Source organism: Bufo gargarizans, chromosome 2 (assembly GCF_014858855.1).
Source record: "Bufo gargarizans isolate SCDJY-AF-19 chromosome 2, ASM1485885v1, whole genome shotgun sequence".
NCBI classification, from domain to species: domain Eukaryota; kingdom Metazoa; phylum Chordata; class Amphibia; order Anura; family Bufonidae; genus Bufo; species Bufo gargarizans.
In genome coordinates, this window is record NC_058081.1 from 627,440,775 (window position 1) to 627,512,863 (window position 72,089).

Consider the following 72,089-nt stretch of genomic DNA (forward strand, 5'->3'; position numbering starts at 1 on the left):
TTCCGGAAGAAGACAACATATAAATGTTCATTACCACATGGAAGGTAACATTAAATAATGTGTCCGGTAATAGATCAATCTCTTACTTGAGAAGTACTTTCCTTTATGCTTTCTTGTGGAAACGGGTGCACTTTACTCAGAAAACAGAGCGCAGGCATCGCTGTACAAATCTCTCCCATTTTGTGCTGTTTTGGCAGGGAGTTTAATGTATTTGACAGATATAACACACTGCCATGCAGAGGTAACTATTTGTTCACTGTAATGGGCACTCTTTATCAAAATGCTTAAAAGGCCTTGTGAACAGGAGGAAATTGAGAGAAAGTTCAGTTTATAGAGCTCGCCTACAATGTTCTCATAAAGAGCAACCTAAAACTATACAACTGGCTCAAATACCGGCCCATTGTGTGCAATATCAGAAGCCTGTATAATACAGTGACGATCCGGCACCATATTCACATGTAAAATAATCTGAAATCAACAACTAAACCCGACTAGGACATCAGGAGATATTAAGAAAGGGACCAATGGGGAAAAGTGTCAGCTCTAGAAAAATGAGGACTCTCTAGGGCAGGGATGCCCAACCTACGGCCCTCCAGCTGTTGCAAAACTACAATTCCCAGCATGCCTGCACAGTCTACAGCTATTAGGGCATGCTGGGAGTTGTATTTTTTCAACAGCAGGAGGGCCACAGGTTGAGCATTCCTGCTCTAGGGGGTTTACCCCAAAAATGGTGCCAATAAACCCTTGATGCAAAAATGCCTTTAAGGCCTCATGCACATGACCGCTGTTTTATTTTGTATCCGTTGCACCGTCAGTTGAAAACTCGGCTAATGCATCGTTTGCCACCCGCGTCCGTGATCCGTGGTTCCAGTCCGTCCCAAAAATATAACCTGTCCTATTATTTTCGCGGAAAACAGTTTGCGGGCCCATTCAAGTCAATGGGACCGCTATAAAATGCGGAGGATTGTCATCCGCGTCCGTTTTTTTTCCTATCATTTGCATGGCAAACCTGTCTTAGACTTTTTTTTTTACGTTTCTTTATGTCTGGTGGTCCTCCAAAAATAAAGGAAGACACACGGAAACAAAAAAGGATCACGGAACAACAGAACCCCATTTTGTGGAACGGAACACAACAACGGTCGTGTGCATGAGGCCTAAAGAATACAACACAAAATGCCACGTGTTTTTTCAAGCAGGGGATAAAATAAAACAATGAATCTCATTCTTTATGGGACAAAAGAAGCTGGAAAATGAGTGGAAAAAAGGTCACACCAGGGCATGCTGCTATTTGAAAAAACATCATTAATTCAAAAAACGCACCTCAAGTGTGAAAAAAAAAAATATGAACTATAAAAAAAAATGCATGTTTGTGCTGCATTTAATAACTCCAGCAGGTTTCCAAGTAACATCTGGAACTGATGTTTATTGCCTAAAGCACAGCAAGAATTGCCCTAAAAAAGATCATATGTGCCACAACACAGTGCCTGCAGGCAGCCTGGCCCAGCAGCCTAATAGCTTCCCACTGTCAGACTAAGCTCCCTTGGCACTGGGGCACACCATTACTCCATTCTTGTATATAGGACGTGGTATTATATTAGGTATATCCTTGTACATATACAATAGTATTATAAAAGCTGCATTCTTGTACATTGCAATAATTCTTAAAGGATAACTGTCACACTTAGACCCTAATTTCAATTTTTTCAAAGTTAAGATGGCCGCCACTGCCCTCACCCTGAGGCTAATCCCGCCTGCCCTCACTAGCCAGTAACAATAGCCCCCCAAAAGTGTCAGTAACCAGAGCCCTCCACCCTAAAGGGTTAATCTCCTGCAGCACAAAGGGGTCCTCTTACCACATGTTGCTTTCATTTATACACTGAGCAGATGGCAGATCTCCCTTCCCTTCCCTGCTCTGCGCTGCTTCAACTCTGCATTCTCCAGCTCTGCTGAGTGAGGGAGCGCCTGCCAAGCGCAGGGACAGGGAGAAGTGCACACAGCCCAGGCACTGTTATCAGCTGCTGGGGAGGACCTGGCTGTAATCATTTACTTACAGTCCCTGGCTATCAGTAATCTGACCTTGCACGCTGCATGCTTCTGCAACCTCCGTCCTCCAACAAATAGACGGACCCTGCATAGCAACCTGATTTTAAGCACAGGTAAAGTAGGCAGTACAGGGAACAAAACTGTGGAATTAAGGGGTAATTGAGTACACAGTGAAAAGTTGAAATAGGGCCACCAAGGAGATATCACCACAATCCAATACTCCAAAAAAATATATATGACAGTTATACTTTAAAGTTATACTCTTGTACATAGGGAGCAGTATTATAGTATTTACAGTCTTTTACTTAGGGACCTGTATTATAATAGTTGTGGTCTTGTCCATACAGGCAGTATTATACTAGTTATAATCTTGTACATAGTTGCAGTATTATATTAGCTATAGTCTTGTACATACGGACATTATTATAGTACTTATATTCTTATACATAGAAGCAGTATTATAGTAATTATATTCTTGTACATACGAGCAGTACTATAGTAGTTATATTCTTATACATAGAAGCAGTATTATAGCAATTATATTCTTGTACATACGAGCAGTACTATAGTAGTTATATTCTTGTACATAGGAGAAGTATTATAGTAGTTATGTTCTTGTACATAGGGTCAGTATTATAGTAGTATATTCTTGTACATAAAGGCAGTATTATAGTAGTTATATTCTTGTACATAGGGAGCAGTATTATAGTAGGTATGTTCTTGTACATAAGGAGCAGTATTATAATATAGTCTTATGGTGCATAGGGGTCAGTTTTCCAATAGTTGAATTCTCTAACTGGAGGAGTACAAAGGGTGATATTTAATCTGGGGACTTAAACAGGATATTATTGCTGTGTGGGACCTAAAAGACAACACTATTATTGTGTGAGACCTAAAGGGGGCTCTATTATGTTGTGGAAGCTAAAAAGCGGCACTATAGCTGTGTGGGACATACAGATGACATTATTGCTGTTTGGGACACTTTTACTATGTTGGGCACTAATACCATCTGGGTTGCTATTATTGAGTCACTATCTGTCTAGCACTACTGTTTTCAGGGACAGTATTGAGTTGCCTGGAGGTAATCATCTGGGCGGTCTGGGGTGAATAGAGAGAAAAACAGAAAAGCTAAAGACGCTAATCAGTGGAAATATTACCTGTTAGTCCAAACTGATTTCTTTCAGGGTATACATGTAATGGTCCTGTTAGTTTTTTTTCCTTTTTTTATATTACTACAGCAAAACCACAGCAACCACCCTGACATGATTACTATGTCTGAATATGCCCTTATGATGTTTAAAGGGGGTTGTCTGAGTGTTTAATACTAATAACCTATCCTCAGGATAGGTCATCATTATGTGATAGGTGGGGGTCCCATGACTGACACCCGGGCCGATCAACTGTTTGAAGATTAGCTTTACTGCAGCACAGCGACACTCATTTGAATGAGGCTGAGCTGCTCCTAGGCCATGTCAATGAACGTGACGTCACTGGCCGATGAAGAGACCATAGATCTCACAGTGCACTACGGTCTCTTCAAACAGCTCATAGGTGGGGATGCAAGGAGTCAGCCCCCCACCAATCAGATACTGATGACCTATCGTGGGGATAAATTATCAGTATTAAACAAACAATCAGACAATCCCCTTAATTGAATGTGTAAATATGGTAACAATTGGAATCATTTATCAAACTGGTGTAAAGTAGAACTGACTTAGTTGCCCATAGCAACCAATCAGATTCCACCTTTCATTTTCCAAAGGAGCTGTCAAAATGAAAGGTGGAATCTGATTGGTTGCTATGGGCAACTAAGTCAGTTCTACTTTACACCAGTTTGATAAATGACCCCAGATGTACGTGAGGGGGGCCCATTTCATGAAACCGTTATACTGGGCGCACCAATGTAATAGTATAACGTAATTTAGTAGTTATTTTCTTGCTCACAGAGAACAGTATTATAGTGACTACTTTCTTGTCTTTCTTGATGGGCCAACTTTGAAAAACAAACTTACTCCCTTATTTCATAGTTTTTTAATCTTCTATGTAGAAAGCATTGTGCAGATTCAAGGTTACTGGTAAAAAAAAAATCCCAATTTAATGGATGACAATTTAGTTAAAAATAAATTTCTGGATATTGACTATATTTCATAAATCATTTAATGTTTTTGGCTCCAGGTACTAGTTATTTATTTAGCTTCTGTTACTTAGTTCAATGTGATTTGTTGTGTAACATGTTTTTCAGTACTTTATAACGTTATAATTTCTTGTAATTAATTTTACCAGTTCAATAACAATGAATACAATTAGGGAGAATATTTGTGAATATATGTAGACACCAGCCTTTGTTATTTCACATTGTAGATGCAGCAGAGCCCAAAATGTCATTTAAACCATAACCCCACCACTGATATAAAACTCAACATTTTTGTTAGCGATGGCAGCTGATCACCAGGGACCCTATATAATTGATTTATCATTGGAGTATGTGGGTTCCATCATTAAAGGAGTTTTCCGAGATTTTGATACTGATGACCAATCCTCTGGATTGTTTGAGAAGGCATCTGCCCTCCTGTGACAACCGTACAGAACATTGTATAGCGGCTGTACGTGGTATCTCGCTCAGCCCCATTCACTTCAATAGGGCTGAGCGCAATAGCAAGCACAGCCACTATACGATGTACGGTGTTGTGCTTTGTAAGCTGCGAGAAGGCCGCAGCACGCACAGGAGCTCCAGTACCTTCTCAAACAGCTGATTGGCAGGGGTGTCGGATGTCGGACCCCCGCCGATCACATACTGATGACCTATGCAGAGGATTGGTCATCAGTATCAAATTCCTGCAAAACCACTTTAAGTGGATTTTCCCAACTGGACAAACGTCCATCATCCATGTAATATATAGTTGCATAGTTGTGATCCATTTTCAGTAGCATAAAGGCTTAAGTGGAGTGTCCCATGTGGGGGATCACCTCTACCTGGGTGTTCTATGACACCCACTATGCCATAAAATTCTATTAATATTTTGGTCTTCAATATGCAGGAAAAATGCACATAGTAGTGTCGTAGGAGTAAAATAATGGACACGGAAATGGCACACTACAGGATGAGACAACTCTGGGTCATTTAGCTCTCCAGGATCACCATCTTCTCACCTTAGACGGTTGGCACACCTCAAGAAGCCACTCCAACACTGCAGATTTGGGTGCAAACTGGCCACGACCAGCTTTATTGTCACTTTTACAGAAGTCCAAACACTGACTACACAGTATTTCTCCATCTCTATCGGGATCTGGGTCTACCACCCAGCTCCCCAAAACACAACACAGTGCTTACCCTACCCAGGGTCAGAGGGTCCCGGCTCCCACAGGCCTTGACGCAGCCTGTTTCTTCCCCAGACTGGGAGCCCTGATTGAGGAGCCCAGTCCACCTTTACCCTTGCTCCTCAGGTGGTTGCTAATTACCTTCATTACCAGCCTAGCTGATCCACACAGAGGAAAAAAAACATTATTTCCTCAAGTTTCTTGTTCTCATATGGCCCTCTGGCAGCTCCACTGCCACAAGGGATATTGTGCAGCACAAGCATAGTCTTACCAACTCAAGCTACAGCACAGAAATTGGGCAATATTATAGTACAGGGATAATGTGCTAGGTGATGTCATAGACATGAAAAATGCAAGTGATGATGTCACCATACTGGAAGAATGCAAAATGGGATACTGCTGTGGAACTAATGCGGTCAGCAAGAGAGTAACAAGAAACAATAGGGCTTCAAAGAAGTCATTATTTTACTAGGTAAATCTTAACCAACTAATAGCTTTTTGTATTGTAGCGTCAATTCCAGGCAGTTCCAAACCATTTTTAGTGTAAATGTTGATTTACACTACAATGTTAAAGTTGAAGGAGACTGTCAGCAGTTTGGGCCATGCAATCCTGCTGACAGCACCACGTAGGGGTTGGGGAGAGAAGTACAAACCTACTTTGTGTGGAGCTGTAATCATCAGTAGTAGTGTGACTATCAACTACAACTATGTGAAGTGCTCTCTGCATTGAGCTGCTTCACATCCCCTTCCCCTCTGCTCCGACTGACAGCTCTAGCATCCAACCAGGAGACCACTACAGCTGTCACTCAGAGCAGAGGGTATGGGTTGTTAAGCAGTTCAGTGCGGAGAGCACTTTACAGTGAAGCTCCTTCTCCAGTGCACTTAAGGAGCAGTGCCCAGCAGAATAAGGCAGGGACAAGCTTGCAAGGTTCTGCAACCACAATGGTTTGCAAAGTTGCAATTCTGAGGTCCTGGTTACAGTTGCAGCAACTTGCTCCAACCCCATTCACTTGTGTGTCTGCATTGCTATATTGCTATCCAGTGATCTTTGGTCACACAATGTTTGTTGCAGCCAAAGTTGCCATTTAGCCCAAGCCTAAAAGTTCATATTCACACTACTCCTGATAATAGAAACTCCAAAAACAGTAAGTATAATAGTTTGTACTGCTCCCCCTGCCCCTACCTAGTGCTGTCACCAGCTTTGCATGGCTGAACTGCTGACAAACCCTTTTTATACAGACAGTACTCACACAGCAGGGGAGGGGGGACTTTTTGGCTCAGAGAATGAAGAATTTTCCATGACGTCTACTACCATGCTGAAGTATACCTAGCATCGCCCTGCTCAAAGTGCATCCCCTCATTACAGCCCCATTTACTGTGAACTAGAAGTAACATTCCAGCAAAGATCAGGCGTTTTCTGCATATGCAAAAAGTTACCATCTGCTGTACTAATCCTGTCACTTTAGCGCAGAGCTTAGAAAGTAATCATGGCGGTTACCGAGCTCTTCTCTGCAAATTTCTGAAAATGTTCTGGAACATATGAAATCAGTTTTGTGTAAGTATATTCACAACATATGGTGAATATTTCCATATAAACTGTATGTATAATAAGAGAGCGAGAGACAAATTAAAGGGGACATTGCCCTATTGCCCCTGAACAGTTATTTAAGGGACTTTCCAGTTTTGTGTCATCACCAGTTTCAAGATCAAGATCTCTGCTTACAATTAGGGATGAGCGAATCGACTTCGGATGAAACATCCAAAGTCGATTTGCATAAAACCTAGTTCTAATACTGTACGGAGCAGGATCTCCGTACAGTATTAGAATGTATTGTATTTATAGAACCATTGGACGCTAAAATTAGGTCGGATGAGGGGATCTCTGGTTTTGGTATGAATGGGACATCCGATAAGATAAGCATGTACGCAGATGACACTCTTGTCTTCTTGGAGAACCCAACATTACAGCTGCCCTACCTCATGGACATAATAAAGTTCAGTGTTATCTCGGGATATAAAGTTAACTGGGCAAAATCAGTATTGCTACCACTGGATCAGAAAAATTCACCGAACTCCTTAGGTATTAAGGTATTAAAAAATACGGAATCTATGGATTATTTGGGTATAAAGCTAAGTGCAAGCATATTAGATTTTGTGAGATTGAATGTCACTCCCTTGATGGCTAGATGTAAAAGTAAAATCCCACAGATTCTGTATATCTTGGCATTATGTCAAGTCTGGATAGAAGATCATTTCTTTAACCATTTGGAACGACTGCTTAATGACTTAATCTGGGGAAGAAAAAGGGTAAAATTTAAGCAAAAATATCTCTGGCTGGTGGAAGAGGACTGAGGGCTATCGGTTCCTTTTTTTCAGGGGTATTACTTAGCTGCTCAAGTTCAGTGGATAAAGTCAGGGGGAAATAACTTAAAAGTGTTTTGGGAATGGGGCTTTAATGGCCCAAAATATGGTATATTTAGCATATTGGAGATGGGATTTATCAAAAATAAAAGTAAAAAATGCCCAATCTGTCAAATGGTGGATTTGCCGTTGGGAAAGATAAAAAAAATTGGGAATTTTTAACACTTCCAATTTTTCACCTTTGTGGGGTAACAGTAACATTGTAAAATTTCAATTAATCACGGATTACAAATATTGGGTAAATCATGGTATCATTTACTCTTCACAATTAACTAAAAGTGGGACAATAAGAACATAAAAAGACTTATGCCCTGGACTTATAGCACATATTTAATGAGTCAATATCGGTATTATCAGTTAAAACACGCATTTGAAGCCACACAAAATAGGGATTATTTTATCACAAGAAATCACGAATTTATAGACTTCTGTAATAAACAGATGACAACAAAGGTGACCATCTCTCAGGTTTATAGGTTAATAAGGAAGGGATTGGCGAAAACACTAAAGTTTAATAGTGAAGAAAAATTGGCAAAGGATATAGGATCAGATATAATTCAGTGGGGTAACATCTATAGAAACATTAAAAAGGCTACGATATCTAGTAACTTTAGGATTATATATTTTAACATTATTCATAGAATATAATTGACTCCCAACATTATTAAGTAAGATCTATAAAGAACAAGAACCAAAATGCTGGAGGTATAGGAGGTGTAGTCAAGAGCCCGCTGACCATATCCATATGATATGGTCCTGTTCGAATATACAATCGTATTGGCGAGGGGTATTTAGCTCCTTAAGTGCAGAGTCCTTAGTATCACTCCCATATAGGCCGGAAGTGGCTGTCCTAGGGTGTTCCTTACCATCAATCATGGAAAAAGGAAAAAAAAGGATTTGCACAAGAGGTCTAATGGTGGCAAGAGTCATTATAGCAAGGGAATGGGGAGCAAAAACAGCACCCAGTTTTAGGAAATGGAAAAATCTTTTGGTAAGGACTGAGAGATACAAGGAATACGCAGTAGGCACCGCATGATTGACCCGGCCGCTGGGGGAGCGGGTGGGATGAGTGGGGGGAGGGATTGGAGTGACCATTGGAGACAACCACCGAGACAACCATCATGGGGGGAAGGGAGAAAGGGGAGATAAGTCTGGATCGACAGTGGGAGATCGAGTCAGATTCAATATGGAAGGGAATGGGAAGATTTGTGAATGTCCCAATACCAACACAGATGGTGCATTGATCCTTATTTTATCATCTGCATAATGGGACATATAATGTATTATGTCTGCCATGTTGGCATAAGCTGTACTGATGCATTTGGACTCGGCAATGTAAAATCTTTTTTCTTTTCTGTAAATTTGTGTAAGAAAACTGAAAAAAGAAACTAAATAAAAGCCATTTCCCGAACTCAGGTTCGGTTCCAAGTGGTACCTTGGAACCGAACCCGAGTTCGGGAAATGTTTTTCTACAGTAGAAATTGATTTATGAAGTTATTATGTGAAGTCTCGCGAGACTTCACGAATTAATAACCTCGGCTCATAGGAACCAATACATTCTAATATTGTACGGAGTGCTCGCTCCATACAGTATTCAAACAAAGTATTATGCAAATTGACTTCGGATGTTTTATCCAAAGTCGATTCACTCATCCCTACTTACAATCACTGAAAGGGAATTGAATGGCCAACTAACACAAGTACAGGGCTTCCTACAAGCTCCGATACACTGTAACGAGCTCTGCAGCTGTGTCAGATAACACACTCTAAAGATGGATATCTAGAGAAAAATGTCATACAAGAATGTACATAGAGAGTCAACCCCATAGCATTAGCAAAGTAGGGGCAGCTCCTGGTGCCAGGTCATGTCACCGTGCTAGGGCAGAAGTAATAGAACTGTAGAGCGAAGAGCTGGCACTCATGTCTGGACCCTGGTGCCTGAGGGTTTGCAAAGAACCCTCACCCATATAACATCAGTGTTATAAATGGCACATGGTAGGAAGAGGGGCCTTTTACAGATTTTACATTATGGCTTGGGAGCTTTAATTTTCACCACGTTATCCTGGTTACAGGGTGGTCTTTTTATTGGTCACCCTCCAACCCATCGATTTTAGTATATAGGGGTCTTCACCCTACCTTTAGTTGCTAATTTGGAAGTTTCTGCACAGACTTCGACCATAAGATTTTTGCTATGAGGCTCCCAAAAAGCTAAAGCAAAGTCTAACTATATATTTAGAATGTACTTCAAAGGGCTATTGTAACATAGTAACATAGTATACAAAGCCGAAAAAAGACATTTGTCCATCCAGTTCGGCCTTCCTCTGATCCGGAGGAAGGCAAAAAAAAAACTGTGAGGTAGAAGCCAATTTTCCTTCCTGACTCCAATCAGACAATCAGAATAACTACCTGGATCAACGACCCCTCTCTAGTAGCTATAGCCTGTAATATTATTACACTCCAGAAATACATCCAGGCCCCTCTTGAATTCCTTTATTGTACTCACCATCACCACCTCCTCAGGCAGAGAGTTCCATAGTCTCACTGCTCTTACCGTAAAGAATCCTCTTCTATGTTTATGTACAAACCTTCTTTCCTCCAGACGCAGAGGATGTCCCCTCATCACAGTCACAGTCCTGGGGTAAATAGATGATGGGATAGATCTCTGTACTGACCCCTGATATATTTATACATAGTAATTACCGTATTTTTCGCCGTATTAGACGCACTTTTTCCCCCCCAAAAGTGGGGGGAAAATAGCAGTGCGTCTTATACGGCGAATGCTGCTGATTTTGCTGAGTTTTCAATGATACACCCGCCGCGATGCCGCGCGGCGGGTGTATCAGCTGTGAGGGAGGAGGGGCTGGGGGCCAGCATCTGCTTTTATAATGACAGCGGGGCCCGTGCAGTGACTGTATTCTACTACACGGGCCCCGCTCACTGTATATATCGTATCTTTAATAGTTAATTGTAATTGTATGTAATCGCATAAGGAGCGCTGTGTATTACCGGTACTTACAACTACAAGCGCTCGCCGCTCAGTAGGTAGCAATGAGGAGGGAGAAGGGAGGAGGCAGGCCGGGAGGACGGGCGCTGGCAGCGTGAGTCATACGTCACACGCCTGCGCCGCCCGCTTTAGGAATGAAGCAGGCGGCGCGGGCGCATGACGTATGACTCACGCTGCCAGCGCCCGTCCTCCCGGCCTGCCTCCTCCCTTCTCCCTCCTCCCTCCTCTCTGCTACCTACTGAGCGGCGAGCGCTTGTAGTTGTAAGTACTGGTAATACACAGCGCTCCTTATGCGATTACATACAATTACAATTAACTATTAAAGATACGATATATACAGTGAGCGGGGCCCGTGTAGTAGAATACAGTCACTGCACGGGCCCCGCTGTCATTATAAAAGCAGATGCCGGCCCCCAGCGTGTATTGAGGGTCATTCACTACAGGGACACTTATGGAGGGGATCTGTGGATGACACATAGCATAAGATGTGTCATACACAGATCCTCATAACAGTGCCATCCAGAGACCCCAATAAGAGCCACCCACAGATCCCCCATGAGTGTCACCCACAGATCCCCCATAAGTGTCACCCACAGATCCCCCATAAGTGTCACCCACAGATCCCCCATAAGTGTCACCCACAGATCCCCCATAAGTGTCACCCACAGATCCCCCATAACAGTGCGTCACCCACAGATCCCCCATAAGAGTGCGCCATCCACAGATCCGCCATAACAGTGCCATCCACAGACCACAATTAGTTCAAAACCCACCAAAAGCACACCTTTTGGTTAAAAATATTTTTTTTCTTATTTTCCTCCTCAAAAACCTAGGTGCGTCTTATGGGCCGGTGCGTCTTATGGGGCGAAAAATACGGTAGATCTCCCCTCAGTCATCTTTTTTCTAAAGTGAATAACCCTAATGTTGATAATCTTTCAGGGTACTATAGTTGCCACATTCCAGTTATTACTTTAGTTGCCCTCCTCTGAACCCTCTCCAGCTCTGCTATGTCTGCCTTGTTCACAGGAGCCCAGAACTGTACACAGTACTCCATGTGTGGTCTGATAAGTGATTTGTAAAGAGGTAGGACTATGTTCTTATCACGGGCATCTATGCCCCTTTTGATGCAACCCATTATTTTATTGGCCTTGGCAGCAGCTGCCTGACACTGTTTTTTACTGCTTAGTTTGCTGTTTATTAAAATTCATAGATCCTTTTCCATGTCAGTGTTACCCAGTGTTTTACCATTTAGTATGTACGGGTGATTTGCATTATTCCTTCCCATGTGCATAACCTTACATTTGTCAGTGTTAAACCTCATCTGCCACTTATCTGCCCAAGCCTCCAATCTATCCAGATCCCTCTGTAGTAGTATACTGTCCTCATCAGTGTAAATTACTTTACACAGTTTAGTCTCATCTGCAAAAATTGATACTTTACTATGCAAGCCTTCTACAAGATCATTAATAAATATATTGAAGAGAATAGGGCCCAATACTGACCCCTGAGGTACCCCACTAGTGACAGTGACCCAATCTGAGTATGTACCATTAATAACCACCCTCTGTTTTCTATCACTCAGCCAGTTACTTACCCACATACAGATGTTTTCTCCCAGTCCGAGCATTCTCATTTTATATACTAACCTTTTATGTGGTACAGTATCAAATGCTTTGGAGAAGTCCAGATACACGACATCTATTGATTCACCGCTGTCAAGTCTAGAACTTACCTCCTCATAGAAACTGATTAAATTAGTTTGACATGACCGATCCCTCATGAAGCCATGCTGATATGGACCTCCTGGGAGAAACCTGCAGCCACCTTCCAACCCAGCAGAGAAGTTCAGCTGAGAGGCAGAGGTACTGTGATATATAAAGCAAGTGCCAATACTGGAGGAAGATTATATATATCAAGGATTCAAGCCAGCAATTAGGCATCCGGGCCTTGGGATCCAGCCAGCTAGAATAGCTGAGGGGATAGAGCAGCATAGCACTGCAAAGCATTAACTGTATACCCTCCAAGTATCTTGCAAGATTTAAACCTGCCGTATTGTAAAGTGAACCTGCTGTGCATTTATACTGTAAAGGACTGCATTATCAACTACTGCAACTGTCTGTATAAAGTTGGACTGTTTCCTAAAGTAAAGCAACTATGGTTTACCACCTGTGTACTCCATTAATCCTCCTGCAAACCGGTGTGCCACAGTTACAGGCACTGGCGTCACGATTCTTAAAGGGACCTTACCTCAGGCACTCAAAACACCTACAACATCCAGGGCACCTCACATACCATCAGGCCTGGTCCCTATGTACAGAGTGTGCCCCAGAGGAACTAGTGTCTGCCTCTCCTTCACTGTCGCATGCCTGCCCAGGGTTCCCCTTCTAAAAAATGAGTAACCTTCGATTGCCCATAACCGTGACCTCACTATCGCTATACCCTGCAGGTCTGGCGTGCTGCAGTATGGCTTCTGTCATTACAGGATCCACATACTGTATATTGGCTTGGTCAGGTATCTGTTTTTTCTGGATAGAATAGCACAGCCTGATGCCTCGTGCACATTTCCATTTTTCACTGGCGTGTGCTGTCCACATTTTCCATGCACAGCACACATAACCATTGATTATAATGTGTTTGTTCACATATTTTTATTTTTTTAATGACTGTGGGTCAGTGAAAAAAATCACAGAGACACGTACTACTTTGGTTTGTGATGCAAATCCTTTCTAAACAGACTGTAACCCTGTACATTAACTGCCCAGTCATAGCTATCATCCAGCCATGTCTCAGTTATTCCCACTATGTCATAGTCCTCCTCACACATCACTAATTCCAGCTCCCCAGTTTTATTAGTCAGGCTTCTGGCATTAGTATACATACAATTAAGAGGTTTATGTATATTTTTTGTCCCATACACCTTTCCTTCTGAACTGTTCTAGTCCCTCCTTCTAGTCCACGCCCATTGAAATCTATTGGTCTGTGATAAATCAATGACACAACACATCCATGTTTGGTCCGTTTTCCACAGACCACTGGTAGGAGATGCTCTGGAAATGTGATTTTCAGCTGAGCAGTGTCTGTGGAATATGGCTGACACACAGAGGGGGAAAAAAAAAACTGACACACGGACCAAACATGGATCCTTTACAGACATCTCTACAGATGAAACATGGATGGATTTTTTCATGGATGTCAAATGGACATATAAATGTGAACGAGGCCTAAGGCTCAGGTCACATTTGAGTGAGGTTCCTTCTCTGTTGGCAATTTAAAAATATATTTTGTAAAGAATATTGCAGCATGCAACACTATTTTTGCTGTCCAAATGGCACCCACTGTAGGTCATTGAAGTCTTTCAGGAACTGAGAGTATATGTCGATGCATCTAACAGAGCATTATGGTTTCCCTTGTAATTAAACGCAACTACATAGATGATCTACAGTTTTCTTATGGCTGGAATACCATAACGGACCTGTTCACATTGACCTTTTTTGTGTCCTTCATCAGTTCCAATATTTTGACTGCAAATAAAGCAAAGTCCTCAGCAATATTATTGCCTTCAAGATAATGAAACCATGATAGAAACCTGATAGTCCCAATTAAAGGTCCATAGCAGGGATGCCCAACATGCGGCCCTCCAGCTGTTGTAAAACGACATGCTGGGAGTTGTAGTTGTACAACAGCTGGAGGGCCGCAGGTTGAGCATCCCTGGTCAATAGGAATGGTCAGATTTTGTCATGATCCTCCTTAAAAGGATAGCTATCTTGGCTCCTTTATGAATGGGGGCCAGGATGCTAATATGAACAGAACCTGCTGCCCATACACTTTAGATAGTTCATGAGACTTATGATCAGTTCGGCTGAGAGAGTCCTCTGTCAGCAGCTTATTGCCTGTTGGAAGAAGAGGCCTAGCATTTTGAAATCCCACATACCTGATCCTTAATTGTTCCTTCTGATATCTTCCATAAAGGGTCTGGTGACCCCTCAAAGACCTTAGTTGGTCAGCTGAGCTTCACAAGATAGGCTGACCTTTACCCTATATGTATAAATTCTTTTGAAGAAATAGAAGTCAAAATATAGTGTGAACCAAAGCAGTTGTGTCAGGTTTTGCACACATTGCAGTGTTAAAAATATTGCATGTGATGCCCTTCAACATATTAGTTGAAAAATTGTGACTCTTCTTGTTGTTTGCCAAATTGAGCAATGAGAAAAGTGGGCAGGTTGTCCATAGGAGATGCAGTGTAAGACGCACTGCATGAAACAAGAAGTAGCACCTGTTAAAAAATTAGCAATATATTATTTCAACTGGTGATGAAGGCAAAGTCTTAGTAAATGCAGGCTATTATAGTCAAACGAAATGTCTCCTATGCAAAGACTAAATTTTTGTTAAAAAAAAACACCCTATGTAATGAAAAAGTCATACAAATGATTTAACCTATCAAATGCAAAGTACACTTATTGCAACAAAAAAAAAACGTACCCAGATAGAAATGTCAGATTGCTGCAAAACTAGTCATGCCGTTTTGTCTCTGGGAGATATGTAAATGATTACAGGTGTGGTATGAAAAGGCATTGGGTCTTGTCACCAGAGGGTATAAAAGTGCATCCTCCACTGCCCTATAAACAGGATCTCAGAGTCTACTTTTGGGTAGTGCACCTCTTAATGAGAGATTGTTGACTGCTAGACATCCCTCTACAGTGCACTAGAAGACATTTTACACAGTTGACAGGCTTTGAGAGGGGGCACATCATTGGACCGAGAGAAGTAGGATGGTCTTTTCAACGAATTGTCCGAAATCTAGCCTGTTCTGACCTAGCTGTTAGAAGGTGTTGGGAGCACTGGTTACATTAGGACACGAGCACATGGGCACAGGCTCCAGATGGCCCAGAAAGACCACCGGGCATCACATTGCGCATGCGCCAGCTACGGGTCTTGTAGCTGGCGCATGCGCAATGTGATGCCCGGTCCTGGTAGGGCATCGCAATACCTACTGCGCATGCGCCAGCTACGAATTTGTCCGCGCAGCCGCAATGGAAAAGGCGAGGGGAGGGGAGTAAACGGGCGGGCACAGGCACACGGAGGGCAGGGTTATGAGCCGTTGGGGAGGTCCGGTCTTGGGCTCGGAAGATTGAGACACCGCCCTGGGCACTTGAGAGGGCTCATTTACATAATCTTCAAAGTTCATTTTTGGCAGAAAGAAGACTCGGTTATATGCAACAAAGGTACCGTTTTTAACTGCTGGGTGGCACATATAACGCTATAGGATCTGTCTAATATGGTCAAATGTGGTGACAGACTCCCTTTAACACCCAAATATAAACATATACAGTATAAAGTAACACACAAATCATGACATTATGATAAAAATAACAATTTCATTAAAGAGGATCTCCAGGAATGATTTAAAATGGCCACCAGCAAACTGTCCTACAATCTGAGCAGGACCGTTTTCCACCACTTGCAGAGCTGCCTAGGGTGGTGAGGGATTGGGGCCTCACTACATATTACACTGCTCAACAATAGATGGTAATGATGTGATCCTGCCTACATTATGCCATTATGGCTGAGCAGCCTGACAGGATCACTCACCAATATGTAGTATGTGCAAGTCCCAGAGAGCAGTGTGTAATGAGGCCTCACCCCCTCACCTTCCTCATGTGATCAGGCAACCAGTCTTGGTCACATTTTAGGACACATTTCTCCCCATTAAGCTTTTTATCAAATCTCGCAACATGAATTTGGAAAATAATCCGATATGATTGTCGTCTGGGGATCACAAACTTTCTCATTGAAACTGATTGATTCTAGCTTCCTTTGGAGATGCACTGTAGAAAAAGCGAACCTGTCGCTACATAACGTAACATTTGACACCATTTGCTGCAGAGATTTTTTTTTTCTCTTATCGTCAGGAGAGGGATTTAAAATGGAGGTTTGGTATAAACAGCAGATAGCATTAGCATTATAAACCACAGTGAATTATTTAAGACCCTCTTTCCCGCACCTGAGTAAATTATTGATCCTGCGTCACCACAACAAACTCTTAGCGATAAAGGCACAAATCTCAGGTGATAACATAGTAAGCTTCAATGTAAACGCAGCGAGGGAAAAAAACACAAAAGTTTACTACTGTATTTAAAGTCCCACACATTGCATTCTGTCTAGATTCAAATGAGAATTCTTTACATTTTGGTTTACTTTTGACCAAATTGACCTCTTCGTATTTGCATTGGTCACAACTTTATTGACAATTTTTATTGTGTAGTTGTAAGGATTAAAATAGACACTGCTCCCTAAGGTCTCATTAACAAGTAACACAAACATTAGGGGTTATGTGTATGATTACCGTATATTTTTCTGATGTTCTCCCTACCCTTTTGCAAGGCTTAGTAATAAACCCTATGGCGAATGCGGGTGATATTAATTGTAATGTTACCCTTTGCATTTTAATGTTATTGAATACAACTTCAAGGCAAAGGATCATGGCAAATGCTGACCATTGAATGCTGTGTGGCCAAGAGGTAGACTAAATTTTTAAGTTATTTCATGCAGTATTAGGCCTCTTTCACACGAGCATGGCGTGTGAGAGCCCGATAAGATGTGGGTGCGTTGCAGTAAAATGCACAATTTTTCTGCGTGAGTGCAAAACGCTTTAATGCGTTTTGCACGCGCTTGAGAAAAATCAACATGTCACTGAAGTTCAGGTTTGGGTTAGGTGTTGTGTAGATTTTATTATTTTCCCTTATAACATGGTTATAAGGGAAAATAATAGCATTCTTAATACAGAATGCAAAGTAAATTAGGGATGGAGGGGTTAAAAAATTAAGTTAACTTACCTGCTCCATAGCTGCCGGTCTCTGTCCTATCTTCAGGACCTGGCAAAAGACCTGTGGTGATGTCACTGTGCTCATCACATGGTCCAATCACATACAAACCGGATTCCAAAAAAGTTGGGACACTATACAAATCGTGAATAAAAACTGAATGCAATGATGTGGAGGTGCCAACTTCTAATATTTTATTCAGAATAGAACATAAATCACGGAACAAAAGTTTAAACTGAGAAAATGTACCATTTTAAGGGAAAAATATGTTGAATCAGAATTTCATGGTGTCAACAAATCCCCAAAAAGTTGGGACAAGGCCATTTTCACCACTGTGTGGCATCTCCCCTTCTTCTTACAACACTCAGACGTCTGGGGACCGAGGAGACCAGTTTCTCAAGTTTAGAAATAGGAATGCTCTCCTATTCTTGTCTAATACAGGCCTCTAACTGTTCAATCGTCTTGGGCCTTCTTTGTTGCACCTTCCTCTTTATAATGCGCCAAATGTTCTCTATAGGTGAAAGATCTGGACTGCAGACTGGCCATTTCCGTACCCGGATCCTTCTCCTACGCAGCCATGATGTTGTGATTGATGCAGAATGTGGTCTGGCATTATCTTGTTGAAAAATGCAGGGTCTTCCCTGAAAGAGATGACGTCTGGATGGGAGCATATGTTGTTCTAGAACCTGAATATATTTTTCTGCATTGATGGTGCCTTTCCAGACATGCAAGCTGCCCATGCCACACGCACTCATGCAACCCCATACCATCAGAGATGCAGGCTTCTGAACTGAGCGTTGATAACAACTTGGGTTGTCCTTGTCCTCTTTGGTCCGGATGACATGGCGTCCCAGATTTCCAAAAGAACTTCGAATCGTGACTCGTCTGACCACAGAACAGTCTTCCATTTTTGCCACACTCCATTTTAAATGATCCCTGGCCCAGTGAAAATGCCTTGTGGATCTTGCTTAGAAATGGCTTCTTCTTTGCACTGTAGAGTTTCAGCTGGCAACGGCTGGCAATTGTGTTCACTGACAATGGTTTCTGGAAGTATTCCTGAGCCCATTCTGTGATTTCCTTTACAGTAGCATTCCTGTTTGTGGTGCAGTGTCGTTTAAGGGCCTGGAGATCGAGGGCATCCAGTATGGTTTTACAGCCTTGACCCTTACGCACAGAGATTGTTCCAGATTCTCTGAATCTTCGGATGATGTTATGCACAGTTGATGATGATAGATGCAAAGTCTTTGCAATTTTTCGCTGGGTAACACCTTTCTGATATTGCTCCACTATCTTTCTGCGCAACATTGTGGGAATTGGTGATCCTCTACCCATCTTGGCTTCTGAGAGACACTGCCACTCTGAGAAGCTCTTTTTATACCCAATCATGTTGCCAATTGACCTAATTAGTATTAATTGGTCTTCCAGCTCTTCGTTATGCTCAAATTTACTTTTTCAAGCCTCTTATTGCTACTTGTCCCAACTTTTTTGGGATTTGTTGACACAGTGAAATTTTGAATCAACGTATTTTTCCTTTAAAATGATACATTTACTCGGATTAAACGTTTGATCTGTCATCTACGTTCTATTACAAAGGCTGCTGCCTCACACTATAGCCAGTTAATCACGAGCTGGTGGATAAACGCTAGTTTTCAGTTCTCCTCTGGCGCTTCATCCTTCCTCCTCCTCCTTTTCCCTGTCCCATTCCCTCTTTCCACACATCCACTCCCAAAAAAAATTATTTTATCTTTCATCATTACAAATAAAATATTGACATTTGCCATCTCCACATCATTGCATTCGGTTTTTATTGACGATTTGTATAGTGTCCCAACTTTTGTGGAATCCGGTTTGTAGTTCATCACCATGATGAAGGACCATGTGATTGGACCATGTGATGTGACGTCACCACAGGTCCTTAGCCGGCAGCTCAACATTACAGAAGAAGACAGAGATCCGCAACTACTCGATCAAGTGGACTCGGTGAGTAAATTTTTTTCATTTTTAACCCCTCCATCACTATTTTACTTTGCATTCTGTATTCAGAATGCTATTATTTTCCATTATAACCATGTTATAAGGGAAAATAATACAGATCTGGTCCCCAGCTCGATCGTCACCTAGCAACCATGCATGAAAATCACACCGCATCCGCACTTGCTTGCGGATGCTTGCGATTTTCACGCAGCCCCATTCACTTCTATGGTGCCTGCGTTGCATGAAAAATGCAGAATATAGAGCATGCTGCGATTTTCACGCAACGCACAAGTGATGCGTGAAAATCACAGCTCATGTGCAAAGCCCCATAGAAATGAATGGGTCCGGATTCAGTGCGGGTGCAATGCGTTCACATCACTCATTGCACCCGCACGGAATACTCGCCCGTGTGAAAGGGGCCTTAGTGTCTGAAAAAAATGGACTAGGGGAGTCCAGGTCTTGTCGCTGTAATATGGCTGTGAAAATGCATACATACATGTCGAGTCGTCCTTATTCTTTTGAAGTGTATTTTACTTCCATGGCCACTTGTTACATTGCAGTGAAAACCCAAAGCATGTCTGTTTGGATCTATTGTGTGGCTTATTTTTTTTATTTTTTTATTGCATTCAAAAAAACATTCCATTAATTTTACAAATTTTCTCTCAAGGCCTGCCAGATATTTCCCTTACAGAGCAGCTTTACTTTCTTAATCGAAGTTGGACATAATGTAGGTGCAGAATTCAGTGTTGGGCTGAAGCTCCATGTCTAATTTGAAACATCTCAGGGCACAAAAACATGATCGCTTTAATATTAAGGTGAACCTTCTTTATTGGGGTCTCTTTAGAACATGGTTCGGAGTATGACACTTCTTTTTTAAGTCTTCGCAGAGAAGCACCTTGTGATCAATGTCGTGCTATGCAGAAGAGCACAAACAGCCTATGACTGTGCTTCTCTGTGAAGACTTGAAAAAGGTGTGTGTTTTAAAAAGACCCAATAAAAAGGTTCATCTTAATACTGAGGCTGTTGTGTTTTTGTGCCCTGAGAATCAGACACGTAGCTTTGGCCCAGCACTGAATTCTGCACCTCCATTATATTCTTCTTCACCTTCGTGTTGCCCGAACCCGACCAGTGAGGACGAATATCCTACAATGGCAGTACCGACCAGCCCCCTCATTTCTACAAGCTATATGCTAGCATTGTGCCTACCTGCCCATCCAGAGAAGATCAGCAACACTCCTCCTACGGAAGACTAAACTACTGTACATTTTTATCCTATGAGCGCCATTCTTGTGTCGCCACTATAGCTAATCAAAGAGGGGAGACCTCCTAATAAAGCCAGGGGCAGAGCTATAGGGGGTGCAGAGGTAGCAGTCACTACCCGGCCCAGGAGCCTGAGGGGGCCCAAAGACTCTTGGGCCACATAATAAGACACAGGTATTATAGAAAGTGCATGCTGGTCAAGTTACACCTCTGGCTGAAGGGAAGGGATTAGGTCAATAATTTAGTGTGGGGGGTGCCATATCAGGCAGCACGAAGGCTATGTGCTTCCCTGCCCCTGGCCATAAAGAGGGAACTCTTGCACCAGGGCCCATGAGCCTTTAGCTATATCCCTGAATAGAGCATATGGTATTGACAAAATAAAAACTTTCAAAGTTGAGCCTGAAATTTTAAAAGAGAAAAACATATTTTTTTTTTTTCAGACATAGTGCTGCTTTTGTCCAGGGCTGTATCTGATGCCGCAGTTGCCTGAGTGAGAGTTGCAATACCCGTCTTCAACAGGAGCGAAGCTGATTCTTGGGGGAAAAAACATACTTTTTATAATTATGAACACCCCCATCAACATTACCTGTACTCCTAAGGCCTCATGCACACGACCGTATGTATTTTGCAGTCCGCAAAAAACGGATCTGCAAAAAGTACGAATGACGTCCATGTGCATTCCATATTTTGCGGAACGGAGTAGCTGGCATCTGTTAGAACAGTACTATCCTTGTCCGTAATGCGGACAATAATAGGACATGTTCTATTATTACCGAACATACGGAAACAGGATGCACACGGAGTAACTTTTTTTTTTTTTGCGGACCCGTGTGCTGTCCCGCATCCATTGCTCCATTCCGTGGTCCGCAAAAAATATATAACCTGTCCTATTATTGTATGTTTTGCGGACAAGAATAGGCAGTTTTATCAATGGCTGTCCGTGCCGTTCCGCAAATTGCAGAACGCACGCGGATGCCATCCCTGTTTCGCGGATCCGCAATTTGCGGACCGCAAAACACACAATGTGCATGAGGCCTTGCAGAAAGAGAACACAAATAACCTTTGTAAATTTACTAGCTTGCATTTTTTAAAGAAACTGAAACTTTTTAATAATTATTAAAAGGACATTAAAGGGATATAAATATTTTTCAATTCATTTCCTGTCCAGCATACCAGTGTCCATGTTTTAAAAATATCTATAATGGTTCAAAACTATGGGAAGGTATTACCTTTTATGTTCTATATTTTTTATTTTTTTTGTCTTGGTCTTCTCTTTACCTTTTCTTTTTTCCCTTTTAAATAATTATCTTCATCTCTAGAAATAAACCTGTATTACCAGCTGTTAAATTTTATTTGCAGGGTATTATTTTAAATTACCACCAAAGTATTACACTGGCAGCATATTAAAAATTCCCATTCAGGATTCAGCTCACAAGTTAATAAAGAGCTGAAGAAGAGACGTTAAAGGGATGGCAGATTTAACCCATATAATGTGGATTATACAGGATGGGACGTGATGTGGCTATTGTATTCTCTCATGTCTGAGACGAAAGATATGTAAATGTGAAGATAGATATAAATAGATAGATGTAAATAGATAGTATTAGATAGATATTATATTAATATTCAATATAAATTAGGTTGGCAATAGATAAATAGATCGATATTAGATAGATCAATGATAGCTAGATAGATAGATAGATAGATAGATAGATGAGGACATGTCACCTCTCCTGAAGTTTTAGTAGATACTTTCATTCTTCAAAGGCATTTTTTCGTGGCTCTCCACTTTGTGTGCTTATATAGCCTGACACTGTCCAATCGGTAGGAACATACAATAAATGTCTTTTTACACATTTTCAGGCGGTATCACACAGAAACAGCACAACAGACAGTTACAATAAAAAGGTTTTCCAGCACAGTCATTTTATGAATACAAGTATATACTAACAGACAGGAGTCAGGAGGTGTCAGGTTCTCTCTTAACCCCTTAGTGAACAGCCTGTTTTGGTCCTTAGTGACCAAGCGTTTTTTTTTCTTCCTTTTTTCATCGTTGTGTTCCAAGAGCTATAACTTTTTTATTATTCCGTCTATATAGCTTTATAGGGGCTTGTTTTTTGCGGGACAAATTGTAGTTTTTAATGGAACCATTTTGGGGTACACATAACTTTCTGATTAACTTGTATTAACTCTTTCTGGGAGGGAGATGTGAAAAACAGCAATACTGCCGCTGCGTTTTTATATAAATGTTATACGGCGTTCATTTTTTGGTATAAATAACATGATATCTTTATTCTCAGTGTCAGTACGATTACAGGGATACCAAATCCATATCTTTTTTTTTTTTACATTTTACTACTTAATATGGATTTCTGCACAAATTGGGCATAAAATGAGATCTGATCTTAATCTAAGTCACAGCAATAGACAATCACAGTCTGCTTAAACTAATAACACAAAGAATTAAATGTTACCATGTTTTGATTGAACACACCATGTAAACATTCACAGGTGGAAAAAGTATGTGAACCCCCAGACTAATGACATCTCCTAGAGCTAATTGGAGTAAGGTGTCAGCCAACTGGAGTCCAATCAATGAGATGAGATTGGAGGTGTTGGTTACAGCTGCCCTGCCCTATAAAAAATACACACCAGTTCTGGGTTTGCTTTTCACAAGAAGCATTGCCTGATGTGAATGTTGTCTCGCTCAAAAGAGCTCTCAGAAGACTTACGATTAAGAATTGCTGACTTGCATAAAGCTGGAGAGGGTTATAAAAGTATTTTATGGTTTCTGTTGAAAAAAGTGAGCGTACTACTTTCCCATCCACTTCTACCCAAAGGCTGGTGTCCTTGGAGAGTAAATCAGGGGAGGCCATGTTTGCTGTGCACAACTGTCTTGGCTGCTCCAGTATCAATCAAAAACGGGAGTACTTCTTTATCACCCAGAGTGAGGGATATCATCGGGCCAGACTGATTCTGCTAAAAATGTTTAAAAGTAGAGCCGATACTGCATTTTCTGTTTCCTAATCTTGATCTAACTCCCCCCCCTCACCTGTCTGTGTTCTCCTTATGACAAAAAAAACATGGGTGTCTGTGGAGACAGTGATCCGGGCATGGTCAACATAGAATACAATCCTCTCGTGTGGTTTGGACGAGGAGTACCACACACACCACAACACTCTCTCTTCTGGGATCTGGGTCCCACAGACTCTGCAGGCCCACCATAGGGTGGCAGACTTACTTTTTCCCTCACTTCAATGAGGCGTTTGACATCAGGGCTGAAGCAATGCCAAAGGAACACTACCTATAGTTGGCACCACTGAACCACCCAATACCGCTTGATGTTACTCTGCATTTTGGCTTACAGAAGTATCCAACTTTTCCTATCGCAGAATTAATAGACTGGAAAACAAAACAGGACTTCTCATCTTCCATGGGAGTGTCTGTAACTAGGGGATGGGCACAAGGGCTGTCGTTGTCTGTAACGTCCACCCCTATCCTGTCCCTCCGCTCTGAGTCATCTAAGTCCACCCCCTTCAGTCGGACGCTGTGGTCCTACTTCTTTCTGTCATTAGTGCCCCAGCCGCTCATGAGAACCGAGCTCTGATGTGAAGCACAACACTTAACATGTAACACGTAACTTCAAACATTGAAACAAACAGATCGGACAATACAGACATGAACACACAAAGGGCCCATAAGAAACTTTTCATTGACTTCAATTTAAAAATAAAATAAATAAATAAATATGTACAGCTTGATCAATGCTGTTGGCACCAATAAAAACCCAAAAACTTCCAAGAAAAATAAAATAAAATACTCAATGCGCATATTATTTAAAAATAAATAAATAAAAATACCGTACTCCATACGCATTCATATTTTCATGTTTTCATGTACTCATTTTCACAAGCAGCTCATAACCACGCCCTCATACATAAAAACTGAATTGCATTCACAGCTCTGCTAAAAACCTCCATCTGTCTTCACACATATTTGCCTCAATTACAACTCAAAGCCACACCCATTCACATTCCACTGAATCATTTATGTCTTCCAACCCACATTGTTTCATCCCAAAACTTGCAGCACAGACAAACACAGCTTTCCTGGAAACAGATAGCCACACCACACCCAGAATTGCTGATGGTCTGTCGCTGTAAGACAATATACATGTTATAATCATACAGTCATTTTGTTAAAAGCTGGATTCCCACAGAACCCTGCTTGGGAAAGAAGAAAGAAAAAAAAGAAAATTATTGAACAATTCTTTGTCTTGTATAATATATTACACATCACTTACTCTGCATCATTCCCTCATTCCCTCCCCCCTCTTTCCTTCCCCTGCTCCCCTTATCTCAGGAATGTTTCTGTTAAGGTGGGGGAAGTGAGTCTCTGTAGCTCACACTGGATACAACACCTATCCATTAACTGACCATCTTTTACTGCTGTAATCTCTAGAATATTCCCTATTTAAACACACACATATTATTAGGGTAACAAAACGTAACCGGTTCGTTTCGGAACATTTAACACAAGCGCCGTTCTGATTGCAGACACTGGGGCACTTTCTTTCTTTCTTGTTAATGCCATCAATTAACATCCTGACATTGCTCTGTTTTCTTCACTCATTAGAACTCCCCCCCCCCTCAAAATCACGGGAGTTCTGATGCCCACAGTCTGTAAGCTCTAACTTCACAGATTCTTACAGATCTTCATCCCTGTTGCCAGGGGGCAACCTTTGTCCGAGTCTACACTTTCTCTAACATTCTTTTTCACATTTTAACTTTCAATTCTTCCCTCGCTACTAGCTAGGGGCTGTATTTTCTCTTTCTTCATAATGCTGGGACTGACCCATATCAAAACAACAGTATTTCAGACTGTCACACACACAAAACAGATGAGTGATTAGCACCTTTAGCCCTTTCTTCCGCAGACAAAGGATTCACCCTCCCCTCTGGTTTGCTCAAATCTGACTATCACGTCTGACTAGTCAGCCAGGACTCCCCGCACGTCTTCCCCAAAACCAGGGGTCAGGTGGGCTCCGTCGCATCTTCCTGGGGTCAGGTCAGGTAGAGAATATCACCGCAGTCTTCCCCTAGATCAAAAGGTCATGAGAGGTTCTACCATCTTCCTAGGGTCAGGTCAGGTAGTCTCCGCAGTCTTCCATTAGATCAAAAGGTCATACAGCGCTACGCATCTCCCTGGTCAGGTCAGCCGGAGTTCCTTTGTCCCACACCTCGGCGCTACAGCGCCTCCTTCCAAACCAGGAGGTTACTGTCCCCTCCCTTTGTCTGTGGTTTTACCGTCTGTGCTCAACTCACTCCTCACATAAATCACAGACACACACAAAACATATACACACCAGAGTGATCTATGATTTCAGACTATTGGTTCAATAGACTCTAAGCTTTCAGCATTACAGCCGACTACTATACTTACATGGGTACCACCTCACAGCAGACTGAGCTATCTGAGCATGACGAAGTAAATAGCAGAAAGGCAGATGAGATAAAAAGTTTTCTCACCTTTCTTTGAGGTTGCAATCCTCTCTCCTCTGCCGTTCGTCAAGCTCAGGGGCCCGTCTTGTCAGCTGTCTGATGCTACGTTCGCTCAGAATCCCTTCATGGTCGCCATTTGTTAAAACCACCCTAAATTAGGGCATTTTAGATACACTCTGGTGTTCCAGATCAATGTACCCCCCCCCCAGGGGTTAATATCCACGCGTGGCTGAGAGACTGAACACTGACACAGAAGTTGGTCAAAGCAATCTCTAACTTTAATTACATGGGGGTAAGCGTATATACATTTTCAGAAGAGGGCAGTCCTCACTGAGGCTAAAACATTGTTTCATTGGTCAAAAAGGAAGAAGAGATAAGAGAGAGGAGATAGCACCCTGGCTTCTGCGCACTGGGTCCTACTTTGGAATGTGAACTAATGTAAACATCTGGTTACCATCGCCATTTTGTAATGGAGTTTATTCTAACAAGAATACTGCCTACGTCATATGTGACACTTCAAAGAGGTGCTTCTCTATAGGCAGTGAATAATATATACATATCATCAAGCCATATGATTGGCTTACGCATTCCACCACACTCTGTAGAAAGATGACACCTCTAGAAAGATGAGAAATCAGACACTCCCCACAGCACAGCTCTTTGCCCCCCTCTCTCTCCTCTCCAGTCTTGAAACAAAGAGGGGGGGTGGGTGGGCACTTGGAAGTAGAAAAAGTTAACTCATTACAATCCTAGATATACAAAATATAGAATAAAATTCACACATCTTTAACACTATCATTGAAGGAAAAATGAATTCCCAAGTTTATCAAGACATTTTGCAGGAGAACTTAAGGCCATCTGTCCACCAACTGAAGCTCAACAGAAGATGGGTGTTGCAAAAGGACAACGACCCAAAGCATAGAAGTAAATAAACAACAGAATGGCTTAAACAGAAGAAAATACGCCTTCTGGAGTGGCCCAGTCAGAGTCCTGACCTCAACCCGATTGAGATGCTGTGGCATGACCTCAAGAAAGCGATTCACACCAGACATCTCAAGAATATTGCTGAACTTAAACAGTTCTGTAAAGAGGAATGGTCAAGAATTACTCCTGACCATTGTGCATGTCTGATCTGCAACTACAGGAAACGTTTGGTTGAAGTTATTGCTTCCAAAGGAGGTTCAACCAGTTATTAAATCCAGGGGTTCACATACTTTTTCCACCTGCCCTGTTAATGTTTACATGGTGTGTTCAATAAAAACATGGTAATATTTAATTATTTGTGTGTTATTAGTTTAAGCAGACTGTGATTGTCTATTGTTGTGACTTAGATGAAGATCAGATCACATTTTATGACCAATTTGTGCAGAAATCCATATCATTCCAAAGGGTTCACATACTTATTCTTGCAACTGTATATTCTGTGTATATTTGTGTATGCTGTATATTTACGGTAAATGTGTGTACATGTTAAAAGCGTAAGCCTGTCCCTGACTTTCCCTCTGAGTTAGTGACCCAACACCTATTCCTGGTTGTCTAGTTCCTATTTGTGGACAAAGGATTGAAGCAGCAGTCAGTCCTTGAGCCTGAGGAGGTGAGTAACCACTGGACACCAGGTACTTGACTTATTCCCTTCCATAGACACTAATAACTTCAAAAGATAATACACATAATACACATAGTGGAAGTTTTTTTCCTTAAAGACAAGCACCTCAAATTTGTAGCAAAATCCAAAATATGTTTTATAGTTGGTTGTGCCATGGCGTTTTCCCCTAGTTTGACCATAAATGTCACCGTTTGCATTGCAAAGTCTAAAATCTAAGGCCAGATCTGCAACACTGGAAATCTGTAGCATTTTTTTGAGGGGAGGGAGGCATTTTGCCTTTTGCCTCTAGCAGCAGAAAGGCTAGGTGCACCCCTGAGCATGCCAAAGGATGCAAGCATACAGGCATAAACCAAAGATGTAGCTTGAAGCTTTGGGAACTCAATGCAAAATTTGTAACAGATGACCCTGCCTACGACATGACATTTATATCCTGTGGTAAGTCCTGATGCATGAACTCTAATTATATCGCCTGCTCAATACTAAGGAAATCCTGAAAACATGACTGGTAGGAGGGTCCAGAGGACTGAAGTTGAGAAACCCTGTACTAAAGGGACATTAGGCCTAGAGGTACTTTTCAAATTCATGTCTTCAACAAAACTAGAACAAATGTGGTTTAGTTCAGCAGGAGCTTATCCATGACAACACACACAACACACAAAATATTGCTATACAACTCACAAACTTAAAGGGCATCTGTCAGCAGGTTTGTACCTATGAAACTGGCTGACCTGTTACATTTGCACTTGGCAGCTGAAGACATCTGTGTTGGTCCCATTTTCATATGTGCCCGCATTGCTGAGAAATATGAAGTTTTAATATATACAAATGAGCCTGTAGGAGGAGCAGGGGAGTTGCCATTACACCTACAGGCTCTGCTCTCTCTGCAACTACCACACCCTCTGCACTTTGATTGAGAGCACCAGGCATGATGATGTTTTCAGTGCCTGGACCAGTGAATTAAATTATAGAGGGTCTGGCAGTTGCAGAGAGAGCAGAGCCTCTCATAGGTACAAATCTGCTAACAGATGCCCTTTAAGGTTAGTGGATTCGAAATTAATCATTGGTTGCCTTCAGAAGCTTAAACCTTTTGCTATAAATCTGCTGCTCACCCTGTTGTGCTGCTTGGTTTCTTGGCTGCATTTTATCGTCCATATAGTGGACTCAACACCAAAGCACACAGATACTAAAGTGGCCATGTGAAACTGGCCTTAAAAAGGTTTTCCTAGCTCAGGCAAAATCTAGCCAAAGGGGGCAAACTGTATAAAATAATGACATAGTATTCACTGGTAATGGCATCTCAGTCCCACCAGCATGTTGACCTTCCACTCTGGCAGTCCTGTAGCGATGTTCCTTTCACGCAGGCTGAGGACTGCTTCCTGCCAGTAATGCCTCTGTCTGCCCGTAGTGCACCCTATTCTTACCCAGCTAATGGCTGTTTATCCTGGCTTACTTTATAAATAAGTTCTAGCTCATCTGCCTGTTGCATGTGCCTGACCTCTACCGGTTCTTTGTTCTTATCCGGATCTTCCTACCCTAACCTCAGCCTGTTTATCATATTGCAAGTACTCTGCCTGCCCCCCTGACCTCCTCCTGTCCCTGAATACGGTTTCAGTGTGATCCCTCAGCACCCGGCACCTCTTGACTCCCCTGGGTCAGCAGTCACTTGAACTAAGACTACTCCAAGAGGCAGCAACCCATTGGTTCCCCTGCAGCGAAGTGCAGGTCCCTGTATAGGAGTTATAGGGTGAACACCTGGGGAGCCACTTAGATAATGCCCTTAGGCCTCTTTCACACGGGCGTCCCGGATTTGCTCCGGATGCTTCCCGTGTGCATTGCGAGTGCGCACGCAATTTCAGTCAGTTTCGACTGCAATTGCATTGCGTTGCGTTGTTCAGTTTTTATCGCGCGGGTGCAATGCATTTTGCATGCGCGTGATAAAAAACGGAATGTGGTACCCAGATCCGAACCCAGACTTCTTCACCAAAGTTTGGGTTTGGATTAGGTGTTCTGTAGATTTTATTATTTTCCCTTATAACCATAAGCCACGCAGCCGACATCGTCTTCTTTCAGGACCTGCAAAAGGACCTTTGATGACATACCCTATTTTTTCCAAAAGTGGTAGGAAAATGGCAGTGCGTCTCATGGGGCGAAGGCTGCCATTTTTACACTGATACACCGCCGACCGCAAGCTGCACAGCGCGGCCGGCATGTGTATCAGCGAGGAGGGGCTGGGGGCCGGCCTTTAGTTTTGTAATGGCAGCGGGGCCTGGTGCAGTCACTGTATTCTATTGCACCGGGCCCCGCTCACTGTACTAATGGTATCTACTGTAACTGCAGGCAGGCAATGGTTAACTATAGATATGTTTGATCCAGCACTGAGCAGCCTGTACTTACGATCATAGCAGGCTGGAGGCTGGAGACAGGAGGCAGGGTGGGCGGGCACTGGCAGCGTAACTTCCTACGTCACGTGCCTGCTCCGCCCACTTTATGAATGAAGCAGGCGGCGCAGGCACATGACGTAGTAAGATACGCTGCCAGTGCCCGCCCGCCCAGCCTCCTGCCTCTAGCCTGCTATGATCGTAAGTACAGGCTGCTCAGTGCTGGATCGAACATATCTATAGTTAACCATTGCCTGCCTGCAGTTACAGTAGATACCATTAGTACAGTGAGCGGGGCCTGGTGCAATGGAATACAATGACTGCACTGGACCCCCGCTGCCATTTAAAAACTAGTGTAGATGCCAGTCGCCACCCCCTGTATTGGGGGTCATTCACAGTGGCTGACACTGTTATGGGTGGGGATCTGTGGATGTCAAATAGCATAAGATGCTATTTGTCATCCACAGATCCCCCCATAGCAGTGTCAAGCCATCCGCAGATGCCCCCATAACAGTGCCATCCACAGATGCCCCCATAACAGTGCCATCCACAGACGCCCCCATAACAGTATCAGCCACAGACCCCCATAACAGTTTCAGCCACAGACCCCCATAACAGTGCCATCCACAGACCCCCATAATAGGGTCATTCACAGGCTACCATTCGTTCAAAGTCCACCAAAAGCACACCTTTTGGTTCAAAATATTTTTTCTCTTATTTTCCTCCTCAAAACCTAGGTGCGTCTAATGGGCCGGTGCGTCTTATAGGGCGAAAAATACGGTAATCAAAAGTCCTTTTGCAGGTCCTGAAAGAAGAAGAAAGAAGACGATGCCGGCTGTGCAATCAAGTGGATAAGGTGAGATAATTTTTTATTTTTTTTCAACCCCTCAATCAACATTTTACTAAGCATTCTGTATTACACTGGGTTCAGACCTGAGCGTTCTGAAAGGAGCGCTCTGTATGGGCGATTGTACTGGCGTTTACAATCGCGCATACAGAGACAAGCGAACGCCCATTGTCGCGCGTTCCCGAAAGTCTATGTACGGGAACGCGCGACAAAACGCCCCAAAGAAGCTCAAGAACTTTTTTGAGCGTAGGGCGTTTTTCAGCGCGTTCAAACACGCTGTAAAATGCTCAAGTGTGAACCAGGGCCATAGGGAAGCATTGGTTTTCATGTGGTGAGCGTTTTACAGCGCGTTTGAACGCGCTGTAAAACGCTCAGGTGTGAACCCAGTGTTAAGAATGCTATTATTTTCCCTTACACTGGGTTCACACCTGAGCGTTTTACAGCGCGTTCCTATGCGCTGTAAAACGCTCAACAAGGAGAAACCAATGATTCCCTATGGGAATGGTTCACACCTGGGCGTTTTACAGCGTGTTTGAACGCGCTGTAAAACGCCCTACGCTCAAAAAAGTTCTTGAGCTTCTTAGACTTTCGGGAACACACGACAATGGGCGTTCGCTTGTCTCTGTATGCGCGATTGTAAACGCCGGTACAATCGCGCATACAGAGCGCTCCTTTCAGAACGCTCAGGTGTGAACCCAGGGTTATAACCATGTTTCCCTTATAATCATGTGAAAATCACTGCTCATCTGCACAGCCCCATTGAAGTGAATGGGTCCGGATTCAGTGCGGGTGCAATGCGTTCACCTCACGCATTGCACCCTCACGGAATTCTCACCCGTGTGAAAGGGGCCTTAGGGTTATTCCCAAGACATATCTGTTCAAGTGGGGGAGATTTATCAAATTTGATGTAAAGGAAAACTATCTTAGCTACCCATAACAACCAATCAGATTCCAACTTTCATTTTTAAGAGCTCCTTAGGAAAATAAAAGGTGGAAAATTATTGGTTTCTATGGGCAACTAAGAAAGGTTTTCTGCACACCAGTTTTGATAAATTTCCCAACAGTGTCATAATAGTTACCTCCATCCTGAGGATTTGTGGGCTTCCACGCAGCCACTAACAATGAACACCGAATAAACAGTTCAACTCTATTCAGATAATATGATCCCATGGCAGCTTGCATGGTCATGGCACAACCATGCCATGTGACCATACCCTAAAACTCAAATTAATTAAAAAAAAATATTTAAAAATGCAAATTTGTTGTCTATATGTCTGCTTCCTCTTCAACTGTAGCTCGAACAACACAGGGGTGGTTTGTAGTCTAAAACTATGTAGACATAGTCTGCATAGAAGTTGTGGACACAAAATGAAAGGAAAGTTGTTTCATGTTCTGTTCTTCAGGCACTGGAATAATACAAAAATATATACACAGGGCACCTACCCTTCAATAAGGAAGGAAGTGGAGGGAGGTCTCTTTCCTCATACCTCCTGAAATTAAAAAAAGAGGCAAGTTTGAAGCGCACAACCCGATATAATGGAATATAAAGATATAAAGTGGTATAACACATCAGGGAGCAGCAATCTGTGTTTAACATGCCGTCCATTGTATTCAGCTTTTGCGCTCTGCCCTCGCCTGATACACTGTTACACAAATATTTTTATTAGCTGCCTGAATTTTAGTGCATGTTCAGGTAAAAAAATAAAAAAAGATAATTACTTTTTACTTACATTAAAATTTTCAAATGTAATCCACACATGACCCTTAGGAGAAAGATAAGCATAATTTAAAATCAATTTCTTACCTAATTGGGTAAAACCTGCAGTAATGTAGATAACACTACAAGTAATAATCATATGGTGTGAATACAAATGGAATTTACAAGTGCTCACCCATAGCTGTCACTTGAAAATATAAGATTGTGGGTTCAAAAAATATAAGTGATTTTCACCCAAAAATCTAACATTTAGTACCTCATGTTTCCATACAGTAACACCAAGTAGGGGTCTTAAAAATGGTTAGGAGTTAATACAAAATTATGCATATGTCAGTACCTTTGGCTCATTTAATACTTGATGTGCTTCTTAGGAGCCTGGATGTACTTCGTAGGAGCTTGTAGCTACAGAATGTCTAATGCCATAAAGGGTTTTTCCAGGATTACTATGGATATTACCATATATGCCCATTCTGTTGCTTACTTTGTGTACATCTTCCCCCTTGCATTTTTTCAGTTTGGACTCTCCTGACCCGTTTTCACCATGTGAATAAATCATTCTGGTTTGTTTCCTTCCTGTACATAGCACTTCCTGTTGATTTATCCAACCAAACCCATGATGCACTTCTCCTTTCTCTGCCACTGCTCCAGCACCGACCCTACAACACCTAACTAGTTTATAGCTCCTCCCACCCAGCTAGTTACATATACAAGTGGCCTGTCTGACCCAGGAAGAAGTGCAGTAGTGTCTTAAAAAGATTAACATAGACAAATCACCGGGACCAGATGGCATACACCCCCATATCCTAAGAGAATTAAGTAATGTCACAGACAGACCCTTATTTCTCACCTTATTTCTCATATTTAAAGACTCTATATTGACAGGGAGTGTTCTACAGGATTGGCGCTTAGCAAATGTGGTGGCAATATTCAAAAAGGGTTCAAAAACAGAGCCCAGAAACTATAGGAAAGTAAGTTTAACATCTATGTTGGGTAAACTGTTTAAAGGTTTTCTAAGAGATGCGATCTTGGAGTACCTCAATGAAAATAAGCGAATAACACCATATCAGCATGGCTTCATGAGGGATCGGTCATGTCAAACTAATTTCATGTGTTTCTATGAGGAGGTAAGTTCTAGACTTGACCAGGGTGAGTGAATGGATGTCATATATCTTGACTTTTCCAAAGCATTTGATACTGTGCCACATAAAAGATTAGTATATGAAAAAATGTGGTGTACAGTATGTGGGTAAGTAACTGACTCAGTGATAGAAAAGAGTGTGGTTATTAACGGTACACACTCAGATTGGGTCACTCTCACAAGTGGGGTACCAAAGGGGTCAGTATTGGGCCATATTCTCTTCTATATATATATATATTGATGATCTTGTAGAAGGCTTGCACAGTAAAATATCTATAGTTAACCATTGCCTGCCTGCAGTTACAGTAGATACCATTTTCAGATGACACTAAACTGTGTAAAATAATTAACACGGAAGAGGACAGAATACTGCTACAGATCTGGATAGATTGGAGGCTTGGGCAGATAAGTGGCAGATCAGGTTTAACACTGACAAATGTAAGGTTATGCAGATGGGAAGGAATAATGCAAGTCACCCGTACATACTAAATTGTAAAACACTGGGTAACACTGACATGGAAAAGGACCTAGGAATTTTTGTAAACAGCAAACTAATCTGTAGAAACCAGTGTCAGGCAGCTGCTGCCAAGGCCAATAAGATAATGGGTTGCATCAAAAGGGGCATAGATGCCCGTGATAAGAACATAGTCCTGCCACTTTACAAATCACTAGTCAGATCACACATGGAGTACTGTATACAGTTCTGGGCTCCTGTGAACAAGGCAGACATAGCAGAGCTGGAGAGGGTTCAGAGGAGGGCAACTAAAGTAATAAGTGGGATGGGGTGGACTACAGTACCCTGAAAGATGATCAAAATTAGGTTTATTCACAGAAAAAAGATGACTGAGGGGAGATATAATTACTATGTGTAAATATATCAGGGGTCAGTACAGAGATCTCTCCCATCATCTATTTTTCCTTTGGACTGTGATGAGGGGACATCCTCTGCGTCTGGAGGAAAGAAGATTTGTACATAAACATAGAAGAGGATTCTTCACGGTAAGAGCAGTGAGACTATGGAACTCCCTGCCATTACGGTGAGTACAATAAAAGAATTCAAGAGGGGCTTGGCTGAATTTCTGGAGTGTAATAATATTACAGGTTCTAGTTACTGGAGATTGGTCATTGATCCAGGGAGTTAATCTGATTGCCCGATTGGAGTCGGGAAGGAATTCTTTAACCCCTAAAGTGAGGAAAATTGGCTTCTACCTCACAGGTCACTTGCCTTCTTCTGGATAAACTTGCAGGATAACAGGATGAACTGGATGGACAGATGTCTTTTTTCAGCCTTACAAACTATGTTACTATGTTAATATGTTACTCCCCTATCACTGGAAATAAGAAGGTGTTGTATCGACGTGGCCATGTGATCACAGCCCAGAACAGAAAGATAGGAGCAATAAAGGTGAAAGAAATACATTACGAAAATTACAGCTATCTTCTGCTATTCAGTACCCCATAATAGTGCCATGCATTCATAAATAAAGTTCTCATATAACAGTTCCATTCATTGCCCATATCCCATATAATACTGCCATACATATATCGGAAATATTGCTATACAACTCAAGCAATTGTGCTCCACAGTGCCTTATACTACGCAAATAATAAATATCTACAAAACCCAAATTACAGTGTCAAACAGTGTCCGAAACGTGTCTCATAATGTAGGTCCCAGTATCTACATATCTAGATGGATAGCAGTTGCCTAGGATGACTAGATGCAGCAGGTGAGTCACATGCTTCCTTCTAAAAAATATTTCATGAGAATTGATCAATCCAATTTTTAACAATGAGATGTCCTCTCCGAATTCTTCTTAAAGGAGATTTCAACTCAAACTACAGTCGATACTAAAAGAATATGTATGCAAGTGTTTTTCAGCAATCATCTTCTGTATGAGCATTGTTTTGCAAATGGAAGAGCATCGTTCCAGTAAAAATTAGAATATTTCTTCCTTGGATGTCTGAAACATTCAGTAGAAAGGTTTAAGGGGTGGGGGTGGGGTAGACGGACAATAGAAAAAAATCATTGAACGTGTATCAATGTCAGTAGGAGCTAGGAGATTAACAAAAAATGTTTGTGTCCAAAGCAATTTAGTCCACATTCACACTGCTCAATATGATGACTGTTCTAAAATTCAATGAATAAATGAACACAAACTTATCCTAGTGTCACGGAAGGTGTACAGGGAACAAGACAACACAAAATGAACATATGACTCACTGGATCCAAAACTAAGGAACAAAAGGGGAGACCCCTGCATCAGACCTGGCACTCTCCCTGACTGCTCAGCCTATGCGAAAATCCCTATGGTAGATGATCGCATATCCTCGTACCTCGACTGTATAACACCTGAACACCCTATAATAGTGAGGGGACATGACCACCGGCTCCCTACACTAGACACGGAGGGAGTCAGGGTCACCTGGGATCCAGCAAACAGAAAATCACAAATGAATGTACAACACTTATCTTGTAGAAGACTGGGAAATAGGATCAGCATGCACACACACTCCAGGAAGTTGTATAAACCGCACACTAATGCATTATGGGGAGGAATTTAAAGGGATGCAATCAGTCCAACTACATGACAGCTGAGAGAGGCTAACGAGATGAGGAACTGAAAACCAAAACAAAGGAAGCTCAAGGAGGAGGTTCTAAAAGGCATCTGTCAGAGCTTCTCAGATGTCTGGTGGTGACAGTACCCCTCCCTCTATGAGTGGACTCCGGACACTCAGAGCCCACCTTCTCACGATGGGATCTATGGAAAGCCCTGATGAGACGAGTGGCCTTAATGTCCGTCACTGGGACCCACATCCTCTCCTCAGGACCATAACCCTCCCAATGAACGAGGTACTGGAGAGAACTGCGGACAACACGAGAATCCACAATCCTAGAGAACTGAAATTCAAGATTACCATTAACCATAATCGGAGGAGGAGGCAAAGGCGAGGGTACAATGGGTTGAACATAAGGTTTTAATAAGGAGTTATGAAAAACATTATGGATCTTCCAAGTCTGAGAAAGATCAAGACGGTAGGCAACAGGATTGATGACAGACAGGATTTTGTAAGGCCCAATAAACTTAGGACCCAACTTCCAGGAGGGAACCTTTAATTTGATATTCTTGGTAGACAACCACACCAGATCACCAACATTCAGGTCCGGACCAGGCACACGTCTCTTATCTGCCACACGCTTATATCTCTCACTCATGCTCTTTAGATTATCCTGAATCTTTTGCCAAATAGATGACAAAGACGAGGAGAATCTGTCCTCATCAGGTAAACCAGAAGACCCCTCTCCCGAGAATGTCCCAAACTGCGGATGAAACCCATATGCACCAAAAAATGGTGACTTATCAGAGGACTCCTGACGACGGTTATTTAAAGCAAACTCAGCAAGGGACAAAAAAGAACACCAATCCTCCTGATTCTCCGCCACAAAACAGCGCAGATATGTCTCCAGATTCTGATTGACGCGTTCTGTCTGGCCATTCGACTGCTGATGGAAAGCAGAAGAGAATGACAACCGAACCCCCAAGCGAGAACAGAAAGCCTTCCAGAATCTGGAAACAAACTGCGTGCCCCTATCAGAGACTATGTCTGAAGGAATACCATGCAATTTGACAATGTGATCAATAAATGCCTGCGCCAGCATTGGGCAAGCCAGGAAAAGGGATGAAATGCACCATTTTGCTAAAACGGTCCACCACCACCAGAATCACAGTCTTCCCCGAGGAACGAGGCAGGTCCGTTATGAAGTCCATTGACAGATGTGTCCAAGGACGGGAAGGAATGGGTAAGTGAAGGAGAGGACCTGATGGCCGTGAATGAGGGACTTTGGCACGAGCGCAAGTCTCGCAGGCTGCCACAAAACCCTCAACCGACTTACGAAGCGCAGGCCACCAGAATCTCCGAGCGATGAGATCCACTGTGGCTCTTGCCCCCGGGTGCCCAGCAAGGACAGTATCGTGGTGTTCCTTAAAAATCTTGTGTCTTAAAGCAAGAGGCACAAACAACCTTCCAGGAGGACAAAGATCAGGAGCCTCTGACTGGGCTACCTGCACCTCTGCCTCCAATTCAGGATAAAGAGCAGAGACCACCACACCTTCAGCCAAAATGGGACCCGGGTCTTCAAAATTCCCACCTCCCGGAAAACAACGTGACAGGGCATCTGCCTTAACATTCTTAACTCCAGGGCGGAACGTGACAACAAAATTAAACCTTGAAAAGAACAAAGACCATCTGGCCTGTCTCGGGTTCAGACGCTTGGCTGACTCCAAGTAGGCTATATTTTTATGGTCAGTAAACACAGTAATAGGGTGTCTGGCTCCCTCTAGCCAATGGCGCCATTTCTCAAAAGCCAACTTGATGGCCAACAACTCCCTATCTCCCACATCGTAATTTCTCTCTGCGGAGGAGAGTTTCTTCGAGAAAAAGGCACACGGTCGCCATTTGGCAGGAGAGGAACCCTGAGACAATACCGCACCCACACCCACCTCAGAAGCATCAACCTCAACTATGAAGGGTAGAGAAATATCAGGTTGTACCAAGATGGGAGCGGAAGCAAAACTCTCCTTGATATTAGAAAAGGCCTTACGCGCCTCTACTGACCAGGAAGAAAAATCTACCCCCTTTCTGGTCATATCAGTGAGTGGTTTAACAACAGAGGAATAATTCAAAATAAGCTTCCTGTAATAATTGGCAAAGCCCAAAAAACGCATCAGCGCCTTCTGATTCTCAGGAAGCTCCCACTCAAGCACAGTGCGGACCTTCTCGGGGTCCATGCGAAAACCAGAAGCGGAGAGAAGAAACCCCAGAAATTGAATTTCTGGAACCGCAAACACACATTTTTCCAGTTTCGCGTATAATTTATTCTCCCGCAGGATGAGCAAGACCTGACGTAAGTGTTCCTTATGAGTTTTGAAATCAGGAGAAAAAAATCAAAATGTCATCCAAATACACTAATACAAATTTTCCCATTAAATGATAAAAAATGCTGTTCACGAAATGCTGAAAAACGGCTGGGGCATTCATCAAACCAAAAGGCATAACCAAATTCTCAAAATGGCCCTCAGTGGTATTGAAGGCCGTCTTCCATTCGTCTCCTTCTCTGACCCTGACCAGGTTGTATGCCCCTCTTAGATCTAATTTGGAAAAGACTTAAGCCCCAACAATCTGGTTAAACAGGTCCGGGATCAGAGGAAGCGGATAAGGGTCACGAATAGTGATACTGTTCAGCTCCCTGAAATCCAGACAAGGTCTTAAAGAACCATCTTTTTTCTTAACAAAGAAAAAACCAGCGGCAACAGGTGACTTCGAGGGTCGTATGTGTCCTTTTCTCAGACTCTCAGAGATATAAGCACGCATAGCGACCCTTTCAGGTTGGGAGAGGTTGTATAAACGAGATTTAGGCAGCTTGGCGCCTGGATGAGATTAATAGGGCAATCGTACTCCCTGTGCGGGGGCAAATCCTGAACTCCACTCTCAGAGAAGACATCCGAAAATTCAGAGAGAAAAGATGGTTCAGTCTTAGTAGAAACCTCAGAAACAGATGTCGTGAGGCAATTCTCTCTGCAAAAGTCACTCCAACCATTTATTTGCCTCGCTTGCCAATCAATGGTGGGGTTAGGTTTAGTGAGCCAGGGTAGCCCCAACACAAGAGGAGTAGGCAATCCGCTAAGGACGAAACATGACACATCCTCAACATGAGCATCACTCACAATTAAACGGATATTGTGAACTATGCCCTTTAATGATTTCTGAGAAAGTGGAGCAGAATCAATAGCAAAAACAGGAATATCCTTTCCCAAAGTGCATACCTGGAAACCATGAGTTATCGCAAATTGATTATCAATGAGATTGACAGCTGCTCCACTATCTACAAAAATCTCACAAAAAATGTTCTTGCTCTCTAGCACCACCCTGGCAGGCAGGACAAAACGGGAACTACCAGCAAACGGAAAAACTTCAATTTCCGCCTCAACCCTGCCAATAGTAACAACATTTTTAAAAGATTTTTTCCTTTTTGTTTCTTTATTACTCCCAAAAAACTGCCTGAATCTCCTAGAGGGACAAACATTTGCCAAATGATTTATACCTCCACAACAAAAACAAACCTTCCCATGCGGGCTGAATCTTCTATTGTCAGAGGCAATCAACCCCAGCTGCATGGGCTCCTGCTCATAAGGGGCTGACAGCGACTGAGACCCCTGCGCACAGAATGAGACCGCTGCACTGTCCTGGGATTGAGTATGACAGGAAGGAGTGATCTCTCCTCTCTCTCTAAGACGCCTGTCAATACGAACGGCCTGAGACATAGCAGAGTCCAAGGAGATAGGCCTCTCATGAAAGGCAAATGCATCTTTCAATCCCTCTGAAAGACCATGGCAAAATTGACTTCGGAGTGCAGCATCATTCCAACCAGTATCAGCTGCCCATCTCCGAAATTCTGAGCAGTATATCTCTGCGGATTGTTTACCCTGGCATAACAGACGTAGTCTAGACTCAGCCAAAGCAATACGATCCGGATCATCATATATCTGACCCAGGGCTAAAAAGAATTCATCCACTGAACGGAGGGGCCATGCCCCCACCGGCAGCGAAAAGGCCCAGGACTGAGCGTTATCCCTGAGCAGCGATATAATGATCCCCACCCTCCGTTCCTCATCCCCAGAGTAATGGGGAAGAAGGCGAAAATGGAGTTTGCAAGCCTCTCTAAAACGCACAAAATTCTCACTACCCCCGGAGAACGTATCCGGGAACGAGATCTTAGGCTCAGAACAAACTCCATGAACGCAAGCTGAACCGGTCACTTGAAACTGAGAAAAAGTCTTACGGAGATCTGCTATCTCCAATTAAAGACCCTGCAAGCGTTCAGTCAAAAGTGAAACCGGATCCATGCTTAAGACGGTTTTGGCGGTTTATAATGCCACGGAAGGTGTACAGGGAACAAGACAACACAAAATGAACATATGACTCACTGGATCCAAAACTAAGGAACAAAAAGGGAGACCCCTACATCAGACCTGGCACTCTCCCTGACTGCTCAGCCTATGCGAAAATCCCTATGGTAGATGATCGCATATCCTCGTACCTCGACTGTATAACACCTGAACACCCTATAATAGTGAGGGGACACGACCACCGGCTCCCTACACTAGACACGGAGGGAGTCAGGGTCACCTGGGATCCAGCAAACAGAAAATCACAAATGAATGTACAACACTTATCTTGTAGAAGACTGGGAAATAGGATCAGCATGCACACAGTTGTATAAACCGCACACTAATGCATTATGGGGAGGAATTTAAAGGGATGCAATCAGTCCAACTACATGACAGCTGAGAGAGGCTAACGAGATGAGGAACTGAAAACCAAAACAAAGGAAGCTCAAGGAGGAGGTTCTGAAAGGCATCTGTCAGAGCTTCTCAGATGTCTGGTGGTGACACCTAGTGTGCTTCTTCCATTTTTGTGGTCAGGGGCGGACTGAGAACTTAAAGTGGCCTTGGAAAAAACCCTAAGTTGGTGCCAATGTTTTAGGTGTGTCAAAAGTGACAGAAGGTGGGGCAACACAACTAGATGGGGCCAATACAAAATTGTCTGGGTCAGTAATAGCATAGTGCAGTACAGAATACCATCCCACTGAACCAAATACCATAATGCAGCACAAAATAGCTCACCAGAAGTTGTATTTCTGTCATAGCCAACAATAGCTGCCAAGTTTTGTTCTTCTACTCCTCTTAATATGGATATAGAGAAGGGGCCTTAGGAGGTGAGATGTGGGCCACTAGGCCAGCCCTACCTTCAGCATGCTCCCCGTATAGTTCTCCGCTGCCAGTAGTATGTTCCCGGCCAGCGGCAGTGATGAGGCCTTGGCTGGCCCTATAGTCATCGGCCCACTAGGAAAGTTCCCTGTAGGGTCTATGGCCAGTCTATCCCTGTCTGTGGTAGACGTTTTATATCTGTCTTCCATCCACACTTCTGCTGTATGCTGCTTTTTGTATTCCCACAAAGTTGCAGGAGACTGCCCTGCCAAAAGCTGTCATAGATGGCAGAGGCGAAGTGGGAGCTTCCAGCTAGCAGTCTCCTGCAACCTTGTGGAAATACAAAAAGCAGTGTGTGGAGGGAGCATGAATATAAAGCATCTATGATGCAAAACGAAGAAGCATGATAGTCAATGTGTTGAGAAGTAGGAATTTGGACTAAATTTGGAAAAAATACTTTCCAAAATGTAATACTTCTTTCTAGGTCGTTACCCATATAGCCAGTGATGATCCAGGGCTGGGAACCAACACCTATCTTCTACTCTCCTGCGGTCAGGACCAGAGCTGCTGATGAGTGACCACAATTGACAAAACCACCTTGTGGTTGGCCAGATGATGCCATGGAGCCCTAGCCTTACAGTATAGGTGTTTAACCTCTGGCATATTAGTGGTTTCATTCTCTGATAGCATGCACATATCCTGAAACTGATGATAAAGCTGGTCTATGCTCCTCCTGTGACTAGGAGAAATGTTTCATCCAATAGAAGTAAACAGTGAAGATTCTTATTAATTGACTACAAGCAAAAATACAAAAATCCTGAATATTTGGAGAGTTACATAACTTTTCAGCATGCAATGTGTTATGAGATTTAAAAGAGTTATAGTCTTTGCTATCTCCAGAAAGAGCTCCACTCTTATCAGGAGTGGATTGGCCATAGACCTTACAAGGAAATTTCCCGGTGGGCCGCCAAAGCCCTCCTCTCAGCCACTGGCTGGGTACATAATGAGCTCTCAGCAGTAATTAAAGCTGTGAGAATGAGGTACTCATATATCTGGCCAATGAATGTACATGCCCTTCTGAATTCAACTGCTGTGGTCCACACCTCAACCCCTAGCCCCCTGTTCCATATCTTAATCAGAGACAACTGGTGAAAGAGGACAGAAAATGGCATCTACTGAAGGACACCACAAAGGGGCAGATTTTGGGGCAGTATATTGTGCTGCACTGTGATATATGGTTCTGATGGGACGGTATTTTACACTATGGTATTGCTCACCCCGTCTACCTCTGTTCCGCCTCCTATCAATTTGGACCCACTTACAACATGGGGCCACTTTTAGTTTTTCCCAGGGGCACTTTAATTTCCCAGTTCGTTCCTTGACTCAGCTCCGCCATAATTGTTTGAATGGCGGTGAGCTGCTTTACTGTACATAGCCCACAGACAAAAGTGGTAAGATCTAAAAATGACATAACCAGACTCAGCATCACTTATACTACACACCACTTACTAGCTGACAGATTCCCTTTAAAGGGACAGGCACATCATCTCCCACTAATATCCATGTTACCGGCCTATTATAACTAAATGATTGCTACAGTGCACGCTCTTTAAAACAATCTTATCAAAAGTTCTTTCTGTGCAGGAAGGTAAGTGATCTCATATTTCTAGTTTTCTTTACCTCCGGAGTTTATCTTCATATTACACTCATTCTCCAGAGGGTATTTACCGAATAACTCAAGGAGCCAGCGGGTGTCATTTTTACGCATAATAAGGAAATTTGTGAACACGACATCTGCACAGACTTGTCAGGGAGTGGAGGTGATTTAAACCGTCCTCTTCCAGATTAGCTGCGTGCGCCTCCGTACCTATTACACCGATGTTGCCTTCAATTTGGACTCCTCTTTTTTTGTGTTTTGCTTAATATGCGGCGGTGACATATAATATAGAAAATTTATGAGGATACAGATGCTGTATGTGGCAGAGCAAGAACTAGACAAGATGTTTTTGTTTTGTTTTTTATTCCTTTAACGTTCGGGTTCAGTCAGATGAAATAAAGCATCATCTATGTGAGGATGCAGCAGAGCCGGCGTGGTATTGTCTTTATGCAGAAGAATAAAACAGCCTCCCCTTAATAATTCATGGTGTGTGATTTAAACCAGCTGAATGCAATTGTATAACTTATAAATGTATTCAGGATAAAACAAATGGAAATTTTATATGTTTATCCTGTTGTATGCAAATTCATATTTACAGCTTCATCCCATAAAGACAATTGGCATCAGTTTGGGAGTAAATTGTGAAAGGGTTAAAAAAAAAAAAAAAAGAGCTTACTTCTTGCTATTGTGTTCACTGAATGCTCACTGTATGCAACAGTGTGTTACTGAGCTGGTGTATCTAAGCCTATTGTGTGTAAGGGGATGTTTACACGGCAGCTTCGAAATTTTGGCAAAATTTTTCGCCGAAAACCCACCGATGATGATCGCAGAGTGGCTGATTAAAGCCGTGGCGAGAAAAGACACGCCCCTTCTCGGTGTGGCCACAGCTTTAAGCCACCACTCCGTGATCCTCAGCGCTGCTTCCCATTGGGCGATCGTCTCTGGGGGTTTTTCGGCAAAACTCTGCTTCAAAAGCCGCTGTGTGAAAGTCCCCTAATACTATCTGCTAAGCTAATGTGTCTAATCCTATCATGCCTAATACTATTTGCTGAGCTGATGGATCCGTCTCACAAATGCTTTCAGTCACAGACAGATCGGCGGATCCGGCGGGCAGTTCCGACGACGGAACTGCCCGCCGGATCACACTGCCGCAAGTGTGAAAGTAGCCTAAGCTTATTGTGACAATATCTGCAGGGCTGATGTATCTAAGACTAATATTTCTAAACATCTCCTGTGTGATACAGTATAGAAGCAAAACATGTTCAATTTTGGGTGCTGAGCTGATGTATCTAAGTTTAGCATGTGTGATACAGTCAGCTAATCGGAGCTTATCATGTGTGATACTGTCCCAGAAGGACCCACACAGCATTACATTCCACATCAAATGCTGCTGATCCTGTATATAATCACCTCTTCTCCCTTCATCTGCAATGGACTGCAGTACCAACCCTGTGGATGTAAAGGGGTGAATCTACTGAGAAATCTGCTGCAGATCTGCAGCAAAATCTGCATGTTACATGCAGATATTGCTGCAGATTCACAGAGGTATTCACTGCCAGTTTGGTGGCAGATTATTTTCCTCATGTGTGTGCAGCAAGCCCCTGAAGATCCAGAGGAGAAGATGGGAGTAGTAGTGGCCCTAATGAGATGATGAGTCAAGGTGTACTCCCTCAGGCTGTTGTTCCCTGGGGATCAGTGCATTGGAATGGTCGTATGAGGAATCAGGCCATAAGTAAAAGTATAAAAGTAAATCCTTACTAAGTGCAAGAGTTGTAGTACATCCAGCAGTAGTTGTATACAGTGCAATTTCTCTTCCTAGATGATGAGGTATGATGGCTGGCAAATGGGAAGATAATTGCACCTCTGGTATGCTACCTTGGTAATGTCTCTCTCCTGAACTTCTGGATAATAGCTGTGTACCGGCTGCCTATGGGTGTCCACTGTCTAATGCAGGCTTTGAGTTGGCCTGGATGCAATCATGGTGATAGATGTCTGAGCCATAACCCTTTACCTGCAGCAGGGTCTGTAAAGTTGTGGCTTGCTCGTCACTCTGTTGACTGTAAATGCTGTAGCTTTTCTGATATCTGGAGTTTTGGTATTCTTGTAGTCTCTCTAGAGTAGTGGTCTCGCAGATGAGCTGGATCAAGAAGCAGTCCCTAAGACCCTTGGAGCAGAAGCAATAGGACATACTTCCTAATCCTCACTATCTACATTAGAACTCCCCCTCTTGGCAGGAAGCAGGACAAGCCCACTCCTATCAAGAGTGGAAGAACAGGATGGTTAACCCTGTCCCTGCAAAACATACCTTGTCATGCTGGTGTATATTACATAACATAGTAAAACATAGCAAACCAAACATTGCAGATGCCCCCAGCTCTGGGGTACTGCATGTGCACCTATCCTTACCGCTATATATTCCTGACCTTTTATAGTGGAGCTGTGCTCTCTCCGCTGTATGGCCAGATGGCCCTGTAGGAAAAGCTATGCCCACTATGCTGTTAGTTCCTTCTTTGGCTACAGGAGACAAACAACCGACCCCTTATGAATTTAGACAGAGGCGCATTACTTTATTCTTGAATTCTATGTGGTGCTTAGATACACAACAAATCTGCGATCCTAATAAAGTTGTAGTCAGTGATGCTTTACACTATGGTATATCTACCGGGACTACATCTGACCTTGTGGCGAGAAATTCAGCCGAATAATAATACATAGACAATAATAATGCAGCCTCACCTTGGCCTCAAGGTTTCCTGGCCGCCTACCTGTGGGTATATCTTCCATTAGACACGGCAATGCAACTTTGCAGAGCAGCGAAATTGAAATTCACCTTTCTGGTCTACAGGGCTCAGATGGAGCCAGAACAATTTTTGCTTCAATGTAAATTTTGTTCATTTCTTTTTTTTTTCCTGTTCAAAAGTTTTCAGAAATTGCACTTTCTACCATGATGCCTATGTTGCCTTGATATGTCTGTTGCAAAAACTATCCATGAGGTCATGGGACATCTATGAGGCTATCACAAAGAAAATCATTGCTGCCGAAATTTAAGGTGTTTACTAAGATTGTTTAAAAATGGGTCCAGAACAGGAACCTGAATTAAATAAACATAAAATCTTACTCACCCTTTAACTGTCTGCCACTGTGGTCCCCACTGCTCCTGCAGCATTCAGTGGGCTCAGTAATTATGTTTATATGAACGGCACATGAGGGCTGAGACAACGATTGGCTGCAGCGATCTAGTGAACAGTGGACGTGATGTCCTCACTGCAGGGCTAGTAGGAAACGGGGCTGCGATGTTGGAGAGTTGGGACATTAAAAAGGTGCGTCTTTTTTTTCATTTAGCTTATCCATTTTCTATCTCTGGGTCCATTTCTCTCTGGCTGGATTGGTCACATGACGATGATATCACACAGGTCCTTCCCACCTGGTATATTCTCTGTACAGCTAGTTTGCTTACCCCTCATTCCCTGAACCAGGGGCGTAGCTATAGTGGGTGCGGAGGTAGCAGTCGCTATCGGGCCCAGGAGCCTGAGGGGGCTCAAAGACCCTTGTGCCGCATAAGAAGACACTGGTATCATAGAAAGTGCATGCTGGTCAAGTTACACCTCTAGCTGGAGGGAAGGGGTTAGGTCAAAAATTTGACGTGGGGGGTGCCATTTCAATTTTTGCCTCAGGCAGCATAAAGGCTACATGCTTCCCGGTCCGAGGCCACAAAGCACTGAGGAAAGCGGGGGGAAGGGGGGGGGGGGGCTGAACTCTTCCACCAGGGCCCATGAGCCTTTAGCTACGCCCCTGCCCTGAACCTACTGTTCAATTATCCACAAATGAGTGTAGGGGCTAGCAAAAACCAGATGAATTGACCTGGTGACTGGGTGCCTGGCAAAGGGGGCCATTTGGCGCCCCCATTGAGTCCTGGCTGCAGTCGCACAAGTTGCCAGCAGGTAAATAAAACACTTGCTGCTAGTTCCCATGCACATTACAGCTGATCGCTGGAACAACCTGTAATTGCCTTCTTTTTTTTTGGTGGGGGGGGGGGGGGGGTGAGGACACTTCTAATAAAATTGTATTGGAAAAGACTGATGTTTAACCACTTCAACCCCCCTAGCTGAAACACCCTTAATGACCAGGCCACTTTTTACACTTCTGCACTACACTCCTTTCACCGTTTATTGCTCGGTCATGCAACTTACCACCCAAATGAATTTTACCTCCTTTTATTCTCACTAATAGAGCTTTCATTTGGTGGTATTTCATTGCTGCTGACATTTTTACTTTTTTTGTTATTAATCGAAATTTTACGATTTTTTTGCAAAAAAATGACATTTTTCACTTTCAGTTGTAAAATTTTGCCAAAAAAACGACATCCATATATAATTTTTTTTCAAAATTTATTGTTCTACATGTCTTTGATTACATTTTTTTTTAGGGTTTACAAACTATGGTACAAAAATGTGAATTTCCGCTTTTTGAAACAGCTCTGACTTTCTGAGCACCTGTCATGTTTCCTGAGGTTCTACAATGCCCAGACAGTACAAACACCCCACAAATGACCCCATTTCGGAAAGTAGACACACATCTGGTATCGCCATACTCAGGAGAAGTTGGGGAATGTGTTTTGGGGTGTCATTTTACATATACCCATGCTGCGTGAGAGAAATATCTTGGTCAAATGCCAACTTTGTATAAAAAAATGGGAAATGTTGTCTATTATTTTTAGACATTTGGATCCCAGACTTCTTCTCACGCTTTAGAGCCTCTAAAAAGCCAGGGCAGTATAAATATCCCACATGTGACCCCATTTTGCAAAGAAGACACCCCAAGGTATTCAATGAGGGGCCTGGCGAGTTCATAGAAATATTTTTTTTTGGGCATAAGTTAGCGGAAATTGATTTTTTTTAGTTTTTTCTCACAAAGTCTCACTTTCCGCTAACTTGGGACAAAAATTTAAATCTTTCATGGACTCAATATGCCCCTCAGCGAATACCTTGGGGTGTCTTCTTTCCAAAATGGGGTCATTTGTGGGGTGTTTGTACTGCCCTGGCATTTGAGGGTCTCCGCAATTATTACATGTATGGCCAGCATTAGGAGTTTCTGCTATTCTCCTTATATTGAGCATACAGGTAATGAGATATTTTTTTTTTTTCATTCAGCCTCTGGCCTGAAAGAAAAAAATGAACGGCACAGATTTCTTCATTTGCATCGATCAATGTGGATGAAAAAAATCTCTGCCACCAAAAAAAAGGAGGGGAAAGGCGTCTGCCAGGACATAGGAGCTCCGCCCAACATCCATACCCACTTAGTTCGTATGTCCTGGCAAACACGATTTCTCCATTCACATCAATCGATGTGGATGAATAAATCATTGCCGGGATTTAATTTTTTTTATATACAAAGTGTTTGCCAAAGCATATGAACATCGCCACCTCCTCAGCTCATATGCCTCGGCAAACGTATCTTTTACTGCAGAGGAGAAATCTCGTCTTGCAGCGCCGCATACACCGACTTGTGTGTAATCTGACAGCAGCGCAATGCTTCTGTCAGAATGCACATCAGTGCTGCAGCTAGTCGATCGGTTGGTCCACCTGGAAGGTAAAAAACAAAAACAAAAAAGAAAAAACCAGGCCGCAACACAAATTTTTTTATTAACTTTATAATAACTTTAGAACAGAACATATAAACTTTTTAACTTTTGAAACTGAACGTTAACTTTTTTGCTTACTGGTGTTTTTTTTTTCTTTTTTACCTTTATAGGACAAACCTCTCCTTCCCCATAGGACAATGTGCAAAGCGCAAATCGCCCAAAGATGTGGCGAAGTACATTATGCACTTTATCCCAGGTGAAAGGAGAGGTTTGCAGCAGCTGTGTGTGAATGGGCCCTAATAGCCCTGTGTGCCTGTCCTGGTGAGATGTGATCCCTATGCTAGGTGTACCTGTGTGTGGTACTTCCGGAAACACTCCCCTAAGCATAGGGCAGGGTGGTCAGGGCAGTCAGGACAGAAATAGCGGGTGTCACGCCTTATTCCACTCCGGCTACAGACACAACATCTTTTTCGGGGTGACGGTTGGTTTGAGGTACCAGCAACGACATTGGGGAAATGTCGCTCGTGTAGACGGCTAACTACACTGGTGGATGGGGCCACAGAACCTCCTGGATACAGGAGGTTCTCGATGATCTCTTCCTGAAATTTGAGGAAGGATCCTGTTCTCCCAGCCTTACTGTAGAGAACAAAACTATTATACAGAGCCAATTGAATCAAATATACAGACACCTTCTTATACCAGCGTCTGGTGCGTCAGGAAACTAAATACGGAGACAACATCTGGTCATTGAAGTCCACTCCTCCCATGTGAAGGTTATAGTCGTGGACTGAGAAAGGCTTTTCAATGACACGGTTTGCTCGCTCAATTTGGATTGTCGTGTCTGCGTGAATGGAGGAGAGCATGTAAACAAACGTCACGCTTGTCTCTCCATTTCACCGCAAGCAGTTCTTCGTTACACAAGGCAGCCCTCTCCCCCCTTGCAAGACGGGTGGTAACGAGCCATTGGGGGAAGCCCGCGCGACTAGTTCGCGCGGTGCCACAGCAGCCAATCTGTTCTAGAAACAAATGCCTAAAGAGGGCCACACTTGTGTAGAAATTGTCCACATAAAGATGGTACCCCTTGCCAAACAAGGGTGACACCAAGTCCCAGACTGTCTTCCCACTGCTCCCCAGGTAGTCAGGGCAACCGACCGGCTCCAGGGTCTGATCTTTTCCCTCATAGATCCGAAATTTGTGGGTATAGCCTGTGGCCCTTTCACAGAGCGTATACAATTTGACCCCATACCGGGCGCGCTTGCTTGGGATGTATTGTTTGAAGCCAAGGCGCCCGGTAAAATGTATAAGGGACTCGTCTATGCAGATGTTTTGCTCAGGGGTATACAAATCTGCAAATTTCTGATTGAAGTGGTCTATGAGGGGCCGAATTTTGTGGAGCCGGTCAAAAGCTGGGTGGCCTCTGGGACGGGAGGTGGTGTTATCGCTAAAGTGCAGGAAACGCAGGATAGTCTCAAATCGTGTCCTGGACATAGCAGCAGAGAACATGGGCATGTGATGAATTGGGTTCGTGGACCAATCTGACCGCAATTCATGCTTTTTGGTTAGACCCATGTTGAGGAGAAGGCCCAGAAAAATTTTAATTTCGGAAACTTGGACTGGTTTCCACCGGAAAGGCTGGGCATCTAAGCTTCCCGGGTTGGCGGATATAAATTGTGTGGCATACCGGTTTGTTTCTGCCACAACTAAGTCCAAGAGCTCCACAGTCAAGAATAGCTCAAAAAATCCCAGGGCCGAACCGATCTGAGCTGTCTCAACCCGAACTCCAGACTGGGTGGTGAAAGGGGGAACTACAGGTGCGGCTGAAGTTGGGGGCTGCCATTCAGGATTTGCCAGCATCTCAGGGATTCTAGGGGGTCTACGGGCCCGTCTGTGCGGTGGCTGCGACGGGGTAACTACTGCACGTGCCACCGTGCCAGCTTCAACTACCCTTCTGGTGCTCGCCACTTCACCCTGTTGTACGGCAGTGCTGGTACTAGGTCCAGGGAGGGCTGCGCTGCTGATGTATGCCTCACCACGTAATCCGACAGCGCCAGCCCCACTCTGCTGCCCTTGAAGCGGATCCTGCACAACCTGTGGTCTAGCGACACGGGGCCGGGTACGCCTGGTGGTATCAGGGACCTCAACCTCCTCGTCCGAACTTTGAGTCAGACTGCCACTGCTTTCTACAGGTTCATATTCTGACCCGCTAGATTCGTCAGATGAGGGTTCCCATTCCTCATCCGACTGGGTCAGAAGCCTGTAGGCCTCTTCAGAAGAATACCCCCTGTTTGACATTTGGGCAACTAAATTTAGGGGTATTCCCTGAGACTACCCAAGAAAAAAAGAGTACCGGAGGCCGCTGCGGTTGATAAAAAATATCAAAACTGATTTTTTTATCACCGCAGCGCGTGTAAAGTGATTGTGCAGTGATAAAAAATAAAAATTTTGTCACTGCGGTGGGGCGGGCGTGGGCGAACGCACGTGTGGGCGACCGATCAGGCCTGATCGGGCAAACACTGCGTTTTGGGTGGAGGGCGAGCTAAGGTGACACTAATACTATTAAAGATCTGACTGTGATCAGTTTTGATCACTTACAGATACTATAAAAGTACAAATGCTGATTAGCGATACGCTAATCAGCGAATTAGTGACTGCAGTGCGCTGGGCGCTAACTGATCCCTAAACTACCTAACCAAGGGGCCTAAACTATCCCTAAAACCTAACAGTCAATACCAGTGAAAAAAAAATGTGACAGTTTACACTGATCACTTTTTTCCCTTTCACTAGGTGATTGACAGGGGGCGATAAAGGGGTTAATTGGGGTGATGGGGGTGATGGAGGGTGATCTGGGGGCTAAGTGAAGTGTTGGTGGGTACTCACAGTGATGCCTGCTCCTCTGCTGAGACCAACCGACGAAAAGGACCAGCAGAGGAGCAGGGAAGCCATTTAACACATCATATTTACTAATATGATGTGTTAGCTGGCTTCTGATTCAATTTTCAATTTTTTTAAAAATCAGAAACCTGCCAGCGACGATCATTGGCTGGCAGGTTGCTGCCGAAATACTCCTTGAACTTTTGCCGGCCTGCGATGCGCATGCGCAGGACGGCTCTGACTGAAATCTCGCGTCTCGCGAGATGACGCACGGATACGTCCAGGAGGAATGAATCAACCACCTTCCGGACGCATCAGTGCGTTAAGCGGCCGGGAGGTGGTTAAAGTGGTTCTCTAGTGCCATAATTCTTTTTTGGATCTCCTCAGAGTACTCCAAACACTGCACATGTTGTGCCCCATCTACCTGTTTTTCATGTCAGCACTTTCTGTCCCCTGTTCTCAGCATCATTGCAACCTGTCAGGATGTTTACATACAGGACTTCCTGTTTTCATCAGCTTCCTTTTCTAACAAAATCCAGCATGCCTTGTTCTGTGATGTTTCCCAAAAGCTGCTCTGCCTAACTAACATAGAGAGGGGAGGGGTGTGACTACTTCAGAGAGAACAGTGGGCAGGAGGCAGAAGCCCTGAGAAACATTACAGAGCAAAGCATGCTGGGATTGGTTAGCAAACTCAGAAAGGTGAGAAAACAGAAAGTAATGTAATCATCCTACCAGGCTGAAGTAATGCTGACAAAAGGGGAAGGAAAGTGCTGACATGAAAAACAGGGAATATAGGGCAAAAATATACAGTTTTTTGGGTACTCTAGGCAGACTGGGCCCGTAGCAAATGTTGAATGGGCTCCTCCCTACCTCATCAACTTCTCCACAACCCAGCAGGCACCCACAACATATGGCTCAGGATCATCTCATGTGCAGACTCGCGGTGGTGTTCATACTTACCTGATCCCCACCACTGGGTTCTGGCTCCACTGCCAGCTCTGCAGATCCCGGATCTCCCCACATCAACATACATATTGGTGGGAGGGGGAGGGGGGGGGGTGACTACAGCAGCCAATGATTGGCCACAGCAATGATGGGTCACATGCCACATAAGTGACTCCCAGTATTTCTAGGATGTTATTATGGGCTATCAAAGGACATTACAAGGATAGGTGTGAGAAGAGGACTGCAAGTTCCAGCATGTTTCCACTGTTATTACAGGGCATCAGTTGACATCATAGAGAGAAGTGTATAAGAGGAGAGAACTACCACTCCCAGTATGTCCAGACTGTTATTATATGGCATCAGTGGACATACATTGCAGGGAGAGGAATATGAGGACAATACTCCAACTTCCTGCATGTCCAGACTGTTATTATGGGGCACTAGCCAACATCAAATGGGGAGGTATAACAGGAGAGTACTACAATTTCCAGCATGACCAGACTGCTAATGTGAGGATATTACAGGGAGTGAGTATAAGGAAAGAACTACAACTCCTAGTATTTGACAACTTATAGAGGAAGAGAAACCACCAATTTCTCCTTCACATGCAGCACAGGAGCTCATCCCCCTTCACCACTTCTTCTCTGCACTGCTGAGCTCTCTCTTCCTTTATTGGTCATGTGATGATGACATCACTCAGGTCCTTTACCACCACTTATAGCTCTCTAGTGCTGAGCTATGTTGTCAATAAAAAAGCCCGGAAAACCCCTTAAAGAAACTGATTGAATGTTAATAAGAAGGGGGTTTCATTGCTCAAGACTCCCTTCAATTAGTCTGAGCTAAGATCCACTATGAAGTGCATCTCATGCAGCAGCAGGACCCCCTTCCCCACATCAAGGTCATCTCAGCAACGAGTACAGGATGGGGTTGAATAAAGTAGACGCTGTCAAAATCTGTCATGTACACCGATGGTTTCTGCCTTCAGATGCCGCGGACCCACTCACTGTCTAGCTCCATTAAGTGGAGCTAAGCTGCAAGCAGACAACCGCAGCAGCTTCAGATGGCAGCTATCCGCACACAACGCCAAGAAGGGACACATCCCTAGTTGTTGTGGTCCCAGCTTTTACCCGTCTGGGCGCAAACGGCAGCACTGCCTGCTATTGAAAACAATAGCAGGCAGACACTACACTGCGCCAAGGACAAAACCCGCCGTGTGAACTGCCCCTATAATGCCATTTGTCATAAGGAACCATACCAATCTGCCTCCTTCAGTATTTTTGGATAAAATGGCAGAGCAGCAGATGTTATATTTAACCCAGTATGTTTTCTGAGTGTTACAGCTTGAAGACGTCGATAAACAAGCCACCTGTTGCTTTTGTGCTAGTAAAGTTGTAAAAGTCATCCTTATGAACGCAGATCCCTCAGGGATATGTCAAGTAGCTTAAAAAAAGAACAGGAAGAAAATAAAATAGCATTAAACCGTCTGGAAATCATTATGATAGATAGAGTCTCATATAGAAGAGTGTTCCTGTATGCTGTGCAGGTAACACATCATATATAATGGAATAATATGAATATGAAACTAATGCTGGTTTTGTCGAGACCTTTCTTCTCAACAATTGGACAGGATCATTTGTTTAAAGGGGGCAAATGGCATTTATAAAGTATAGATAGTTAATACAAGGCACTTACTAATGTATTGTAATTATCCATATTGCTTCCTTTGCTGGCTGTATTTTTTCTTAGATCGCATTATACACGGCTCATTTCTACTGTCCCGGCCACCAGAAAGGCCGGCACTTTTTCCTATAGTGTGCGAGGGCTGCAAAAGGCAGAAAAATGTGGTTAATGAGCATGACAAGTGCTCTGCAAACAATTGTGGATAGGAAACTGTCTTAAAATAAGATTTAAAAAAACTAAACATAAAAAATTATAATCTTGATCTAGGAGGAGGAGGTCCATATGGAGTAGGAGGTTGAGGAGGCGGTGGATGTGGCGGTGTAGGTGGAAGCGGCAGTGGCTGAGGAGGAAGAGGTAGCCAACACTGGTTTTTGGTTTTGTTTTTTACTTTATTAAAAAAAAAAATTGTTTAAATTTGGGTAGACACCAAAACATTGGGAAATATAAAAAATAAAACAAAGAGGAGGTGCGCTGGAGTACAACAATGGCTGGGTGAGGCCGGTATACATGTTTATTCTGCACAAGGTACGGACAAGTCCTGTGGGATCCATGCCTGGTTCATTTTAATGAACGTGAGCTTGTCCACATTGGCTGTGGATAGGTGGCTGCGCTTGTCTGTGATAACCCCCTCCTGTCGTGCTATACAAACGTTCACACAATGCACTGGCTACAGGGCAGGCCAGCACCTCCAAGGCGTAAAGGGCAAGCTTAGGCCATGTGCCCAATTTGGAGACCCAGAAATTGAAGGGGGCAGACCCATCAGTCAGTACGTGTAGGCATGCGCACACATACTGCTCCACCATGTTGCTGAAATGCTGCGACCTACTAAGACTTTTCATATCAGCTGGTGTTGCTGATTTTTATGGTGTGCTGACAAAGCTTTTCCACATTTCAGCAATGCTAACCCTGCCTTCTGAGGTGCTGGCGGTGCCCCAGCTGCGTTGGCGACCGGTCGTTGCGGAGACACTGCAGCATGTAATCGCTCATGTGTGCCAAGCTGCACAGAGGCAATGACAAGCTGTCTTCTGTGGGAGGTGTATCGTCTGTGTCCTCTGTAACCCCCCCAGCCACGCAATAGTGATGGCCATGAGCTGGTTTGGGAGCCACTCTGCTGTGAACACGGTTCCTCCTCCTCCATCTCCTCCTCCTCCACCTCGTCATCCTCCAGAACTGTGCCCTCGCTGGACAATTGTGTACCTGGCATATGTTGGTGCAGGAACCCACCCTCGGAGCCACTTGTTAATGAATGGGCTGAAACCGTTGTAAATGATCCCTCTTTCTCCTCCTCCTGTGCCACATCCTCTTCCATCAACGCCCGAAGCGTTTTTTCAAGGAGGCATAGAAGTCGGATAGTAACGCTGAGAACAGTGTTATCAGCACTGGCCATGTTGGTGGAGTACTCGAAACAGCACATCAAGGCACACAGGTCTCGTATGGAGGCCCACTCATTGGTGGTGAAGTGGTGCTGTTCCGCAGAGCGACTCACCCTTGCGTGCTGCAGCTGAAACTCCACTATCGCCTGCTGCTGCTCGCACAGTCTGGCCAGCATGTGCATGGTGGCATTTCACCTTGTGGGAATGTTGCATATGAAGCGGTGAGCGGGAAGGCCGAAGTTACGCTGCAGCACGAGAACGCCGAAAGTGCGCACAGACGGCCCTCACTTTCTGCAGCAGCTCTGACATATTGGGGTCATTTTTCAGGAATTTCTGCACCACCAAATTCAGCACATGCACCAAGCAAGGGATGTGCGTCAAACCGGCTAGGCCCAGAGCTGCTACGAGATTTCGCCTATTATCACACACCACCAGGCTGGGCTTGAGGGTCACTGGCACCAACCACTCATCGGTCTGTTGTTCTATGCCCGTCCACAGCTCCTGCGTGGTGTGGGGTTTGTCCCCCAAACAGATACGTTTTAAAACTGCCTGCTGTCGTTTACCCCTGGATGTGCTGAAGTTGCTGGTGAAGGTGTTACGCTGACCGGATGAGGAGCTGGTAGAGGATGGAGCGGAGTAGGAGGAAGCAACAGGAGGCAAAGAGAAATGCTCTGCAATCCTCGGTGGTGGAAGGACATGCGCCAAACTGCTATCCGCCTCAGGCCCAGTCGCTACTGCATTTACCCAGTGTGCTATTAGGGGGATATAATGTCCCTGACCGTGCTTACTGGTCCACGTATCCGTAGTTAGGTGGACCCTGCCACAGATAGCGTTGCGCAGTGCACACCTGATTTTGTCCCCCACTTGGTTGTGCAGGGAAGGGATGGCTCGCCTGGAAAAGTAGTGGCTGCTGGGCACAACGTACTGTGGGACAGCCACCACCATCAAATTCTTAAAACTGTCAGTGTCCACCAGACGGAATGACAGCATTTCAAAGACCAGGAATTTGGAAATGCTGGCATTCAGGGCCAGGGATCGCGGGTAGGTAGGAGGGTACTTCCTCTTTCGCTCCAGTGTTTGGGAGATAGACAGCTAAACGCTTCCATGGGACATTGTGGAGATGCTTGGTGACCGAAGTGGTGGCATTGCTGGCACAGCCTCTGTTTGCGGGGTGGCAGGTGCCACTGTGACTCCAGAGGGTAGAGACTGCAGCAGAAGAGGAAGCAGGAGGAGCTATAGACTTTGGTTGGTTTTTGCGGTGTCTACTACACTGCAGCTCGTGCTTTGTACTTAGATGCCTGGTCATGCACAGCGTTTAGAACGTTTATGCCTCGCTTCAGGCTCTGATTGCACAGCATGCAAACCACTCATGTCTTGTCGTCAGCACATTGTCTGAAGAACTGCCACGTCAGGGAACTCCTTGGAGCTGGCTTTGGTGTGCTCAGTCCCTTGTTGCGGTGGGCAGTATCAGTCGTACTGTCTATGGGACGGCCGCTCCGCTTTTGCACCCTGCACCCTTTTTTTTGCTGTGCTGGTGGCTCTGTGCGACCACTGCCTCTTCCTCCGAACTACACAGGTCACTCGCATGACCTTGATTCCATGTGGGGTTGAGGACCTCATCGTCCTCCACATCTTCTTCCACCCAGTCTTCACCCCTGCCCTCCTTGTCGGTCTGCACACTGCAGAAAGCCACAGCAGTTGGCACCTGTGTTTTGTCATCATCCGAGACGTGCTGCGGCTACTCATCCTGAAACATAAGTGGTTGGGCATCAGTGCACTCAATCTCTTTCACTTCTGGGACAGGGCTATGTGGATGGCCCTGGGAAACCCTGCTAGAAGAGTCCTCAAAAAGCAGAAGAGTATGCTACATGACTTGGGGCTCAGACTGCTTGGCTGATTTGCAAGGGGGTGAGGTGAAAGACTGATGGCCATGGGCTGCAGGTGCCAACTCTGATCTTTCAGCAGGGGACTGAGTGGGCACTCTGATCTTTCAGCAGGGGACTGGGTGGGAGACAATGTGAAGGAACTGTAGGCACTGTCAGCCACCCAATCTACTATCACCTGTACTTGTTCTGGCCTCACCATTTGTAGAGCGGCATTCAGGCCTACCAAATAACGCTGAAGATTCTGTCGCCTACTCGCATCTGAGGAAGGTGTTTCACTTGTGCGTGTAGCTGGCACAGATCGACCATGTCCTCTCCCTGCAACAGGAGCTCCACCAACACCAAATTTAGTTTTTTTTCAAACAAAAATATAATAGCAGTATTTAACGGTTGTATTGGACAGTCAGAAATGCAGCGCAGGCCGCAAATGTACGATGTAGCACAAAAAGGGTGTTTTTTCAAACAAAAATATAACAGCAGTATTTAACGATTGTATTGGACTGTCAGAATTGCAGCTCAGGCCGCAAAGGTACTATATGGAGAAAAATAATGATGATTTTTTCACCCACAGTGAAACAGATGGATTTACTGATTATATTTCACTATCAGATTCGCAGTGCAGGCCGCAAAGGTACTTTCTGGAAAAAAAAAATATATGATTTTTTTCACCCACAGTGAAACAGATGGATTTACTGATTACATTTCAGTATGAGATTTGCAGTGCAGGCCACAAAGGTACTTTATGGAAAAAAAGATATGATTTTTTTCACCCACAAATGAAATTGATGGATTTAACAGATTTTCTTTCACTATCACAAATGCAAATGTACTTTTTAGCAAAATAATAATAATTTGTCCCTCTAGAATCTAGATGGATTTACTTAATTGATTACACTCACATATACAGCACAGGGGTACTTTACAGAAAAAAATGTGAATATGTCACCCTCTAGATCCCTGAACTCACAGACGGATTAACTATATTATTTCCCCTTCCCCTGGCACATATGCAGGGCAGGTGCACTTAAAAAATGGGTATATGTTGCCCACTGAACTAAAAGAACAGGATTAAATTATTTTCCCTGGCACATATGCAGTGCTGGTGCACTGAACTTTCACAAAATGGCCGCTGACGCCCACCCAACTAACAGACGGATAAAACTTATCAAAAAAAAATAATCTATGTCAGAGCCGCTCTTCACCTACACGTGTATCAGCACTAGATATATACCCCTTACTCTCCCTAATACCCAAACTACACAAGATACATACCTACCTTCTGTCTAATACACATACACGCCCCACGATATGTACTTTCACCTTCTTGTGTTACAGACCCTTGTACAATTTAACAATCTTCTTTAATACACAGACATTTAGATTCATACATGGTGTCAGATTCCACCACTAAATAAAATTAAAACACACAAAGAGACTTAGACATTGTCGAATTAAATAATAAGATATTTTATTTTTATAACATTTTAAATTGTTTTGGTATATAAAGGCCACGGTGTTTTTACGTTTCATAAACTTAGACAATCCAAATTATTTAAATCATAATAACCAATTAAATCCAATACCTTGTCTAAGACCCAAACTAGTCCGCTCAAAGAGCGACTATTACCCCTTGTAAACACCGTGACGATAAAAGAAAAAGGGGGGGGGGTGGGATGGGGGATTCTTCGCTGTCAACTGTTGAATGCGCTGTAAGTAACTGAAATCTTCTTTTCTTACAGGTGACTCGTTCTGACCGTTACCCACCGACCAATCACAATCATCCAGTATCCACGAGGTCAAGTCCGGTCCAGCACCATTACAGGTAAGTAATTAAATTTAACCCTTTCACTTCCGCAAACCTTTGCCCATACAAAAAGGGGGTGGGTGTTCCCTGACACCATGTCCCCCCTTTTGTATTCGCAAAAGGTTATCTCATTTTCTACACTGGCACAAATGCATTGCCAGTGACCAACCGTCTGTGCTCAGTCCTACGCGTAACTGTCGCAAGTGCATGAGGAGCTGCGGATGTGACGGCGAGGTCCGATAGGTATGTGAAGTGGAAGATCTGGGAAAGGGGGGGGGGGCCCAGTCATTTATAGCTACGCCCCTGGTCTGAACAGTCACCAAGACTAGAATGCTGGTTTTTACAGATCCAGGCAGAGTACAAGTAATGCAGATACAGGAAACACTTGCAAGTGGAGTAGTGATGAGGCAAACATGAGGCAGGAAAACTGTGGACTTCACGAGCACAGACAGGGTAGAAAAACTGGGTTAACTTAAATATGAACTGAACTGAACTTGGACTTGAATGTGCAGGGATACCCAGGCAGGAAGGCACTGAAATTTCTGCTACACTGAAAGTTTCCAAGAGTACAGTGGCATCCATAATTCCTAAATGGCAGAAGTTTGGAACAACCAGGAGGTCAACCATTTCTGCAGCACTCCAGGGCTTTATGGCAGAGTGGCCCGTAAAATACACATTGAAAGTTTACTAAAAAGCACCTAAAGTACTCTCATACTGTGAGAGTACAAGGGTTGCCAACCAGAATTTTTCTTTTTTCTGGACAACTTATCCCAAAATCACGGACAGACAAAAAAAATTACGGACAAATTGGAAAACCACATTGAATTATAAAGATAGATAATGTATTTCTCTTTCTCAATATTCTGATAGTACCTCATTACCAGTATTTAATGTTAGCTGTAAAATTATGATAATTACCACTAAAATAATCCAGTCAAGTACCACCTGCCTCAAAAAAATCACCGACACATCACATTTTTTGACTGAACGCTTTGGCTTTTTCTTTTTCATTTTCAATAAGTTTTCACGTTCTTATGAGCACAAGGCTGCAACATAAGAAAATGTGAAAATAGTAAAACAGTGTGAAGACTTTCCAAATTTATGTTATTGTACATATAGCAGCAGCATATGAGTTATAGCAGTTATATTTTTGAACATAGCGGACAGTATTATAGCAGTTATGTTCTTGTACATAGGGAACCTCATTAATGTAGCTATATCTTGTACAGAGGGGCAGTATTATAGTAATGATATTATTGTACATATGGGGCAGTATTATAGTAGTTATATTCTTGTACTTTGAAGGCAGTATTATAGTAGTTCTATTCTTATACATGAGGCAGTATTATAGCATTATATTCTTGTACATAGGAGGCAGTATTATATTAGTTATATTTTTGTCCATAGCAGCAGTATTATATTAGTTATATTCTTGCACATTGGAAGCAGTATTATAGTAGTTATAGTCTTGCACATAGGAGGTAGTGTTATAGTAATCATATTCTTATAATAATAAGTGTCCATATGTATAATATAAGCTCAGTAGAAAGCTCCATACAGGTAGCAAAAAATTAAAGGGAGTCTGTCACCACATTTTGACACTATAGACTGCTTACATAGCGTTCTGGCATAACTTTAGATGAATCAAATGGTACCTTTGTTGCATTTTTCTGCGTCAAAAAATGACTTTTATTCATATGTAAATGAGGGCTTGCAAGAGCCCACGGGCGGCGTTAACTTCTTTGGAGCCCAGGCTGATCATCCTCTTTTGTTAATATCCCCTCCCCAGCCTCTGCCTCTGCCCGCCCTTCTCTTCCCTTGCGTCCTCTCCCAGCAAAATCCCGTGCCTACGCTCTGCCTCACTTGGCGGGGGCATGCGCACTGCGATGCCTACTGTGGGCACAGCTTGGTTGGAGCATGCGCAGTAGCTACAGCGATGCTGTGCCCACAGTGGGCACCGCAGTGCGCATGCCCCAGACAAGCAAGGCAGCGCGTAGGCGTGGGATTTCGCTGGGAGAGGAGGAGGACGCAAGTGAAGAGAAGTGCGGGCAGAGGCTGGGGATATTAACAAAAGAGGATGATCAGCCTGGGCTCCAAAGAAGTTAACGCCGCCCGTGGGCTCTTGCAAGCCCTCATTTACATATGAATAAAAGCCGTTTTTGCCGCAGGTGAACCGCAGAAAAATGTAACAAAGGTACCATTTGATTGATCTAAAATTATGCCAGAACGCTATGTAAGCAGTCTATAATGTCCAAATGTGGTGACAGCCTCCCTTTTAGAATGTTATCCGCAAGATGCACCAATGCTCTTTAAACAAGAACATTTCTCCTTACATTAACAAAAAAAAGTGAACTGAACCCTAGCCCTCATCCTAAGGGACTATGCTGGAGATTGAACTGACACCACCAAAGGACCAATAAACCCAGCGTCTGAAAATAATGATAATAATGATAATTGGTCTAAGGCTGATTTCACACGAGCAAGTGCCACGCTCTGGGCTCACAGCGCAGCTCCCATCCTGAAATTCCAGCAATGCTGAAGGTCGCATAGCATTATATTGCTTTATGATGCTTTGTAACCCTTAGAGGTCTGGAATGTTTTGGATAACACTGACACAATACTGTCAGTGTTATCCAATACATTCCAGAACTGTAAGGGTTACATAGCATCATGCGATGAGTCCAGAGCGTGACACTCACTCGTGTGAAACCAGCCTAACTACAGTCATAAAAGGGCCCTTGAGGTCCCACAATGGAAACCTACATTTTATGTGACAAATTACTATGTAATGGGGCTGTCTCTTATGTAACCACCGGCTATAGGAAGAACACTTGGTCCACAATTTACATATATCTGTTTCTATTTTCTTAGCATGTAAGTACACAAGACAACGCATCTCTTCTTTTCTCAAGGCGGCACCACTGTACAGTGTAAAGGATTTCTAATGGGCTCTTCTGCGGTGATTACTGTGCTTGTTCTCCTGACTAGGGGGCATTGCAGTCTCCTCATTATAGCATACATATTTCTTAATTTCCTTAACAAATAAAAGCATTAAATAGACAGAACCCATATTTAATTTGCTTTGTTTTTTTTCTCCTCAATCTTCCTGAACAGTTTCTTTACAACTGGCAGCAAACTCTCAAGGAACTGTGGATTGAATCAGCGGGAGTTTTTGAGGTCACTGTGGAGGTGTGTAGGCTGAGCTCTTCAAGGGAATGTAATAGTATCACCTGCAGGCGGCTTCCCTTATTAAAGTCATTCAGACTCATTTCCATACGTAATAAGGTCTTTCCATTTCTGATTAACAAAGCGCTATGTTCTTTAACAACACGGATAATGAGTGATTAGGCTAAATGAATACAATTTTCACAGTCCACCTTTTTGTGCCCTCCATAAATTTATTCCTTGTGTTATTGAAAAAAAAAAAGTCAAACTGAATCACATTATTTACACATTTCAATTGTTTGCGCCTCGGCTGGAATTGATTTTACATTATAAAAATTAAAGGCATTAGGCTAACAGAATATATGTTTATATTGTAATTCATGGAGAAGTAGATTCAAAGCCATAATTGATCTGACACTGGCCAAACCGAGGTGTGAAATAAAAAGGAGGTATATAGTCTTTCTCAGCTGAATTCCCAGGTTGTGATCCTTAGAGTCATCCCCAGTTAGTGGCAGATTAGTGGTGCAGAATCTGAGTTGGAGTGAAGCCAAGGGCCATCACCAACAGAATAGTCAGGATGCGACAAACCATTGTCAAAGACATAAGCAGAAGATGGGCACAACCAGGTGCTAAAAGAGGCAAGACTAAGGCTTTTGTCCGGCCAAATCCCAGCCTATTTTCCTGGTGGTGGCTGTGTCTCTTCCAGACCCTATTATAGACAAGGTATACAGCTGGATGATTACTTTAAAGGCAGTGGCCGCTCAGGAGGAGCGAGTGGAGGATAGGAGTGGTAATGGCTCTGGCAATAACTGTACACAGATCACAGTGGCAATTCTCACACCAATACCGCCCTAGGGCCATGCAGTGGTGCGCATCCTTTCACCCCCCAGGCACACTCTGATGTTGGGAATCAAGCCTGATGGGGATTTGGGTGCCCTTGGTGTTGGATATTTTGGTGGGTACAAGGCAGGAGTGTGAATACAGGTGCAATGCTGGTGCTGGAGTCAAAAACCAGGCCAGTGGTGGAAAATATCTAAGTCTCTCTCTTTACTAAAGTGCAGAATAGGAGTAGTACTACATTGAACAGTATCAAGGTACAATTCCAAACAAATCACAGTGCAAAGGTTCCCCAATAGCAATGTATGGGTAGCAGCAATGGTGGAGCTGTAGTACTGCTTCCCACTGTATTTCTAAGGCTACTTTCACACTAGCGTTCGGGTTTCCGTTCGTGAGCTCCGTTTGAAGGAGCTCACGAGCGGACCCGAACGCAGCCGTCCAGCCCTGATGCAGTCTGAATGGAGGCGGATCCGCTCAGACTGCATCAGTCTGGCGGCGTTCAGCCTCCGCTCCGCTCGCCTCCGCACGGACAGGCGGACAGCTGAACGCTGCTTGCAGCGTTCGGGTGTCCGCCTGGCCGTTCGGAGGCGTGCGGATCCGTGCGGATCCGTCCAGACTTTCAATGTAAGTCAATGGGGACGGATCCGTTTGAAGATGCCACAATGTGGCTCAATCTTCAAGCGGATCCGTCCCCCATTGACTTTACATTGAAAGTCTGGACGGATCCGTCCCAGGCTATTTTCACACTTAGCTTTTTTTTGCTAATATAATGCAGACGGATCCGTTCTGAACGGAGCCTCCGTCTGCATTATTATGAGCGGATCCGTTCAGAACGGATCCGCCCGAACGCTAGTGTGAAAGTAGCCTAAACTATTTGTCTATCTACAAAATCCAAGGCTGGCAATTAAGGTTCTTATGAACACTTCTGTAATTCCCATGCTGAAGGGTATAGATGTGATATATGGCTGGCCTAGCAGTCTCAAAATGTGGATGGGTGCGTTGGCAATATTCCCTCTCACAGCGGCCAAGTCTCTGTTGGCCTAAAACTAGCACAAATACCTTGCTGTCTGACTCCGTTGCACGGTCCTGCAGAATTTGGATCTTCAAATTTTCCTTCTGTTTTTGGAGCACTTTGGATAAAGTTTCTTATTTGCATAACATTAAATGTCTCAGAGATGACGGTTCTTTGAGCTGAGGACTAATACAGAGGAATAAGCCCATGTAAAACCTCTAAGTAGCTCTGCTTCTGTCTAGACTTGAATAGGAACTCCCTCTAGAGGCAAACCCTAGCCCATCCCCTAGCATCCTAAAAGGCTGATTCAAGGTTATTAACCCTGACCTATCCATACAATACCACTGATTAAGCATATATAGTAAATCAAGACATTTCAATTAATTAGATAACAATTCAACAATTAACTCTTTTGCAGTGACCATGTTCTGGGGTACTGCATACACCCTGCTACATGGCATTGTTGGTAGGTCCCAGTGATCAGGAAGACCCAGTGCAAACCATAGCTATGTTCAAAGAAACAGTTACTGGAGGAGAGCGACACTAGAATAGGGTGAGATGAGCGGTTGTGAGAGTACAGTTTATCTGTATAGGATCATGTGTGGGTATCTGAGGGGCATTGTGATACTAGAATAAGGTTTAATGCACATTATAGTTAAAACTCATGCCAGACTCCTATGTCAGTAAAAAAATGCCTATAGACTCCTATAAGTGTCCATTTCCTCTAAAGCAATATTATAGAGACAGGGCTGTTTCTAGCCAAGTTTGGCCTTTGGCAACATTATAAACAGCACAGTCATTCATTTACTCAGTCAAGTCAAACGGTGTTGAGAAGAGATCTTCAATGCTTCTAGGGGAGTTAAAAATAAGGGGCAACAGACCCTTCACATGCATAAATATAATGAATTACAGTTGAAACCAGAAGTTTACATACACGATATAAAAAGACACATAAGCATGTTTTTTTCAATATCTAACATGAAATCAGAATAAACCTTTCCAGACCGGAAAACCAGATTCGTTTTTGCCGGAACACTTGGTGCTGGATCAAGCATTAATGCATTTCAATTGAAAATAATGTGCTGCAGTATTTTCTCCCGCCAAATACCATAAGAGTGACTGAACTGAAGACATCCTGATGCATACTGAATGGATTGCTCTCCATTCAGAATGCATTAGGATAAAACTGATCAAATTTTTTCAGGTATTGAGCCCCTAGGACAGAACTCAATACCGGAAAAGAATAACACTAGTGTGAGAGTACCCTAAGGGTAAATAGACAGGTGAAAACAATGAAGTACAAAGAATCTCTAATTCTAGATATAGAATAAAAAGTAACAGTTCCGCCTTCAAATATAATCATGAAAAAGGTTCTTGTCAATAACTAAAGACAATAATCTTTCCCAATTGGTAAAGTATCTAACTAGAGCAGTAATGGCTAACCTCTGACAATCCAGCTATGGTGAAACTACAACTCCCAGCATGCTCCATTGATTTCTATCGATTTCTGAAAACAGCCAAGCAAATGAACATCTTGAGAGTTGTAGTTTTACCACACTGGAGTGCCGGAGGTTAGCCTTTACAGGACTAGAGGGATGGTCATACTGAACTTAGTATTAACCTATATACTGAACAAAGATGCAGATTAGGGGACACCTGGGAAACAGTGATCATAATATAATAAACATCCAATCAATGTCAATATGGATATTTTCAAATGCATTAAAAAGTCTCATTATGAGAGGTAAATACTAGTGTTGATCAAGCACCAAAGTGCTCGGATGCTCGAGTAGAACACCTCGGGATGCTCGGGTGCTCGGTAGTCAATGGGAGAACCCGAGCATTAAATCAGGCACCTCCAGCTCTCAAGAGGGGAGGGTATCTGGTTCACATAAAAAGGTCAGAAATTGATGGAAACACCACTGAAATGGTTCGGGAACAGCATGGTGAGGATGTCTGGATGCATCTTGAACTCCCAGGTTGCTGCTGGGAACGATTTTGTCCGAGTAGTACGGCAATTTTACAGACTGACAATAATATGCACAAAACCGAAGATAAAATCTATTTTAGAGGAAAAATTGTTTAAAATGCAAGTGCTGCCAAAAATTACAAGGAAGAGGCACTCCGATACAATCTGTATATCACATAAAGGAGGGCCTCATTCACATTGTGGTACAATTGTTCTGGTAGTGGGACTCCTAAACTCATAAAGCCTATGCATTAAGTGAAATAGCTGCCAAAAATTACAAGGAACCGGCACTCCAATACAAGCTTTATTACACATAAAGGAGGGCATCATACATACCCTTGAAAAATTATGATTTATGGCCTGCTGGAGACCCTCAAAAACATTAGGAGCAAGGGCCAGCTGGTGACCCTCTGAAACATTAGGGGCGAAGGCCTGCTGCTGATCTGACCATATAAACATTAGGGGTGAGAGTCTGCTGCTGAGCTGACCATCTGAAACATTAGGGGTGAGGGTCTGCTGCTGAGCTGACTCTCTAAAATATTAGGGGCGAGGTCCTGATGCCCAGCTGACCATCTAAAACATTATGGGCGTGGGCCTGCTGCTGAGCTTACCATCTAAATCATTATTAGTGAGGGCCTGCTGCCGAGCTGACCATCTAAAACATTATGGGTGAGAGCCTGCTGCTGAGTTGAACATCTAAAGCATTAGAGGCAAGGGTCTGCTGCTGAGCTGACTATCTAAAACATTATGGGTAAGGGTCTGGTGCTGAGTTGACTCTCTAAAACATTAGGGGCGAGGGCCTGATGCCCAGCTGACCATCTAAAACATTATGGGCGTGGGCCTGCTGCTGAGCTTACCATCTAAAACATTAGGGGTGAGGGCCTGCTGCCGAGCTGACCATCTAAAACATTATGGGTGAGGGCCTGCTGCCGAGCTGACCATCTAAAACATTATGGGTGAGGGCCTGCTGCTGAGTTGAACATCTAAAGCATTAGGGGCGAGGGTCTGCTGCTGAGCTGACTATCTAAAACATTATGGGTTAGGGTCTGGTGCTGAGCTGACTCTCTAAAACAGTAGGAGAGAGTGCTTGCTGCTGGTCTGACCATCTAAAACATTAGGGGCGAGGGCCTGCTACTGAGCTGATCATTTATAACATTAGGGGCGAGGGCCTGCTGCTGAGCTGACCATCTGAAACATTAAGGGTGAGGGTCTGCTGCTGAGTTGACTCTCTAAAATATTAGGGGCGAGGGCCTGATGCCCAGCTGACCATCTAAAACATTATGGGCGTGGGCCTGCTGCTGAGCTTACCATCTAAATCATTATGGGTGAGGGCCTGCTGCTGAGTTGAACATCTAAAGCATTAGGGGCGAGGGTCTGCTGCTGAGCTGACTATCTAAAACATTATAGGTGAGGGTCTGGTGCTGAGTTGACTCTCTAAAACATTAGGGGCGAGGGCCTGATGCCCAGCTGACCATCGAAAACATTATGGGCGTGGGCCTGCTGCTGAGCTTACCATCTAAAACATTATGGGTGAGGGCCTGCTGCCGAGCTGACCATCTAAAACATTATGGGTGAGGGCCTGCTGTCGAGCTGACCATCTAAAACATTATGGGTGAGGGCCTGCTGCTGAGTTGAACATCTAAAGCATTAGGGACGAGGGTCTGCTGCTGAGCTGACTATCTAAAACATTATGGGTGAGGGTCTGGTGCTGAGCTGACTCTCTAAAACAGTAGGAGCGAGTGCCTGCTGCTGATCTGACCATCTAAAACATTATGGGCGAGGGCCTGCTGCTGAGCTGACCATCTAAAACATTAGGGGCGAGGGCCTGCTACTGAGCTGATCATTTAAAACATTAGGGGCGAGGGCCTGCTGCTGATCTGACAATGGAAAAATTATGGGCGAGGGCCTGGTGCTGAGCTGACCATCTAAAACATTAGCGGTGAGGGACTGCTGCCGAGCTGACTCTAGAACATTAGGGGCGAATGCCTGCTGCTGATCTGACCATGGAAAAAATTATAGGCGAGGGCCTGCTGCTGAGCTGATCATCGAAAAAATTATGGTTGAGGGTCTGCTGCTGAGCTGACCATCGAAAAAATTATGGTTGAGGGCCTGCTGCTGACCCTCTAAAACATCAGGAGCGAGGGCAGCCTAATAAGCGTGTTGATATGATGAAGGAGGAGGACGAGAAAAGGAAGATTGAACCATATACCCTTTTTTTGTAGTGGAAGGGGTGCATGGGACCAACACAGATGTCTTCTGCTGCCAAGCGCACATGTAACAGACTCGATGTTGTGTCCTGAGCCTCCATGTTTGTATTTCACACTGCCATTTTACATTAATGAACTGTGAGCTTCTTGTGGAAAGTTACTATAACTTCAAGGTCACTCCTACCCCCCCACCAACGTTTGTTAGAAAGGAATCTTTACAAGAATTCGGAGTACTATTATGTGGCTAGCACCCAGAGTTAAGATTAAGGAGACGGTCTAGGCTTATAGCCAAGAGATGCTCATTTCAGATTGTGGTTTTAATGAGTTCATGATGTAAATGTTTAACTACGTCTTCAGTGGGAAATGATCCAGAAATTTGCTTAATAAGGCCTCATGCACACGAACAGTTGTTTTTCTCGGCCTCCGTTCCGTTTTTTTGGCAGATAGGATGGGGACCCATTCATTTCAATTGGTCAGCAAAAAAATGCTGATAGTTCATCCATTTGTGTTCCGCGTCCGTTGTCCGTGTTTCCCTTCAGCAAAAAAATAGTGCATGTCCTACTTTTTTTACATTTGCGCACAAGGATAGGCATTTATTACAAGGGATCTGTGGGGAAAAAAAGGATCCTCCCCCAAAAAAAGGATGCCGCATCCGTTTTTTTTAGCGGACGCACAATTTGCGGATGCAAAAAACAACTGTCGTGTGCATGAGGTCTAACTCTGCTTTCGTTCAATAAAGTTTAGAAACACTTGGTGCACAACACTGCGTGTGTATCAGTTATTCACTGTGAGTGCACACACATTTTCATCCTGCAATGGGGTTTTTGCCCTAACAGAAAGTGGCGCCCGACGTGGGGCAAAACTAAGTCCTTCCTGCTGAGACCTCCGACGACTGGACGTGCCACACCGGGACAAACAGATGAAAATCAGTGCTGAGGTAAGGGAATTTTTCTTACAAGTAGTCTGTACCTCCCTGTCTGGCATTTGTCTTATTCAAAGGTCTGGCAGAGTATAAGGTAACTTTACAGTTGTGCCTAATTTATGTTTAAGAATCTGTGACCCTGATAAATAGCTAGCAGATATCCACATGGGTGGTGGATGGATTTAAACCAGGATTTTAGCTGGGAGTTGCTTGGGATTGTTTTGAGAGTACCTGTTTACATATTTGTCATTGTTCATTGTGTGTGTAGAATCTGGCAGGAAGCTAGGGGAAGGGGCCAGAAGCTCAGAGAGGCTTTGGCTTTAAAGTAACACAGTAGGTACACCTGGAAGGACAGGGTGGGGAAGCCACTGTGGGAGAAAATAGACGTCTAAGTTCCCCCTAGTAAGCACAGATTCAGGAATAGACAATGGGTAATCAGAACAGCATTCCCGAAGAGTATGAGACAGATAAACTGGTAGAAAAGAGAGGTGGCAAAGATGCGTTAAAGAAAGTTGACAAAGTGTTGAAAAAAAGCAGGTGTGAAACATGGAAAAATCGATTTAGAGGTTTGGGAAAGGTTCAAGCACACCCACAGTGGGTGGATTAAGGATCATGCATGTGAAGATGTAGTTAGCATCTGGATTAAGGTAGCAAGAGAGATAGAAACCGAAGGTTGGAAGCCACAAGTTTACAGGGGAAAGTTGTACTACAAACCCCCTGAAGAGGAAACTGAAAAGATTAAATCTGGAGGTCCACCACCTTATAATCCTCCAAGGGGGCATGCCTCTCCCACAACCCCTGCACAGGGACTGGAGGGATGGATAGGCAGGACCTACGGGAATCAGAATCCAGAATGGACTGAAACCTGCAGAGTGTGTGGTGCCCCCAGATACCGTACTGGATTATATCCAGTGCTATTGAGAACAGGAATGATACCACAGGTCCCTCAGGCGCCTGCCGCCGCCGATTGGAGCTGGTGGTCGCAATGGCCGAAGACGGCCAGCAGGCAGCACAACCTCCTCAGGCTGCCCATTATTTTCAACAGCACCTTATACAGTATGTTCCATGGAGTCCTAAGGACCAACTGGGACTACTGTCAAGGATACCTGACCCACTGACGCGACCCATGCCCACATCCCAAATGTTACAACAGGATACAGGCCACATACAGAGCAACATGGGCAGACTTATTAAATGACTTGGTAGCCCTGAAGTTAGGGGAGGCACAGTATAGCTTGGTTAAGAATACCCTAGAGGGCGACAGAGTGAAAAATTACCCAAATTTGGCCTGGAGGGATTGGGAGAAGACAGAACAGTCAGGGACAGAGTACTGCAGGACTTTTGATAGATGGGCCAGGACAAAGGAGGATGAGAGTTCATGGAGCCTGAAGGATGTAGTGCAGGAGGCTAAAGAGGATGTAGTGTCCTTTGAGTCCAGACTAAGGACTGTCTGGATTGACATAGGATGGGATGCCACGGGGCAAATTGGAAAAAACTGCTCATGTCTGCCTTCATGGAAGGACCAAGACCAGCCTTGCAGGCTAAACTCAAAGCCTGTAAGTCTGAGTGGAGGGTGACACCACTACCTCAACTTGTTGCTGCTCCAAAGGGTCTGGAATTGGACATGTCTAGCTCCAGACCCGCCAAAGTAAACATGGTCCAAGGTCTACACAAGGTCAGGTCCGCAGGGACAGGGAAGGCAGAAGAGGAATGATTTCAAATGTTACAGCTGTGAAAAGCCAGGACATATTGGGAGAAAGTGCCATGTTCCTCCCCAGCAGTAGGAGAATCAACAGACCCAGGGAACCCCAGACGTTAACCCTGTCTCTGCTGATTCACAATAGGAGACCGGCAACCCCGTGTCCCTATCTGCCATGAGTATAGCTAAACAAGGCTGTCAAATTCAAATACCAGTACAAGTGGGGAATAATAGGGGCAGCCAAAACAGTTATAAATCCAAAACGTGTTCAATCATGGCAGATGAGTGGAGATTATGCACCTGCAGCAGGTTTCACAGGGGAGACCATTTTTTTTTCGAGAAACAGTACCATTAAAATTAAGAATTAAAGATAGCACAGTTGTAACGCAATTGTTAGTCAAAGAAAAAATTCCCTATAATTTGTTGGGCACTGATGTGTTGCAATCCCTAGGGGCACATATATATTTCAATGAGGATGGTACCACACGGGTAGATATAGGAGCCTCGGATGAGGTTCTGTGTCAAGTTATGGCATTGTACCTAAAGCCTGAGACAGGATGCCAGTTACATTACAAAGATTGTGAGGGGTTACAGGTGATCGCGAACAAGTTGTGGGCATCCACAAAGTTGGACATTGGGAAACTTAATGTTACCCCTTTCATAGGTCATCTCAAACCAGGTTACCAA